Source organism: Pleurodeles waltl, chromosome 3_1 (assembly GCF_031143425.1).
Source record: "Pleurodeles waltl isolate 20211129_DDA chromosome 3_1, aPleWal1.hap1.20221129, whole genome shotgun sequence".
Classification (NCBI taxonomy): domain Eukaryota; kingdom Metazoa; phylum Chordata; class Amphibia; order Caudata; family Salamandridae; genus Pleurodeles; species Pleurodeles waltl.
In genome coordinates this window covers 326,756,893-326,828,512 of record NC_090440.1, presented here as the reverse complement: position 1 = coordinate 326,828,512, position 71,620 = coordinate 326,756,893, and positions in this window count along the sequence as shown.

The following is a 71,620-nucleotide window of genomic DNA, read 5'->3' as shown; positions in this document are numbered from 1 at the left end:
GAGAGGCTCGTGGATGGGGTCCTATCCCTCTATGGGCAGTTGTATTGGCCTCCAGACCATCAGGTGAGTACATCATTGGCACGTTGTATGCAACATGGCTGCATGTAGATGTATGTGTGTGCTGGCAGTGTGTCATTTGGGGGGGTATGGCTGCAGGCAATGTGAATGAGGAGGTACGGGTGATGTGTGTGCCTGATGAGGGTCAAATGCTGTATGTAGGACATTTGCGTGACAGGCTGGATTGTCTGGTACATGGTGTCCCTCTGTCTGTGCTTCCTCTGCAGGTCAGTGCCCATCAGAAGAAGGGGTTGTAGCGTGCCATCGGCATGGACACGCAGACCCTGGGGGTCCATAGCCGGCGGAGCACCCACTGCAGGAAACAGTGGGAGGACCTGAGATACTGGGCCCGGAAGACCGGGGAAGCCCAGCTGGGGATGACCTCCCAACGAGGGAGGGGTGCCTGTCGGAGCCTGAACCCCATAATGGCCCGCATACTGGCAGTGGTCCATCCTGAGTTGGATGGGTGCTTGAAGGCAGCACAGCAGCCACAAGGGGATGAGTACAGTGTGTGTGACATCCATCATTTGTTGCCTGGCATGGGATTTCGGTGTAGGGTTATAGTCAGTGGATTCCCCATTATGGCAGTTTAAACATTGCTGCGTGGTACAGCTTAGGTATGCTGGGTGGTATGCATATTTCAAATTGATAGATAGCTGACTTTCCATGGCAGACAGGGCTTAGTTAGTCCCAGTAGGTGTGCAGATGGCAGTGTTTGCCTCCTACCTGCTCTAGAACCTGCCAATGGTATTCCAGTGTGATCCTTACCGCCCATTCTTAGTCCCAGTGAATGATAGTAATGTGTTTGCCATCTGTGCTGTTGGTGCTGTGATTGATGCTGTGCTCCCTTTCTTTCTCCCCCCCCATCCTTTTGTCATCCATTCCATGTGTGCATTAGCATTATCTGGTGAAGGAAGAGGAGCACCAGCGAGTGAGAGAGCTGCAGCCCACACGACACAAGAGGCATAGTCCAACGACGGGACCAGTGGGACGGGGGATGAGGGGAGCACCATGGGGGGAGACATGAGTGGATACTGATTCGTCCTCCGATGGGAGCCCCTGGTAGTGGCAGACCCCTCTGGGACCAGCCCAGCTACTTCATCTTCCGCCATCCCCCGTACCAGCACCTCCCTCCCAGTAGCCCCCCACCCAGTTTCCTGTGCCTGCTCACCCAGGAGGGTGGGTGTCTCCTTTGCCCCAGGCACCTCAGGCCCTACCCCAGTCAGCCCTGCTGCCCTCAGTGTGGAGGCTATTGACCTCAGTGTAAAAAAGTAGCCTCTTTCTAGCATGGTTACCCCCATTCTTGACCTGTTTGTGAGTGTTTGTCAGGGTGCTTTTACTGTCTCACTGGCATCCTGCTAGCCAGGACCCCAGGGCTCATAGTTCAAAACCTATTTCTCTGTGTGTTTTGCCTGTCTCACTGGGATCCTGGTAGCCAGGGCCCCAGTGCTCATAGTTTGTGGCCTATGTGTGTTGTCAGTATGCTAGGCTGTGTCACTGAAGTTCTGCTAACCAGAAATCCAGTGCTTATGCTCTCACTACTTACCAAAGTTGTCACCACAGTTTAGTGACTCCAGGTTCCAATTCTGATTGGCACACTGGACCCCCCTTATAAGTCCCTAGTATATGGTACCTAGGTACCCAGGGCATTGGGGTTCCAGGAGATCCTTATGGGCTGCAGCATTTATCTTGCCACCCAGAAGGAGCTCATACAAACCTTCCTTCAGGACTGCCACTGCAGCATGAGTGAAATAGTGCACACACTATTTCACAGCCATTTTTCTTTGCACTAAGTAACTTATAAGTCACCTATATGTCTATCCTTCATTTACTGAAGGCTAGGTGCAAAGTTACTGTGTGTGAGGGCACCCTTGCACTAGCAAAGGTGCCCCCATGTCGTCCATGGCCAATTCCCCTGACTTTGTGAGTGCCGGGAAACCATTATAAGCGTGCACTACATATATGTCAATACATATATGTAGCTTCACAATGGTAACTCCAAATATGACCAGGAGAGATGTCTAAGATCATGGAATTGAACCCCAATCCAAATTTGGTATTGGGGAGCCAATCCCATGCACCCTGGGGGCTCCACCATGGACTCCTAGTACTGCCAAACAGGCTCTCTGAGGTTTCCCCAGCAGCCCCAGCTGCTGCCACCTTTCAGACAGGTTTATGCCATCATGGGGATTGAGAAGCTCAATTCCAGGAAGGCAGAATAATGCATTTCCTTTAGGAGAGGGGTGTTACACCCTCTCCCATTGGAAATAGGTGTTACAGGCATGGGAGGGGTATCCTCCCAGAGCCTCTGGAGATGCTTTGAAGGGCACAAACAGTGCCCTACTTGCATAATCCAGCCTACACCAGTTCAAGGACTCCCAGTACCCCCTCTGGCATTCCAATATTTTAGTTTATGGTTTGTGTTGCCCCTAGGCCCATTGCAATCTATTGTAATTTCTACTGTTTGCACTATTCTATGACTGTTTACTTACCTTATTTTGGTTACTAGTGTATATATTGTGTATAATACTTACCTTCAGAAGGAGTATTGCCTCTAAGATATTTTTGTCCTTGTGTCACTAAAATAAAGTACCTTTATTTATGGTAACACTGAGTATTATCATTTATTGTGTATAAGTACTACAAAACTATAGTGGTATTGCAGGAGTTTTGCATGTCACCTAGTTCAGCCTTGGCTGCTCTGCTACAGCTACCCCTAGACAGCCTAAGGGATAACTGGACCTCGCATAAGGTGTAAGTACCTTAAGTACCCACTACAAACCAGGCCAGCCTCCTACACTCCTGAGATCCATCTCTGTAGGGCAGTCAACCATAGTGAATGCCATCCAGGGCCTGGTATCCCAGATGCAGCAATGCAATGCCTTCTTGGAGGGCATTCACGGTTGCTTGGCGGCCCTACAGAGATCGTTTAAGGCTCTGGCCTCCTCTTTGACGGCAGCCAGTGTCCCTGTTTCATCCATGCCCCCTCCAACTACCTCTTCCCAGTCCCAGTCTTCTCCCCCAACCCATCCCACCACACATTCTGACACGCATGCACCCAGAACAACAGACACGACTCACACAGATAAACATTAGCAGCATACTTCAGTCCACAAGCACACACACAGCCAACACACAGTTGCACACACAACAACAGCCACTGCCTGTCTCCCCTCCTCTTCCTCCGTCACAGTCACATCAGCACTCACACCTGCATGCACAGCATCAACAGTCCCAGATCCTGCCACGTGCACAGCCTTGCCCACAGTCACCACAACAGCAGACCTGCAGACATGCACCCCCACTCCACATGCGCAGTCACCACCACCACCATCACAACCTCATGCAGCACACCCACCTCACTTGCAGACACCACTACAACATCCATCCACAGGTCCTGTTTGACCTCCCCCACCCTGTCTTCCGCCCCTCCAAAGACACACAAATGCTCCCAATCAGACCCCCAACAGCCATCCACCTCACACACGCACACTGCCCATGCACCTGCACCCAAGTACAGCACATCTCCTCCTCCTACAACCACTCCCTCTACCTCCACTCCCATACCTCCTCCCACAACCCACCCCATTGGTCCCAAGAAGGTTTTCCTTTCCCGCCTTGACCTCTTCCGTCCCCCTCCCCCTGTCCTTCCTGTAGGAGGAAAGTCCCACCCCCCAGCCTAGTACCTCCAGCACCAAATCGAGCCCTGTTTCTCCCCCTAAGACTTCAGCTGTCACTAAGGGGCCCAAGAGTGGCACTCCATCCCTCTGCCCCAAGCCCACCCCCTGCACCCTAAACGGAAAGGTAAAGACCTGCCCCCTCCTAAACCCAAGCCCAAGGACCCTCCTCCCAAAAGGAAGACCCCCAACACCCCCAATCCCGTACCATGAGGTGCCAGCATTTTTCCGGCATGATGCCCCTCCCCAGTGGAATCCCGTTGTTGTCGGGAATCAAGTTGGGCTCTTGGACGTTGCCCTGTGGCCATACGTGGTCTTTGGACTGGCCATAGGGCCTGCTTGTACATATGTACTTTACCATTTTTAAACTTTAGCTTGTTCTCCAACATGATTACAGTGGTTGTACCAGAGATATGTGTCCTAGCTTTCCTTGGTCCTGGGTTCTGTTGCTGTCGATTTACACTGGAAATTATTCTGAGTGTGTTGTGTGTGTATATGGTGCGTGTTGTGTGTGTGTGTCACTCTCACCTCCATCCCTGTTCTAGGCGGCTGTACTCACCGTCATCGTCTTCATCGACGTTGGTGCTCCTGGACAGCCATGGCGTGGTACAGCATTGGGAAGGCTTCCAGTTCTGGTTCCATGGCGGCCGCAGACTCCTCTGTGTCCCTGGAGGTGAGTGGCTCCTTTTATATGATCTGGTTCCGCCAGGCTTTTGGTGGCATTTCTACCGCCCCGAAAATCCCAGCAGTGTGCTATGTCATAATATGGTGGGTGGTTCCTTTTCTTTCGCCTGCCTGGAGATTGCTACCGCCGTGTTCAGTGGTCACACAGCACTGACGGTTGGGGTGATAAGTTGGCTGACCATGGTCATAATTTGGTGGCTGGAGTGGCGGTTACCTGACCGCCATTGTCATAATGACCACCTTTGTCTCTTATCTACTTGTAGTCCCCTCCATGACAAACGGCTTTGACAGCATGAGTAAACACACAAGCCTTGAGACATTTCTAACCCACTGCAGTACAGAGCTAAAATATATTCACGTTCCCAAAAGAGCCATGTGTTGGGAAGGAAAATTGAGTTCTGAAGATGGAATACCTCAACATCTATGTGATGTAACCTTCCAGCTGCAAATGTCCCCTTAACTATCAGTTTTCTCACCATCATTGATTTCTTATCTGGGCAGAACTAAGGACACCAAAATGTTGTTGGGGGAGGTACAACTCTCTCACCAATGTGGACACATTCGCATCTGTTGCAATCAATATGGTTTGGCATAAAATTTCACATTGTTTCATACAGACTGCCTTCCATGCACATTTGTGAAGGACTAAGGCATCATGCCAACCTGCTACTGTCCACATGAACTGACTAGAAATTTGCTGTACAAAAGGTTTCAAACATGTTCCAGATAAGGAATGATGCCACTGTACACATGCTTCTAGTCCTTTTGAAGCAGATGTTCATAATCATATTGTCATAACACCAACATACTAATGTCAAGTCTGATACATCAACTGCATCATAAGTGTTCAGTTTGCCATGTCACCACTAATAGGGCCTACTCAAATTTGTGATGGAGTAACCCACCAGACCCAATCACAAAACAGAGCATGTTTGGTCCAACTATCCCATAGAGAGACATAGAGAAAATGTTGGTACCCCGTTGTTCGCATGCAGCCATGTGTATGCCCAAAACAGTGCTTGGCTTGTGATGAGGAATCTGTTGGCAACCTTTAGCACAAAGCAATACACCAGACACAGAGTCAGACACTGTCTGATTAACTTACACTTCCAGAAATCCTCATATGTGTTAGCTGTGTGTCAACCGTCATGTTGATGCCATACAACATTGTTGGAAATTAAAAAGGTTATACAGCAAAAATAACTACAGACAATAACTTAGGGCCAGATGTAGGAAGCACTTTGCGAGTTGCAAACGGCAAAATTTGCCGTTTGCGACTCGCAAATGCGTGTTTCCTATGCAGAAATGCATTTTGCGAGTCGTTACCGACTCGCAAAATGCATTTCCGAATCGCAAATAGGAAGGGGTGTTCCCTTCCTATTTGCGATTCGCAATGGTATGCAATTCCATTTGTGACCGCTTATGCGGTCGCAAATGGAGTCGCAGTTACCATCCACTTGAAGTGGATGGTAACCCATTCGCAAACGGGAAGGGGTCCCCATGGGACCCCTTCCCCTTTGTGAATGGACCCCAAAATATTTTTTCAGGGCAGGGAGTGGTCCAAGGGACCACTCCCTGCCCTGAAAAAACCGAAACAAAAGGTTTCGGATTTTTTGAAATGCAGCTCGTTTTCCCTTAGGGAAAACGGGCTACATTTAAAAAAAAAAAAAAACTGCTTTATTGAAAAGCAGGTCTACAGCAGGCCTCCATGTTAGCGAGTGCCTATACTCGCTATGGGGCCGCAATTTGCGACCCACCTCATGAATATTCATGAGGTGGGTCATTGCGACCCCATAGCGAGTTGCAGTCGGTGTCTGAGGCACCGTACTGCATAGCAATTTGCGAGTTGCAAATTGCGAGTCGGAAGGACTCGCAATTTGCAACTCGCAAATTGCTTCCTTCCTACATCTGGCCCTAACTCCCTTGAGGCCCTCAACTGCCCATCAAGCTTTGGGTAGGCCAACACAAGGATGCAGGACATTCGGGGGGTCAAGGTGCAGCATCGTTGGAAGGACTGCCCTACTGGCCTTCCGCAGACTTCTGCGTTGAGCATCAGATGTCCTCCACCTCTTCCGACAATGCAGGCTGCGCCGCTTATGGACCCCCGTGGTCCGCACCTCCTTATTGATGATCTTCTAGATTTCTCGCTTTTGATAGGCGTTAACCTGTTTGGATGCTAGAAAAGAACAAGAAAATATGTTTTCACTACAGGTCACTGCACCAGGCCACTGTAATCCACCCCTATGGCAGGCCCTCCTAACCCAGAGGGAAGAGGTGCCCCCACGAACTCCAGTTTCATTTTCCTGGACTTCATGAGTGTGGGGAGGCCATATTATCCGTGTACTGGACATAGGTCACTACCTATGTCCAGCTACATAATGGTAACTCCAAACCTAGGCATGTTTGGTATAAAACATGTTGGAATCATACCCCAGTACTGTTGCCAGTATTGGAACTATGATTCCATGTACCCTGGGGGCTACTTAGAGGAACCCCAGCACTGCTAATATGAGCCTTCTGGGGTTTTCTGGGAAGCCCAAGCTGCTGCCACCCCTCAGACAGGTTTCTGCCCTCCTGCTGCTTGAACAGCTCAAGCCCAGGAAGGCAGAATAAAGGATTTCCTTTGGGAGAGAGGGGTAACACCCTCTCCCTTTGGAAAAATGTGTTAAATGGCTTGGGAGGGGTAGCCTTCCCAAGCCACTGGTACGCTTTGAAGGGCACATTTGGTGCCCTCCATGCATAAACCAGTCTACACCCTTTCAGGGACCTCCAGTCCCTGCTCTAGGGCGAAAGTGGACAATGGAAAGAGGAGTAACCACTTCCCTGTCCATAACCACCCAATGGTGATGCCCAGAGCTCCTCCAGAGGGTCCTGGATTCTGCCATCTTGAATCCAAGATTGGCAGGGACCTCTGGGACCATCTGAGTGACCAAGTCAGGCAGGTGACATCAGAACCCCCTCCAGATAGATGGTCACTTGGATAGGTGACCAACCCCTTTTCAGGGCTATTTTGGGTGGGTCCTCAGATTCAGCTTGCAAGATTCCAGCAGGACTCCTCTGCAACCTTACTTTGACTTCTAGCCACTGGAACTGCGCTGGACCCTCCAGGAACCAACAATCTGCATCAGCAACAAAGACCGTGCTTGCGATATCGTTTTCATGGCTTCTTCCAGCTTTTGCAACATTTCCCCAGTTGTGCATCCTCTAAGGGCTGCAAGTATTCAGTCTGCACAAGAAGGAAGAAGGAATCTCCCTTGGAGTGAAGGAATCAAGCCCCCTGCATCCGCAGGCACCAACTGCAACAACGACCGGCTGCGTGGATCTCCCCTCATCTTGAGCTGCCTGGATCCTGCATCATGGATGTTTGTCCAGAATAGTCCTCTTGGTCCTCTCTGCCAGCTGTCCAGCTTTGGTGGAGGTAAGCCCTTGCATTCCCACATAGGATAGTACCATTGTGCACCGCGTCTCTTGAAGCTAGCAAGGCTTGTTTCCATCTCCTTCAAGGGATCTTCAGCCACCGTGTAGCCCAAACCCCCAGCACTCTTCCTGCGATGCACAGCCCTCTGCGTGCTTCTCCTGAGGCATGGGACGCTTCTCCAGTTGAGCTGCATGGGCTTCTCTGTGACTCCTGGGTCCTCCTTCAGTGAGTCTCCTGTGGGGGTTGCCTCTTCTTCCTTGGACTATCTGCCTTGCTGAGGGTCCCCTTGGAATTCCCTCATGGGTTGTGTCCTTTTCGACCTTCCTGGTCCCCAGTAGATCCACTTCAGATTCACCGCAACTTCTGCCTTTCCCAAGGCTTGTTGGTGGCTTTTCCACGGCACTGACCGATTGCAATCATCCATCTACTGTGGGACGTCAACGGCATCCTCCGGGAACTCTTCAACCTGCTCCAGGGCTGCATTCCTGACCGTCTAAGTCCTACAGTCGAACAACTCCTGCATCCACAGCTATGTTGGTAGTAACTCCTACTCCTCCTGGACTCTTCTGTGACTTCTGGACTTGGTCCCCTTCTCCCACAGGGCTTCATCTTCAGGAATCCACTGCTGGTTTCTTGTAGTCTTGTCTGGGTGTTGCATTTTCTTCATTTTCCTCCTTTTGGGTGGTTTGGGGAATATCCAATAACTTACTCCTTTCTTCCTGGTCGCTAGGAGGCACTGTGGTACTTACCTTTGGGGTTTCCTAGTACCCCCACCTTCCCCCTACACATTTCACGTACCTAGGTGGGGTTCCTGTGTTCACATTCCATTTTTTAGTATATGGTTTGGGCTCCCCCTAGGGTCACTATTGTCTATTTGCATTTGCACTGTTTTTTATCACTTTCTATGCCTATTGCTGATAACTAGTGTACATTTTTAGGGCCAGATGTAGCACACAGTTTGCACATTGCAAACAGTGAATTTCGCTGTTTGAGACGTGCAAACTGCACTTGGCAATGCACGAAACCCCTTTTGCGATTCGGTAACCTGGTTACCAAATCGTAAAATCGGTTTGCGAGTCGCAATTAGGAAGGGAGTCCCCTTCCTAATTGCGAGTCGCAGTGCAATGCCAGATTGCTTTGTGACCGTGAACGCGGTCGCAGTCGCAAAGCAATCGCAGTTAGCACCCATTTCAAATGGGTGCTAACCCATTCGCAAAACGGAAGGGGTCCCCGTGAGTCCATAGTAAACCCCCTTGCCTAGCTGGGAGCACTTCAGGTAGTGGGAAGGAAAGCCATAACAGTAGGGCGCACTTTGTGCCAATAGGGATAGTTGAAAGGGTCACTAGAAATAGGGACAGATGCTCCTCTGGTCACTCTCATGTCACCTCAGTCTCTGAGGGGACACACTGCTCATCTCAAGGGGAAGATTCTTTAGATAGGGAACTCAGACAGCTGAGAATGGAGGAGGTCAAGCTGAGGCTGCAGCAGCAACAGTTAGCCCTAGATAGGGAGGCCTTGGCAGTGGAGCGAGAGATTCACGGTTTGGGGTTAGCCCCCCATGGCGGCAGCAGCTTTAGTTTAATGCAGCCTAGGGTCAGGGAGGACTCTTTTGACTCCAGAACCTTAAACAAGATTGCTCCCTCCTACAAGGTAGGGGATGACTTATACAAGTGGTTCACTGCTCTGGAGAGGGCCTGTAAGGTACAAAGGGTCCCCCAGAGACAGTGGACTGCTATCCTCTGGCTCTCCTTCTCTGACAAAGGGAGAGATAGACTTCTCACTGTCACAGAGGAAGATGCTGACAACTACAGTATGCTGTCCTAAAATCTGAACTCCTAGATGGATTTGGTCTCACCACTGAGCAATATAGAATCAAGTTCAGGGAGACCAGGAAAGAGTCCTCCCAGGATTCGGTTGATTTTGTGTATTGCTCTGTTAAAGTGTGGAAGGCTGGTTACATGGCAGCAAAGTCAGTGATTATGAGGGCTTGTATAATCTAATTTTGAGAGACCATATTTTGAACAACTGTGTGTCTGACTTGTTGCACCAATACTTGGTTGACTCAAATCTGACCTCTCCTCAAGAATTAGGAAAGAAGGCAGACAAATGAGTCAGAAGTGAGGTGAGCAGGAAAGCTCATACAGGGGATGACAACAAGAACAAGCATTTGCAATGCATTTGGTCTCGCTTTTGCTCGATTTAGAGCTATCAGCATTTTGAACTCCTAACCGTACTTTTCTTGCCACATAAACTGAAAAGTAAAATAGTTTCACATAAGCGAGCCAAAAGCTGCCATGAGCACGAAGCAGACACACAAAAGGAAACAGCAGTTTGCTTGCAGTGAAACGTATCGGCAAAACTGCAGTTATCCATATAACCAGCAAAAGTGCAATTATCCATGTAACAGGGTCAATGTCATGCAAAGCACTCGACTTCTGCCCAGCGAGATTGCGCAGTTTACGAAATAAAAATAAAAAGTAGTCCAGAAACCATGCTGAAAACATAGAGCCTCGTATGTTTTCTGTAGTTGGCTGGTGCGCTCAGGGAGGGCTAAACACCGGAAAAGGCATGACGTGTGCATGCCTTTCACTAATTATATCAAGCTAATTTTAAAAGGCAAGCCCACAAACCAACCAAACTGGTGGGCGTGACATTGGTGTGGTTAAAAGCCCATAGAGAGATTACACCGGGGACAAAGCGCTTTGCGTGCTTGACCCTAAAAAGGAAGCAGGTAAGTCCAAGGACAAGATAAAAACAAAGAGTCTTCATCAGGCCCACAAAATTCTTCTGGGGGTGGGTCTAAAACCTCTATCTCCTCCTCCCATAGTAAAAAGCCTTGGTGCTATTTCTGTAGCAACGAAGGCCACAGGCCAGGAGACAGCTCCTGCCCTAAGAAAAGCACTAAGCATCCCACCACTCCAACCTCCATCTCTACCACTAGTGCTCCTAGTAATAATTGTAGAGGTGGGTCTGGCAGCAATAACCAATCCAAGGGTGTAGCTGGGCTCACTTTAGGAAGTGTAGTGGGGCTGGTTTAGTCAGAGAGACAACATAATCTGTTTTAGTCTCTGATGGGGGCATTGATCATGCCACCCTTGCTGCTTGTCCACTTAATATGGATAAGTACATGCAGCAGCCCTTGATAAATGATGTTCAGGCAGACGCCTACAGGAACACAGGTGCCAGAGTCACTGTTGTGTCTGAAAAACTGGCATTCCCTGATTAACACCTATTTGGTCACCAGTACCAAGTGAGTGACGCCCATAACAATACTGTGTGCCACCCCATGACAGTTGTTGATTTCAGCTGGGGGGGGTACTGGTCCTACAAAAGTTGTTGTGTCCACAGACCTACCTGTAGAGTGTCTACTAGGGAATGACTTGGAGACTTCAGCTTGGGGTGAAGTAGAATTGGAGGCCCATGCAGCAATGCTGGGCATCCCGGAGCATAGTTTTGCATTGGCCAGGGCACAGGTCAAGAAGCAAAAAGATCAAAGAATCTTGGAGCCTGGAACGATGGCCCAAGAACTTCCAAAACCCAAGGGTAGAAAGGGCTTTTTGTTGACTCTGGCACATGACATTCCCCTGGCAGGTCACTTGGGGCAAAGCAAGACTTGGGACAAGCTTGACCCTCACTTTCACTGGCCCCACATGTCAGAAGATACTAAGGAGTTTTGTCGCTTATGTGTCACCTGTCAAGGCAGTGGCAAAACATGTATCACCCCAAAGGCCCCCTTAATTCCACTTCCAGTGGTTGGGGTTCCCTTTCAGAGGGATGGGGTGGGTATTGTTGGACCCCTAGACCCACCCATAGCCTCTGGGAACAGATTTATTCTGGTGGTGGTGGACCATGCCACCAGGTACCCAGAAGCTATGTCTCTAAGGACCACTGCAGCTCAAGCAGTAGCAAAAGTCCTACTGGGAATTTTCTCAAGAATGGGCTTTCTTAAAGAGGTGGTATCAGACGGGGTACAAACTTTATATCAGCATACCTCTAGGCATTGTGGAAGGAATGTGGTGTTACTTACAAGGTCACCACACCTCACCACCGCCAAACCAATGATTTGGTAGAACATTTTAATAAAACTCTCAAGGGCATGATCATGTGACTCTCTAAAAAGATCAGAAGTAGATTTGATGTCCTACAGACATGCCTCCTTTTTGCCTACAGGCTACACCCTGTAAGGGGTCCTCTTGCTCTTGTAAGGGAGGGCTGAGAGCAACCTCTCAAGCCCCACAAACAGGACATAGTGGACTATGTACCTGCCCTCAGATCCAGGATGGCTGAGTACATGAAAAGGGCCACTAAAAATCTTCAGGACAGCCATGAACTGCAGAGGCAGTGTCATGACCAGAAGGCTGCCCTAACTGTTTACCAGCCAGGACAGAAGGTGTGGGCCCTGGAGCCTGTGGTTCCCAGGGTACTCCAAGACAAGTGGAGTGTTCCCCACACAATAATGGAAAAGAAAGGTAAAGTTACCTACTTCGTGGACCTAGGCCCTCCCACAGGCTCCCTCAGGGTGCTCCATGTGAACCACCTGAAGCCCTACTATGACAGGGCTGACACGACCCTGGTCATGGCCATTGAAGAGGGATAGGAGGAAGAGAGTGACCTTCTCCCTGACCTTTTCTCCAACACTGCAGCTGATGGCTCAGTTGATGGAGTAGTCCTGACAGACTGTCTTTTCAAACCTCAGAAAGAAGACTGCAGGAATCTCCTTGGGCAGTTCTCAGAACAGTTCTCTAATATCTGGTCAGACAACATAGTGTGATCACACTATTGATACAGGGGACACTTTGCCCACTAAAGCAAAATCTATAGGCAACCTGACCATGTTAGAGACTGCATCAAAGCCGAAGTGCAAAAGATGCTGGATCTAGGAGTCATAGAGCACTCTGATAGCCCCTGGGCTAGCCCAGTGGTGCTGGTCCTAAAATCTCACTCTCAGAATAGGAAAAGAGAAATTAGGTTTTGTGTTGACTATAGAGGGCTCAACACTGTCACAAAGACAGATGCTCATCTTTTCCCTAGGGCAGATGAGCTAATAGATACACTGGAATCTGCCAAGTATCTAAGCACATTTGATTTGACTGCATGCTATTAGCAGATCAAATTATCAGATGATGCTAAACCAAAAACATCATTGTTAACCATTGGAGGGCATTATCACTTCACAGTGATTCCCTTTGGTCTGAAAAATGCTCCTGCCACATTTCAGAGGCTGGTGAGTATAGTCCTCCAAGGATTGGAAGCCTATAGTGCAGCCTATCTACATGATATATCTGTCTTTGGCTCTACCTGGCAGGACCACAAGGTCCACCTTTGGAATGTCTTGGAGGCTCTGCAAAAGGCAGGCCTTACTATCAACGCCTCTAAGAACCAGATAGGACAGGGGAGGGGACGTTTGTATATCTGGGTCACCTGCTAGGTGGAGGCCAGACTCAGCCACCACCAGGGAAGATCCAAACTATTTTTTAATTGGATTCCTTGTCATACACAGACCCAAGTAAGAGCCTTGTTAGGCCTCATTGGGTCCCTGGCTCCATTGTAGCCCCTCTTAAGGACCTCACCTCTAAAAGAATGCCAAAGAAAGTTTGATGGAAAGCTGGCTGTCAGAAAGCTTTTGAGGATCTCAAACAGGCCATGTGCTCTGCACCTGTTTTAAAAACCCATGAGTACTCCAAGACGTTCATAGTGCAAACAGATGCTTCTGAGGAAGGGTTTGGGGCAGTTATATCTCAACTTAACACTGAGGGCCAGGACCAATCTGTAGCTCTTAAAAGCAGAAGGTTAATTCCCAGGAAAAAGCTTTGGTCAGACACAGAAAGGGAGCCCTTTGCTGTGATCTGGGCCTTGAAGAAGCTGAGGCCATACCTGTTTGGAATTCACTTCATTGTTCAGACAGACCACAAAACCCTTCTATGGTTAAAACAGATGAAAGAAGAAAATCCCAAACTGTTAAGGTGGTCCATATCTCTACAGGAATGGATTATATAGTGGAACATAGAACTGGGAGTAACAACTCCAGTGTAGATGGACTCTCCAGATATTTCCACTTAGACAATGAAGCCTCATCTGGGCAAGGTTAGCCTTCTTGCCCTTCATTTGAAGGGGGGTTGTGTAGTAAAGTACCCTCTTTCTTGGCATGGTTACACCAATTTTCTGCCTGTTGTCAGTGTGTTGGACTGTGTTCTCTGGGATCCTGTTAACCAGTGATTATGCTCTTGCTTTCTATCTTGGCAACTTTGTTAATTACATCGCACATTTGGCATACTGGTGCCCCCATGTCAGTCCCTAGTATATAGTACCCAGGTACCCAGAGGCATTGGGGTAACAGGGGATCCCCATGGGCTGCAGCTGTATTATGCAACCCATGGGGAGCCCATGCAAAGTGTATCTGCAGGTCTGCCATTGCAGCCTGCATGAAAGGGTGCATACACCATTTTCACTATAGGTCACTGCACCAGGTCACTGTAAGTCACCCCTTTGGCGGGCCCTCCTAGCCCAGAGGGCAGGGTGCAAGTACCTGTGTGTGAGGGCACCCCTGCAGTGGTATTGCATGAACTTTGCATGTCTCCTAGATAAGCCTTGGTTGCTCATCCACAGTTACTTCTAAAGAGCCTGGTTTCTAGACATTGCCTACACTACACAAATAGGGGATGCCTGTACCTCGTATAAGGTGTAAGTACCCCAGGTACCCCCCACACACCAGGCCAGCTTCCTAGAAAGTGTGTGTAAGAATGGGACATACTTTTGTGGATGACTGAGAGCCTGTGGCATTTGAACTTGCCGCACAGGAAACACCCTTCCCTATATGTGGCACTGTGACATGTATAAAACCATACAGAGCATCCTATTCCACAACATGGGCTGTAATCCCACTTGACAAGACTGCATCAGACAACTCCATAACTTTAAAACAGTTTCTTCCACTTAACATCACTATCATTTTGATATTGGCTGTATGTTGCCACTCATACTACTGGTACACTTTCTACTGGTTACTGGTAGTAAGTAAGGGTCCTGCAGTAGGCCTGATGCAATTGGAATTGGGAGTTTACATGGACATATATTACATTTCAAACAGTGGCAAACAACATTTTGTCCCCAAATAAATCATTCAGTTCACTACACTCCAATTACAATACTTCACCCATGAACAAAAGGGAACACATTAGGCTGTGGACAAAAAAGGAACCAGTTACTTAGTCGAACATTTTACAATCAGACATGTACCTGTTCCTCTGTGGTGCCATAGAGCTGGTGGTACAGGGACAGGACCTCCCTGGTAAGGAGCTCCAGCTCCTCCATGCTGAAGATGGGGCCCTGTCACCTGCTTTGCCCGGCCTCCTGGCTCCCAGAGGTTGGTAACAGCAGCAAATAACGAGGAGGTCTTGCTGCCTACCATGTTAGGAGGCGAATTCGCTTTTTTTCAAAACTCCACGTGCAAGTACACGGCGGACGCAATCTGTGATGGACATGGACACAGCAATTAGATTTTGTGCGTAGCCATCACACATTTTAGCATATGGCAGGGTCTGTTGTGGAGGGTACCACCTAATACGCATTCAAATTCCACCAACGGCTGTCGAGTAGCCAGTATCCTAACAGTAAGACCAGGCATCTGCTATTTGTGGGTGAGAAACTGTGCATTTTTTAATTGTTAGTGCGTCACCAGCACTCAAAATAGAGGCTAGTGTACTAATATGTCAAGTTTGAACAACACTGTTTATGACAGGATATGGCACATCTAAAGTGATCCATGATTGTGTTTGACATCGATAGTGCAGTGGGGGAAGTAATACCTCAGTTGACGGTATTTTGAAAAAAAAAAAATTAAATAGGTGCAAATAATACAATTCAAATATATTATTTGCATTTAGTACAACAAAAATTTGACAGGGAAAAAATGTGTTTTTTTAACTTAGAAAATATGTGCAAAACGTATGTACATATATGTCTCAATGAGATTCATATTGTTACAAAAATATCAGATATGCGTTGATTATCAAGGTATGGTGTGACAGTTAAACTGAGAGTTTCTTTTCCATACATGCAGAGATTTGAACCCAGGCATGGGTAGGAGACGACGGCCTCAGGTTTTCAGGTTATTTCAACACTTTGCCACCGTGGAGGAAAGGGATGTGATAACAATATTTTAGCCAACTATCCTGGATTTGTGTCACCAGCTGGAGCCTGATCTCCTGCCTCACAATATGAATACATCAGCAATGACACCAATAGTGAAACTCATGGCAGTACTTCATTCTGTGACTACTTGCTCTTTTTTGTACACTGGCAGTATATGGGGCATGTCCCAACCAACTTTCGGTGTTGTGCTACAAGATGTCCTTTCTTCAATGTTGAGACACATCAACAGCTACATTTAGTTCCCACAACAACAGGATGTGGCCATTGTGAAGGGAGAATGTTATGCTTTGGGTGGAGTACCACATGTGGTTGGAGCAATAGATGGCACACATATTGCCTTGGTGTCACCAGACACATGGGAACAGGTCTACCGCAATCAGAAGAACTTCTATTCCATCAATGTGCAAGTTGCCTCCTTACCGGATTTGTACATCTCAAGTGTGCGTGCACGCTTTCCTGTGTCAACACATGATTTCTTTGTATTAGGGAACAGCACCATACCCCTGCAAATGTCACAACTTGGACCTGAGAAGACCAAGTTTGTTGGTAAGTGCAATCTGACTTGAGGATTTTTTACCTGAATCCTAGTTTAGGAAGGGACAATGCCTTGATACGATATTAATCTGTTGATATGTTGCTATCCTAATCCACCACAGTTGTTGGCACCACTGAGAAATCCAACAATGCCAGGAGAAGTCTGCATCAATGAGGCTCATGGAAGGACACGGAGGCCAGAGAAGCAGGCTTTTGAACACCTCTAGGCCAGGTTTACTTGACTGGACAAGACTGGTGGAGCCTTTCTCTACTCACCTGATAAGGTGTGCCAAGTCACCGTTGCCTGCTAGATGCTCCCCAACATCTCCCTGTGCCAGAACATCCCAATAATCGCAGAGGTCGGTGACCGTGAAGAGCCACCATGTGAGGATGTTCAAATGCCCATGGTGGATGAAAGTATAGTAGTAGAGCCAAAAGCAGTTTGGAGTCCAATGTACAAAATACAACTGTCCATCAGAAAAGGTAATTGTGTCCCTGAAATAGTCCACAGAGTGAATAGTAGACACACTGGAGAAAATTTTGATCTGTATCTCTTAGAGGTGGTGGTGGAGGTCTTGCCAACCTCTCCTGGCGGTCCGGAAGACCATCCCCTCCAGGGATGGTGGGCACAGGTGTAGGGCCTGGGGTGGGAGGAGCCTGCTCCTCATGTGCAGGGCCTCTTGTCTGTGTCTGCCAGTGGTGTGCTTGGGCCAAATGTAGATGGAGGACAGATGGAATGGGAAAAGCCTTGATCACATGGTGGGAGATGTCATCAAGCACCCCAGTCAGGGAGCTCATATTTTCATTGTGGTTGGGTATTTCCAACATGAGCTCCCTCTGCACCGCCTTGATCTCCCGGAGTTCAGTTACAAACTGGCCCATCACGTCTTGGGACTGCTCTCAAGACTCAGTCAATGATGGTCTGGCTGACAAAGACCCCAGTGGCCTCGTGGTTGGCCGACAGATTCCCTCCTATGACCTCTACCTCTACTACCCTGTGCTCTTGAAGCAGTATGCCCTATCCTACTGGATAACTGGAAACGGTGTTGGTTCAACAGCAGCTAGGACTAGGGTGCACAGGATTGGTGCATAGGTCCTCGGTACACAGGAAGTGGTGGTATCCTCATGCTGAGATGGTGTTTCAGCTGGATTGGGAGGTGTAGATGTGGGCCGAGTGTGACTCACTGGAGCTGTCTTGCCAGACAGACCAGATGGATCAACTGGATCCCGATCATCCGGACTTGCAGGAGTGGAGTAATCACTGAAGACTTGCTCCTGGTCTGGAGTGGAGGTGTCTTGGATGGCAGATGGAGGTTCACTGGCCCGGAGGGTTCTGGCCTTGAGGGTTGGACCTGAGAAGAATGCAGAGAATATGTAATTAATATCTAGTTTGTGCATCATATGTGTCTATCTACATGGGGCAACCTAAAAAAGTAAAAGCAGGCTGAAAAACTGATAAGGCCTTTGTGTGATGTTCATAGTTTTGCACATGCAGGATGAGTTACACAGATGATAATGTTGTAGGCATGTCTTGAAATGCAATTGTGTTATTTCGAAATTGTACATTACATCTAGCAGACATTCAACCCAACCCTTGGTGAGCAGATTAGAGTACTGGACCTTCTAAGGCCTAGCAGGCCATGAAACATTAGACAAACTGTTGTTAAACTTACCATTCAAGCTCTTCATTGGTCATCATATGAACAGTGCAAAGTAAAATGTGTTTGGCTACTACTTCTATTCAGCATACCACATTACATTGTGAGAAATCTTGGATTCAAAAGTCTGTGAGTTATGTGAGCATTTACATCACTTCAGTGTATCTATGAGAAGTTGTCAACATACGCGAGATACAAAACAACTGACATTTTAATCCCAAGCATGACATGGTGACTGTCAGATGCACATGTTTTTGCCATGTTGTGCATATGAAAGTAAAGGAAGGTAGACCAAAATTACATTGCACTATTGTTTGGCACATACAAAAACAGGGCAACATGGTAGTGGTAGTCATCTGTTGACACCACAGACAATGCTTGAAAAAAAAGTGAGTTACACATGTCTATTTCAATGATTATAGTGGATATGAACACACATTTACAACATGTACACACATATGGGTATGATGTGAATGGAAGGGTTTCTTGCCTGTAACTCCAGTTCTCTTATAAGGGTATTTCCATGATAGTCATAAGTAATGAATAGTTCTGCCCCCCAGCGGGGACCCCGGAGCACTTTTTCCAATATGTCTTCTTAAGTGTTGATGCTCGCACTTCTTCAAGAAAGCCTGCAAAATCACTTAAGAATGTCATTATGCAGCCTAACTGATAGGCGATAGTGGCAAAACTTCTTCATCTTTTTTGATACAAAAGGGAAATAGTGCAAGAAGACATGCATTTAAATGCATGAATAATTGGAAAAATAACAGAAAAAATCTTTCACAAATGCTTTTGTAATCTAAGATAAAGTTGAAGGAGTGTAGAGCAGTGTCGCTCATAGGCTGCCATTTTAAAGGAGACTATGGCCCTCATTATGACATTGGTGGTAAGTGCTGCTCACCGCCATACTGACTGCCCCCAACATACCGCTGCCGCAGCGGATTACCGTTACCCATATTATGACACACAGATAGCAATCCGTCACTATAGAGCCACACACCGAGTCTGCCAGACCAAAGGTCAGTGATAAACTGCTGGTATCAAAACCCACACCGTTACGCCAACAGAACTATGCCCACAGCATTATGACCCACGAATCACCGCAGCGGACATTCAATGGCGCTAAACCATTGGCGGTACATACCGTTACGCTCAAAATATGCACACAGATTCAAAACAACATTGCATTGGATAATTTGAATAACACACACCTGACACCCATACATACACCACACCCACACACCACTATAAAACACACACCCACAGTACCCGCAACCCTTTACGACTGCAAACAAGAGCCACCAGAGGGATAGCAAGACCACAGACAAGACCACAGACACACATCACCATCACCTATACACCATCCACGCACCTTACATCACACACCCCAACACATCACCCCACACACCCTCACCCACACCACTCACACTGCACCCATGGCACCAAACAACACCCCAGGTTCTCAGATGAGAAGTTAAGGGTCATGGTGGAGGAAATCATCTGGGTAGAGCCACAGCTAATCTGATCACAGGTAGAGCAGACATCCATTGCTAGGAAGATGGAGCTATGGCGGAGAATCGTGGACAGGGTCAACGCCATGGGACAGCACCCCAGAACAAGGGACAACATCAGGAAGAGGTGGAATGACCTACGGGGGAATGTGTGTTCCACAGCAGCAAGACACCAAATAGCTGTACAGAGGACTGGCAGTGGACCCCCAACTCCTCCCCCACAACTAACAACATGGGAGGAGAAAGTCTTGCCAATCATGCATCCTGAGGGCCTGGCAGGAGTAGGAGGAGGACTGGACTCTGGTAAGTCAAATCTCTATTACTATCACCCCTTCTACCTGCATGCCATCACAAACCCTCACCATTACCTCACTCCCATCACTCTACCACATCACAACCCACCCCTTCCAATATCAAGCCCTGCATGTAACACCAATGCACGGACCCCCATCACAGACCTGCATGGGCACCCATCACTAAAGCATGCACACTAGAGAGAATCACCTAGCCCACCAAATAACTACTCACACAAGGCTAAGCTGCCAGGGCAATAACAACCATAAAGGGCAACACACCCATGCACAAGATGTCACACACAGAAACAACAACACTGCATTTACATCCCCACAGGTCCCCCACCCAACGTCACCAGAGAGGAGGTGCCAGCAACATCCAGTCCCCCCACCCAGAAGAGGCCCACAGTAATGACAGCAGCTCTGGACGCCTGGATCTGGATGACCAACCTGGCCCATCAGGTACCTCCGGACAGTCGGTTACCCAGGCACAGTCCCATAGCATCACAGAGCCTCCCCCCTCAGGACACACTAGCACAGTACCCACCCAGCTGGTCCATACCTCTGTCCCCAGGACACGTCAATCAGCAGTGTGTCCACCACTACAGGGACCCCAGGCCACCCCACAAATACAGGATGATCAGGGTCCTGGGGTCAGTGGCAGTGGGCACATAGTTTAGGGGACAGAAGCACAGTACAACAGGGAAGCTGGGAGGACTGCTGTGTGACAGGGGGAGGACAGGCCCAGGAAACTGACTCTCTAGAAGGCACCCACCAACATCCTGGGAGCATACCACCATTGCCAGGAGACAATGGGCCAGATACTGGACAAGTTGCAGGAGACCCAGCCGCTGCAGGAGGGACAGTGCCCGGGGATCAGGAAGGACTTGAAGGACATAAACACCACCCTGGTCACCATGCAAAGGTGCTGGCAGATATGGCCAACACCATGAGGGAGACAGTGGCACACCAGCGGGCCCCTGACACTAGCCAAACCGATGAACAGCCTTCCACCTCCGCTGCCGCTAGTGACAGGAGGCCCTGCCACAGGACCAACAGGCCATCAGCACCCCACCCCCTGCACAAGGAGAACCATCCTGCAAACGGTCCCTGCGATCCAGGTAGAAGCCAGAGACTATTGCCAAGACCCCGCCAGGAAATAAGACTCTCCTGATTGTCAACCTTGTTTCCCACTCTGTAACCCTGCCCACCTTGAACTGCCATTGGTCCACTTCCTATGCCCCCTTGGACAATGCACCTGTGATCTACATAGACTGGACTCTATCCTGGACATTCCTCCACCATCACCCCAGCCCATTGCACATCCCCCTCTACTTATTAGCCCTTAAATAAACACCACTGGAATAAATACAAGTATGGAGTCTGTAAAATGATTGAACTATATATTTGTTTAACAAGATTTAAACATTGCAATACAACTGTACAATAATGTATACATAGGAATGACCTGTAGTTGACTGCAGTCAACACACCAGGAGCGATAGTGGGGCACAAATATCTGAAAATAGAGGTGCCAAAGGGTACAGTAAGTGGCCATAGAAGTGGGAAAATCAGCCTGCCAGTGACAATGTCAAACACAAAACTGTCAATCAAAAGTGAAGTTACAGTGTCTTAACTGTGTGTCATTGGAAGTATTGTCGTATTATTGCACTTCTGTTGTCCTCATCCTCATCCTCTGCCTCCTCATCTTCACTGTCCACGGGGTCCACTGCTGCCACACGCCCATCTCCAGCCTCATCCTCCTGCAGAAAAGGCACCTGGTGAAGTAAGGCAAGGTAGTGCAACATACAGCATGCCACGATGATCTGGCACACCTTCTTGGGTGAGTAGTACAGGGATCCACCTGTTAGATGGAGGCAACAAAACCTGGCCTTCAGGAGGCCGAATGTCCTTTCTATGATTCTTCTTGTTCGCCCATGTGCCGCATTGTAACGTTCCTCTGCCCTTGCCCTGAGATTCCTCACAGGGGTCAGTAGCCATTGAAGGCTGGGGTAACCAGAGCCACCTGCAAATATCAAGGGACAACTGTTAGCCACACACTAAGCCTTATGGCCCACACCATACTCATACACCAACACCTACTGGGTGGGATCCAGGGCTCACCTATTAGCCACAGCCAGTACCTCTGGAGTTGAGCCATCATATATGGAATAAAGGCATTATGCACAGACCCAGGATACTTTGCATTGACATGGGAGATGTACTGGTCCGCCAGGCACACTATCTGCACATTCATGGAGTGAAAGCTCTTTCGATTTCTGAACACCTGTTCATTTCTCCAGAGGGGGGACAAATGCAATATGTGTACCATCAATAGCCCCAATAATGTTGAGGATATGTCCCATTGCATAGAAATCAGCTTTCACTGGAGCTAAATCCTCCACCTGGACAAAATAGATGTAGCTGTGCATGTGTTTAGTCAGGGCAGACAGCACTCTTGAGAACATTGGCTGAGACATTACTGCTGCCAAGCCCACTGTCACTTGGAAGGAGCCAGGAAATGGAGCACAGATAGGACTTGCACAACAGGTGGGATCCCGGTGGGCTGACGGATAGCAGATATCAGGTCAGGTTCCAATTGGGCACACAGCTCTGTGATTGTGGCCCTGTCCAGTATAGGTGATAATGTGCCTGTCCTCCATTGTTGCCAAGTCCACCGGGGGCCTGTACATGGGAGGATGTCTCCATCTCCTATTCATCCACAGCGGTTACAATCTAGGGGGCAAACGGTGAGCAGCTGGTCAGTATTCCATATTTCTAAACACTACACTGCATGTTGTGACTGTAACAATATATTGTTGGATAGGCCTGCCCCCCCTGAAATGGTGTCTGCCTGTCCTGTATGGAGGAACATGAGGAAATTAGGTAATTCTGCTGACGTTGTGCGCCCTTGCGGGAGGCGGTCGAGAACCGCCGTACAACGCCTCATTGGATACCATTGAGCCCTATGGGTTACAGTGGCCAATTGTGATGTACGCCGGCAGTGACAGTATGCACCGCAGCGGATGTAACCGCCATTTTTTATCTGTTCACTCACTTGCTGCCTGACCTTCAAAAGGAGAGGACCTTCACTGCAAGTGCTCCTGTGACCTGTGTGTGGAACTGGCCATGGCTGTCACTGGGGAAAGGGCCCCTGCCTTCACTGCTGCGGAGTTGGAGAGACTGGTAGATGGGGTCCTACCCCAGTACCGAATGCTGTATGGACCTCCAGACGAGTACACTGTGAGCACGATGCATGGGGCATGAATGCATGGAGTGCTCTGTGTGAGGGTGTTGGTGGAAGGGCCCTGGGCAGTGTGCTGCATGTATGGTGGGCAATGTCTGTGCATAAGGGGATGTGAAGGCTATGGTGGGCCATGAGTGTAACAGGCAGGACGTTCTGACTGATACCTTTTCCTATGTGTATTTCTCTGCAGGTCAGCGCCCATCAAGAAAAGGGTATATGGTGTGCCATCACCAAGGACGTGCAGGCCCTGGGGGCCTACCGCAGACGGAGCACCCACTGTTGCAAACAGTGGGAGGACCTGAGACGCTGGGCACGGAAGACGGCAGAGGCCCAGCTGGGGATGGCCTCCCAACGAGGAAGGGTGCCCGTCGAACCCTGACCCACCTGATGGTCTGCATTTTGGCGGTGGCCTATCAGGAGCTGCATGGGCGCTTGGGGGCAACACAGCAGCCACAAGGGGTGAGTACTGTGCCCCAATATACTACTTGCGCATGGTGGGGTGGCATCCGGGTGGGGGATGTAGGCCTGTGGGTACCCCTAGGCCAGGCTAGACATTGCAGGGTAGGGCCCATGTTGGGCAGGGTCTGATGTAAACCTCCTCCAACCAAGCTAGTAGGCATCCACTACTGGGCAGGGGTCTGTGGGTCTCAGGTATGCTGCAATTGGCGTTAGGTATTCCTGTCCATGGGCTGGTGACTAGCATTGTGACTGTTAGTGCATTGCCTAGTGCTTAGGGCTGTTCCCTGTGTATGTGTGTCGTGTACGCCAACGGTGGTGGTGTTGCCGCTATTGACCAAGTGTATCCTTTGTCTCCCCCACCCTGTTTGTTTTGTCACCCTGTCCTTAAGTGCATTAGCATCATCTGGTGGAGGAACAGAGGCACTGGCAATGTGGAGAGCTGCATCCCACAGTGCCCCGGAGGCCAAATCCATGACGGTGAGGGCATCAGTGGGACGGAGGGCAAGGGAAGCAACATGGCGGGGACTGGAGGGGACAGTTCTGACAGTGATACCTTCTCTGATGGAAGCTCCCTGGTGGTGGCGGACACATCTGTGCCCACCCCAACTACAGTTACAGCTTCCACTCCGCTCTCCCAGCAGCCCCTCAGTGTTTTTCCCGTGCCCGCTCACCCAGGAGGGTGGGCATCTCCTTCGCCCCAGGCACCTCAGGCCCTGCCCCAGTCAGCCCTGCTGCCCTGAGTGAAGAGGCTATTGACCCCCTGCGATTCATCTTTGTTGGGCAGTCAACCATTGTGAATGCCAGACAGGGGCTGGAAGCCCATTTGCAACAAACAAATGCATTCCTGGAGGGCATTCACTCTGGCATGGCGGCCCAACAGAGATCAATCCAGACTCTGGTCTCCTCACTGATGGCAGCCATTGACCCTGTTTCTAGCCTCCCCCCTCCAACTTCCTCTACCCAATCCCATTCCCCTCAACCCCAACCTATCCCAAGCACACAGGCAGACCAGCATGCACCCAGGACAACACACAGGAGTGGTTCAGGCAAACACAAGCACTAAACTACATCCCACAAGCATTCACACAACACCATCCAGATGCAGACATACCAACATCCACTCCCTCCACTGTGTCCCCCTCCTCCTTGTCATCCACCTAACTCCCAGTAGCGTCTACACTCACACCTGCATGCACTACATCCTCATCCACTACCACCATCACGCCTATACCTACACGACCCTCACTGGCAGTCACCACCCCCACATCCATGCAAACGTCCCATGTGTCCTCTCCCACTGTGTCGGTGCCCCCTCCTCCCAAAGTATACAAACGCAAGCACTCATACACTCAACAGCAAGCCACCTCACAACAGCATCCAGCCCCTGCACCCAAACACAGCAGACAGACACCTCCTACAACCACTTCCTCTTCTTCCAATCCCAAACCTTCACCCTCTTCCCACCCCAATGTCCCTCAGAAGCTTTTCCTCTCCACCGTTGACCTCTTCTCTACCACTCCCCTCCCATCCTTCACGTCGGGCCAGGGTGGTCAAATCCCTGGCGAGCACCTCAGCATCCCAGTCCACTGCCACAGTAGTGTCGACAGCTACTGCAGGTGGGAGAGGATCCCGGGCACCAGTGTAGGAGGCAGGCCTGGCTTATAGTGGGTACCTTGTGGTACTTACATCCTGTGCCAGGTCCAGTTATCCCTTATTAGTAGAATAGAGGTGTTTCTAGCAGCTTAGGCTGATAGAAGGTGGCTATGGCAAAGCAGCTTAGGCTGAACTAGGAGACACGCAAAGCTCCTTCTATACCACTTATATCTTATAGCACAATATCATATGAAAACACAATACTCAGAGTTACTAAAAATAAAGGTACTTTCATTTAGTGACAATATGCCAAAAGTATCTCAGAGAATACCCTCACTTAGGAGGTAAGTAATATACACAAGTTATATGTACACAAACCCAAAACAGGTAAGTAACAGTAAGAAAAGTGGTGCAAACAATGTAGAATCACAATAGGATGCAATAGGTGAACATAGGTCTAGGGGCAACACAAACCATATACTCCAAAAGTGGAATGAGAATCACAAATGGACCTCAGACCTATCGGAGATTGTAGAGGGTCGCTGGGACTGTAAGAAAACAGTAAGGGTGTCCAAAATACCCCACCCCAAGACCCTGAAAAGTAGGAGTAAAGTTACTCTACTACCCCAGAAAGACACAATAGTTGTGATAGGGGATTCTGCAAGAACCACAAGCACCAGCAAAACACTGAAGACAGATTCCCAGACCTGAGGACCTGTAAAGGAAGGGGACCAAGTCCAAGAGTTGCAATAGTGTCCGGGTGGGCAGGAGCCCAGGAAACCCCGGATGAAGGTGCAAAAGGGGCTGTCTCTGGGTGGAAGACGCCAAAGATTCTGCAACAACGAAAAGGGCTAGGAACTTCTCCTTTGGATGGAAGATGTCCCACGGCGTGCTGGATGTTGCAGAAGTGTTTCCAGGCAGAAATACCGCAAACAAGCCTTGCTAGCTGCAAGGGTTGCGCAGTGGAGGTTTTTGGGTGCTGCTGGGGACCAGGAAGGACCAGGATGTTGCCCCTTGGAGGAGGAGACAGGGGAGGTGCTCAGCAACTCAGAGAGCCCCTGCAGAAGCAGGCAGCACCCGCAGAAGTACCGGAACAGGCACTTAGAAGATCTGTGAACTCAGGGTCACAAAAGGAGGGTCCCACGACGTTGGAGTCCAACTCAGCGGGTTGAGCACTGCAGGACGGAGTGCTGGGGACCCAGGCCAGGCTGTGCACAAAGGAATCCTTGGAGAAGTGCACAGAAGCCGGAGCAGCTGCAAATCACGCAGTACACAGGTTTGCTGTCTGGTGTGGGGAGGCAAGGACTTACCTCCACCAAATTTGGACAGTAGGGCCACTAGACTGTGGGAGACACTTGGACCCAGTTCCTGTGTTCCAGGGACTACGCTTGTCAGGATGAGAGGGGACCCAGAGGACCAGTGTTGCAGAGGTTTGGTGCCTGCGTTGGCAGGCGGAAGATTCCGTCAACCCACTTGGCTTCCAGTGCAGGGTGAAGGCAGACAGCCCTCAGAGCATGCACCATAAGGAAACAGTCAAGAAAGCCGGCAGGATGAGGCGCTACAATGTTGCTGGTAGTCGTCTTGCTACTTTGTTGCAGTTTTGCAGGCGTCCTGGAGCAGTCAGCGGTCGATCCTTGGCAGAAGTCGAAGAGGGAAGTGCAGAGGAACTCTGGTGAGCTCTTGCATTCGTTATCTGAGGAATAGCCCAGAGGAGAGACCCTAAATAGCCAAAAAGGAGGTTTGGCTACTAAGACAGGAGGCTTGGCTACTGAAAGAGGTAAGCACCTATCAGGAGGGGTCTCTGACATCACCTGCTGGCACTGGCCACTCAGAGTAGTCCACTGTGCCCCAACACCTCTGAATCCAAGATGGCAGACGTCTGGGACACACTGGAGGAGCTCTGGGCACCTCCCCTGGGAGGTGCAGATCAGGGGAGTGGTCACTCCCCTTTCCTTTGTCCAGTTTCGTGCCAGAGCAGGGCTGGGGGACCCCGGAAGGGAGAGGGTGTAACATCCTATCTGAGAGGAAATCCTTTGTTCTGCCTTCCTGGGCCTGGGCTGCCCAGACCCCAGGTGGGCAGAAATCTGTCTGAGGGGTTGGCAGCAGCAGCAGCTGGCAGTACCCGGGTTCTGTGCTAGAGACCTGGGAGATCATGGAATTGTCCATCCAATACCAGAATGGTATTGGGGGTGACAATTCCATGATCTTAGACATGTTATATGGCCATGTTCGGAGTTACCATTGTGGCGCTACACATAGGTAGTGACCTATGTGTAGTGCACGTGTGTAATGGTGTCTCCGCACTCACAAAGTTCGGGGAATTTGCCCTGAACAATGTGGGGGCACCTTGGCTAGTGCCAGGCTGCCCACACACTAAGTAACTTGGCATCTAACCTTCACCAAGTGAGGGTTAGACATATAGGTGACTTCTAAGTTACTTATGTGCAGTGAAAAATGGCTGTGAAATAACGTGGACGTTATTTCACTCAGGCTGCAGTGGCAGGCCTGTGTAAGAATTGTCTGAGCTCCCTATGGGTGGCAAAAGAAATGCTGCAGCCCATAGGGATCTCCTAGAACCCCAATACCCTGGGTACCTAGGTACCATATACAAGGGAATTATATGGGTGTTCCAGTGTGCCAATGAGAATTGGTAAAATTGGTCACTAGCCTGCAGTGACTATTTTAAAAGCAGAGAGAGCATAAACACTGAGGTTCTGATTAGCAGATCCTCAGTGATACAGTTAGGCACCACACAGGGAACACATATAGGTCACAAACTTATGAGCACTGGGGTCCTGGCTAGCAGGATCCCAGTGACACCTATCAAACATACTGACGTCATAGGGTTTTCACTATGAGCACTGGGCCCTGGCTAGCAGGATCCCAGTGAGCCAGTAAAAACACCCTGACATATGCTCACAAACAGGCCAAAAGTGGGAGTAGCAAGGCTAGAAAGAGGCTACCTTCCTACAACCAGGCAGCAACAGTGAAAGGGTGCCTGCACCAGGTGCATCAAGGAAGGGTAAGGAGGCACCACCAGGTGTGACAGGGAAGGGCAAGGATGCACCACCAGCTGCGACAGGGAAGGGCAAGGAGGCACCACCAGCAGCGTCTAGGAAGGACTAGGAGGCACCACCAGCTGCAGGAGGGAAGTGCAAGGCGCAATCCCCGGCTGCTGACAGGAAGGGCAAGGGGCCTGCACCAGCAGACAGGAAGGTCAGGAGGGCTGGAGCTGGGACTCATTCGAAGCCCCCACAACCAACCATGGTGGTTCAGCCGTCTGAGGCTGCAATGGAAAGGCTGGAGCCTCCCCCCACCACTGCTAGCACCACCACCAGCACCACTGCAAGCAGCAGCAGCCACAGTGGGCAGCCGTCCAAGGCTGCAGGGGATAGGCTGGAGCCTGCCCCCACCACTGCTAGCAACGCCACCAGAACCACTGCCAGCAGCAGCAGCCCGAGGGGGCAGCCGTCCGAGGCTGCAGGGGATGGGCTGGAGCCTCCCTCCACCACTGCCAGCACCAGCCCCGCCACTGCCACCACTGAGCAGCTGTCACCACTGGCGGACAGTGTGTAGTCCTACCTCCATGGGCTGTTGTGCATCCTGGCCCCTGCAAAACGTGTGGGTCTGACATCCAGGTGAGAGACTGTGACCTTGCACTCTCCGAGATCTGCATCACATGGCACAATTCCCCCTCCAGAACCAGTGAAGAAGCCATCCACTCACCCCATCCTTCACAGTGGAAGTAGCCACCCACTTGAGAGACTGTGGCCTTGCACTCCTCAGGACCAAGCAGTGGGCAAACCACCCACTAGAGAGACTGTGGCCTTGCACTCCCCAGTACCAAGCAGTAGGCAAATCACCCACTAGAGAGACTGTGGCCTTGCACTCCCCAGGACCAAGCAGTGGGCAAACCACCCACTTGAGAGACTGTGGCCTCTTATCCCCCAGGACATCACACAGGGCATGTAGCCCCCTCCAGGACTAGTGGCGTTGTACCATCTTCCGGCTGAGGTGCCCCCCCATTCACTGTCCCCCTAAGGTGCCTGTGTATTTTTGACCTGATGCCACTGCAGTGTTCTCTCCATGTTGTTGCAGGAGTAGGTGGGGCCTTGGCCTATGTGTTGTGGCCCTGTGGCCCACGGATATTGAGGACTGGGCAGTGTCCCTACATTTGTACATATGTATATACGTTTGTATTCTTCAAGGGAAAACAGAGAGATGACACCCGCAAGAAGCCAGTGCGAATTCTGAGCGAGGGGAAGGTCAGTCCTCCAACAGAGCTCTTCCCTCAGCCTCCAGTGGAAATGGAAAGTCTGAGAGGTATTGGAAGAAAAGGCTTTCGGTCCCATTCAAAGTCGAGATTCACAACGAGAGGAGGTACGGCACCAACATGTGTCCAGCTACATAATGGTAACTCCGAACCTGGGCATGTTTGGTACAAAACATGTCACAAGCATACCACAATACTGTTGTAAGAAGTGGTTTAATGATTCCATGCTCCTTAGAGGACCCCCAGTATTGTTCCTATCAGTCTTTCCAGGTTTTTGCAAGCAGCCCATGCTGCTGCCACCCTCCACACAGGTTTCTGCCCTCCTGCATTAAGGCATTTTTCCTTGAGAATATGTCATCTCGTTTTGACAAATGCCCACGCTGTAGCAAAAAAAAGGTCAAAACAGACTCCCATGAGGTCTGTATCATCTGCCCGCTTTCTTCATACCATCCTTCCACCTGCAACGTCTGTAAGACATTTTCAAGGTACACCCTGCGTGACAGGGAGAACATTTGCCTTCAAGGGATGGCAGAGAGATGACGCCTGCAAGAAGCCAGTGCGAACTCTGAGCGAGGGGAAGGTCAGTCCTCCAACAGAGCTCTTCCCTCAACCTCCAGTGGAAATGGAAAGTCTGAGAGGTATTGGAAGAAAAGGCTTTCGTTCCCATTCAAAGTCGAGATTTACGTCGAGAGGAGGTACGGCACCAGCATGTATCCAGCTACATAATGGTAACTCCGAACCTGGACATGTTTGGTATAAAACATGTCACAAGCATACCCCAATACTGTTGTAAGTAGTGGTTGAATGATTCCATGCTCCTTAGAGGACCCCCAGTATTGTTCCTATCAGTCTTTCAGGGTTTTTGCAAGCAGCCCATGCTGCTGCCACCCTCCACACAGGTTTCTGCCCTCCTGCTGCTTGACCATCTGTAGGAGGCTGGACTGGCTTGTAGTGAGTACCTAGGGGTACTTGCACCTTGCACCAGGCCCAGTTATCCCTTATTAGTGTATAGGGTGTCTAGCAGCATAGGCTGATAGATAATGGTAGCTTAGCAGAGCAGCTTAGGCTGAACTAGGAGACGAGTGAAGCTCCTACAGTGCCACTTAGTGTCATATGCACAATATCATAAGAAAACACAATACACAGTTATACTAAAAATAAAGGTACTTTATTTTTATGACAATATGCCAAAAGTATCTCAGTGAGTATCCTCAGTATGAGGATAGCAAATATACACAAGATATATGTACACAACCCCAAACCTATGTGACCTTGTAGAGGGTCGCTGGGACTATTAGAAAATAGTAAGGGTTAGAAAAATAGCCCACCCCAAGACCCTGAAAAGTGAGTGCAAAGTGCACTAAAGTTCCCCAAAGGACATAGGAGTCGTGATAGGGGAATTCTGCAGGAAAGACACAAACCAACAATGCAACAACGATGGATTTCCAGTCGAGGGTACCTGTGGAACAAAGGGACCAAGTCCAAAAGTCACAAGCAAGTCGGAGATGGGCAGATGCCCAGGAAATGCCAGCTGTGGGTGCAAAGAAGATGCTACTGGACAGTAGAAGCTTAGGTTTCTGCAGGAACGACAAGGGCTAGAGACTTCCCCTTTGGAGGACGGATCCCACACGCCGTGGAGAGTCGTGCACAAGTGTTTTCCCACCAAAAGACCGCCAACAAGCCTTGCTAGCTGCAAATCATGCGGTAAGGGTTTTTGGACGCTGCTGTGGCCCAGGAGGAAACAGGATGTTGCAAATTGCGTCAGGAGACAGAGGGGACGTAGAGCAAGACAAGGAGCCCTCTCAGCAGCAGGTAGCACCCGGAGAAGTGCCAGAAACAGGCACTACGAGGATGCGTGAAACGGTGCTCATCCGAAGTCGCACAAAGGAGTCCCACGTCGCTGGAGAACAACTTAGGAGGTCGTGCAATGCAGGTTAGAGTGCCGTGGACCCAGGCTGGACTGTGCACAAAGGATTTCCGCCGGAAGTGCACGGAGGCCGGAGTAGCTGCAAAAGTCGCGGCTCCCAGCAATGCAGTCTGGCGTGGGGAGGCAAGGACTTACCTCCACCAAACTTGGACTGAAGAGTCACTGGACTGTGGGAGTCACTTGGACAGAGTTGCTGGATTCAAGGGACCTCGCTCATCGTGCTGAGAGGAGACCCAGGGTACCGGTGATGCAGTTCTTTGGTGCCTGCGGTTGCAGGGGGACGATTCCGTCGACCCACGGGAGATTTCTTTGGAGCTTCTAGTGCAGAGAGGAGACAGACTACCCCCACAGCATGCACCACCAGGAAAACAGTCGAGAAGGCGGCAGGATCAGCGTTACAGAGTTGCAGTAGTCGTCTTTGCTACTTTGTTGCAGTTTTGCAGGCTTCCAGCGCGGTCAGCAGTCGATTCCTTGGCAGAAGGTGAAGAGAGAGATGCAGAGGAACTCGGATGAGCTCTTGCATTCGTTATCTAAAGTTTCTACAGAGACAGAGACCCTAAATAGCCAGAAAAGAGGGTTTGGCTACCTAGGAGAGAGGATAGGCTAGCAACACCTGAAGGAGCCTATCAGAAGGAGTCTCTGACGTCACCTGGTGGCACTGGCCACTCAGAGCAGTCCAGTGTGCCAGCAGCACCTCTGTTTCCAAGATGGCAGAGGTCTGGAGCACACTGGAGGAGCTCTGGACACCTCCCAGGGGAGGTGCAGGTCAGGGGAGTGGTCACTCCCCTTTCCTTTGTCCAGTTTCGCGCCAGAGCAGGGCTAAGGGGTCCCTGAACCGGTGTAGACTGGCTTATGCAGAAATGGGCACCAAATGTGCCCATGAAAGCATTTCCAGAGGCTGGGGGAGGCTACTCCTCCCCTGCCTTCACACCATTTTCCAAAGGGAGAGGGTGTAACACCCTCTCTCAGAGGAAGTCCTTTGTTCTGCCATCCTGGGCCAGGCCTGGCTGGACCCCAGGAGGGCAGAAGCCTGTCTGAGGGGTTGGCAGCAGCAGCAGCTGCAGTGAAACCCCTGAAAAGGCAGTTTGGCAGTACCAGGGTCTGTGCTACAGACCACTGGGATCATGGGATTGTGCCAACTATGCCCGGATGGCATAGAGGGGGCAATTCCATGATCATAGACATGTTACATGGCCATATTCGGAGTTACCATTGTGAGCTACATATAGGTAGTGACCTATATGTAGTGCACGCGTGTAATGGTGTCCCCGCACTCACAAAGTCCGGGGAATTGGCCCTGAACAATGTGGGGGCACCTTGGCTAGTGCCAGGGTGCCCTCACACTAAGTAACTTTGCACCTAACCTTTACCAGGTAAAGGTTAGACATATAGGTGACTTATAAGTTACTTAAGTGCAGAGCGACCTCTGACCTGTTTCAGGTCCTGAGCTCGCCCCCCACGACCGCAGCACCAACCTGCTGCCTCCTGCCTATGTCCCCCGACCACGCTGCTGTTTGCGTGTTCGAGGCCCTCCTCCACCCGCAGGCATCCTCCTGCGCCTCATCCCTGGTGTCTAGTGGGCTCTGCCTAGCTCCACTTGACCCGTGTGCCGCCTCCGCCGTCCTGTAAGTTGTTTTTCTGATTGTTTTTCCGATTTTTCTGCGCCTCGCCGCCGGCGCTTCTGCCCCCGTTGTGCCCCCCTGATTGCTGTCTCCCCGATCGTGTACTGTGCCATTACTGTATTTCATACTGTGTGTTTTTCTATTGAGATTGCCTTTAATTTTGCTTGTTTTTTGTGCTTTTTGCCCCTTGTGCGCTCCCCCAAGCGTTCCGATCCCTGCCGCTGCCTCCCTGCGGCCCCGCCCCCCTCGCGCCCCCATTCGCCGCTCCCTCACGCCTCCCATCTCCCAGCTGCTCCTCCCTCCCCCCTCCCTTCTTAATGGCTGGCGCAGCGCGTCGCGAGTGAGCGACCTCTGACCTGTTTCAGGTCCTGAGCTCGCCCCCCCACGACCGCAGCACCAACCTGCTGCCTCCTGCCTCTGTCCCCCGACCACGCTGCTGTTTACGTGTTCGAGGCCCTCCTCCACCCGCAGGCATCCTCCTGCGCCTCATCCCTCGTGTCTAGTGGGCTCTGCCTAGCTCCACTTGACCCGTGTGCCGCCTCCGCCGTCCTGTAAGTTGTTTTTCTGATTGTTTTTCCGATTTTTCTGCGCCTCGCCGCCGGCGCTTCTGCCCCCGTTGTGCCCCCCTGATTACTGTCTCCCCGATCGTGTACTCTGCCATTACTGTATTTTATACTGTGTGTTTTTCTATTGTGATTGCCTTTAATTTTTCTCGTTTTTTGTGCATTTTGCCCCTTGTGCGCTCCCCCAAGCGTTCCGATCCTTGCCGCTGCCTCCCTGCGGCCCGCCCCCCTCGCGCCCCCATTCGCCGCTCCCTCCCGCCTCCCAGCTGCTCCTCCCTCCCCCCTCCCTTCTTAATGACTGGCGCTGCGCGTGGCGAGAGAGCGACCTCTGACCTGTTTCAGGTCCTGAGCTCGCCCCCCACGACCGCAGCACCAAACTGCTGCCTCCTGCCTCTGTCCCCCGACCACGCTCCTGTTTGCGTGTTCGAGGCCCTCCTCCACCCGCAGGCATCCTCCTGCGCCTCATCCCTGGTGTCTAGTGGGCTCTGCCTAGCTCCACTTGACCCGTGTGCCGCCTCCGCCGTCCTGTAAGTTGTTTTTCTGATTGTTTTTCCGATTTTTCTGCGCCTCGCCGCCGGCGCTTCTGCCCCCGTTGTGCCCCCCTGATTGCTGTCTCCCCGATCGTGTACTGTGCCATTACTGTATTTCATACTGTGTGTTTTTCTATTGTGATTGCCTTTAATTTTGCTCGTTTTTTGTGCTTTTTGCCCCTTGTGCGCTCCCCCAAGCGTTCCGATCCCTGCCGCTGCCTCCCTGCGGCCCCGCCCCCCTCGCGCCCCCATTCGCCGCTCCCTCCCGCCTCCCGCCTCCCAGCTGCTCCTCCCTCCCCCTCCCTTCTTAATGGCTGGCGCTGCGCGTCGCGAGTGAGCGACCTCTGACCTGTTTCAGGTCCTGAGCTCGCCCCCCACGACCGCAGCACCAACCTGCTGCCTCCTGCCTCTGTCCCCCGACCACGCTGCTGTTTGCGTGTTCGAGGCCCTCCTCCACCCGCAGGCATCCTCCTGCGCCTCATCCCTGGTGTCTAGTGGGCTCTGCCTAGCTCCACTTGACCCGTGTGCCGCCTCCGCCGTCCTGTAAGTTGTTTTTCTGATTGTTTTTCCGATTTTTCTGCGCCTCGCCGCCGGCGCTTCTGCCCCGTTGTGCCCCCTTGATTGCTGTCTCCCCGATCGTGTACTGTGCCATTACTGTATTTCATACTGTGTGTTTTTCTATTGTGATTGCCTTTAATTTTGCTTGTTTTTTGTGCTTTTTGCCCCTTGTGCGCTCCCCCAAGCGTTCCGATCCCTGCCGCTGCCTCCCTGCGGCCCCGCCCCCTTCGCGCCCCCATTCGCCGCTCCCTCCCGCCTCCCGCCTCCCAGCTGCTCCTCCCTCCCCACTCCCTTCTTAATGGCTGGCGCTGCGCGTCGCGAGTGAGCGACCTCTGACCTGTTTCAGGTCCTGAGCTCGCCCCCCACGACCGCAGCACCAACCTGCTGCCTCCTGCCTCTGTCCCCCGACCACGCTGCTGTTTGCGTGTTCGAGGCCCTCCTCCACCCGCAGACATCCTCCTGCGCCTCATCCCTGGTGTCTAGTGGGCTCTGCCTAGCTCCACTTGACCCGTGTGCCGCCTCCGCCGTCCTGTAAGTTGTTTTTCTGATTGTTTTTCTGATTTTTCTGCGCCTCGCCGCCGGCGCTTCTGCCCCCGTTGTGCCCCCCTGATTGCTGTCTCCCCGATCGTGTACTGTGCCATTACTGTATTTCATACTGTGTGTTTTTCTATTGTGATTGCCTTTAATTTTGCTCGTTTTTTGTGCTTTTTGCCCCTTGTGCGCTCCCCCAAGCGTTCCGATCCCTGCCGCTGCCTCCCTGCGGCCCCGCCCCCCTCGCGCCCCCATTCGCCGCTCCCTCACGCCTCCCGCCTCCCAGCTGCTCCTCCCTCCCCCCTCCCTTCTTAATGGCTGGCGCCGCGCGTCGCGAGTGAGCGACCTCTGACCTGTTTCAGGTCCTGAGCTCGCCCCCCACGACCGCAGCACCAACCTGCTGCCTCCTGCCTCTGTCCCCCGACCACGCTGCTGTTTGCGTGTTCGAGGCCCTCCTCCACCCGCAGGCATCCTCCTGCGCCTCATCCCTGGTGTCTAGTGGGCTCTGCCTAGCTCCACTTGACCTGTGTGCCGCCTCCGCCGTCCTGTAAGTTGTTTTTCTGATTGTTTTTCCGATTTTTCTGCGCCTCGCCGCCGGCGCTTCTGCCCCCGTTGTGCCCCCCTGATTGCTGTCTCCCCGATCGTGTACTGTGCCATTACTGTATTTCATACTGTGTGTTTTTCTATTGTGATTGCCTTTAATTTTGCTCGTTTTTTGTGCTTTTTGCCCCTTGTGCGCTCCCCCAAGCGTTCCGATCCCTGCCGCTGCCTCCCTGCGGCCCCGCCCCCTTCGCGCCCCCATTCGCCGCTCCCTCCCGCCTCCCGCCTCCCAGCTGCTCCTCCCTCCCCACTCCCTTCTTAATGGCTGGCGCTGCGCGTCGCGAGTGAGCGACCTCTGACCTGTTTCAGGTCCTGAGCTCGCCCCCCACGACCGCAGCACCAACCTGCTGCCTCCTGCCTCTGTCCCCCGACCACGCTGCTGTTTGCGTGTTCGAGGCCCTCCTCCACCCGCAGACATCCTCCTGCGCCTCATCCCTGGTGTCTAGTGGGCTCTGCCTAGCTCCACTTGACCCGTGTGCCGCCTCCGCCGTCCTGTAAGTTGTTTTTCTGATTGTTTTTCCGATTTTTCTGCGCCTCGCCGCCGGCGCTTCTGCCCCCGTTGTGCCCCCCTGATTGCTGTCTCCCCGATCGTGTACTGTGCCATTACTGTATTTCATACTGTGTGTTTTTCTATTGTGATTGCCTTTAATTTTGCTCGTTTTTTGTGCTTTTTGCCCCTTGTGCGCTCCCCCAAGCGTTCCGATCCCTGCCGCTGCCTCCCTGCGGCCCCGCCCCCCTCGCGCCCCCATTCGCCGCTCCCTCACGCCTCCCGCCTCCCAGCTGCTCCTCCCTCCCCCCTCCCTTCTTAATGGCTGGCGCCGCGCGTCGCGAGTGAGCGACCTCTGACCTGTTTCAGGTCCTGAGCTCGCCCCCCACGACCGCAGCACCAACCTGCTGCCTCCTGCCTCTGTCCCCCGACCACGCTGCTGTTTGCGTGTTCGAGGCCCTCCTCCACCCGCAGGCATCCTCCTGCGCCTCATCCCTGGTGTCTAGTGGGCTCTGCCTAGCTCCACTTGACCTGTGTGCCGCCTCCGCCGTCCTGTAAGTTGTTTTTCTGATTGTTTTTCCGATTTTTCTGCGCCTCGCCGCCGGCGCTTCTGCCCCCGTTGTGCCCCCCTGATTGCTGTCTCCCCGATCGTGTACTGTGCCATTACTGTATTTCATACTGTGTGTTTTTCTATTGTGATTGCCTTTAATTTTGCTCGTTTTTTGTGCTTTTTGCCCCTTGTGCGCTCCCCCAAGCGTTCCGATCCCTGCCGCTGCCTCCCTGCGGCCCGCCCCCCTTGCGCCCCCATTCGCCGCTCCCTCCCGCCTCCCGCCTCTCAGCTGCTCCTCCCTCCCCCCCTCCCTTCTTAATGGCTGGCGCTGCGCGTCGCGAGTGAGCGACCTCTGACCTGTTTCAGGTCCTGAGCTCGCCCCCCCACGACCGCAGCACCAACCTGCTGCCTCCTGCCTCTGTCCCCCGACCACGCTGCTGTTTACGTGTTCGAGGCCCTCCTCCACCCGCAGGCATCCTCCTGCGCCTCATCCCTGGTGTCTAGTGGGCTCTGCCTAGTTCCACTTGACCCGTGTGCCGCCTCCGCCGTCCTGTAAGTTGTTTTTCTGATTGTTTTTCCGATTTTTCTGCGCCTCCCCGCCGGCGCTTCTGCCCCCGTTGTGCCCCCCTGATTGCTGTCTCCCCGATCGTGTACTCTGCCATTACTGTATTTCATACTGTGTGTTTTTCTATTGTGATTGCCTTTAATTTTGCTTGTTTTTTGTGCTTTTTGCCCCTTGTGCGCTCCCCCAAGCGTTCCGATCCCTGCCGCTGCCTCCCTGCGGCCCCGCCCCCCCTCGCGCCCCCATTCGCCGCTCCCTCCCGCCTCCCAGCTGCTCCTCCCTCCCCCCTCCCTTCTTAATGGCTGGCGCTGCGCGTCGCGAGAGAGCGACCTCTGACCTGTTTCAGGTCCTGAGCTCGCCCCCCACGACCGCAGCACCAACCTGCTGCCTCCTGCCTCTGTCCCCCGACCACGCTCCTGTTTGCGTGTTCGAGGCCCTCCTCCACCCGCAGGCATCCTCCTGCGCCTCATCCCTGGTGTCTAGTGGGCTCTGCCTAGCTCCACTTGACCCGTGTGCCGCCTCCGCCGTCCTGTAAGTTGTTTTTCTGATTGTTTTTCCGATTTTTCTGCGCCTCGCCGCCGGCGCTTCTGCCCCCGTTGTGCCCCCCTGATTGCTGTCTCCCCGATCGTGTACTGTGCCATTACTGTATTTCATACTGTGTGTTTTTCTATTGTGATTGCCTTTAATTTTGCTCGTTTTTTGTGCTTTTTGCCCCTTGTGCGCTCCCCCAAGCGTTCCGATCCCTGCCGCTGCCTCCCTGCGGCCCCGCCCCCCTCGCGCCCCCATTCGCCGCTCCCTCCCGCCTCCCGCCTCCCAGCTGCTCCTCCCTCCCCCTCCCTTCTTAATGGCTGGCGCTGCGCGTCGCGAGTGAGCGACCTCTGACCTGTTTCAGGTCCTGAGCTCGCCCCCCACGACCGCAGCACCAACCTGCTGCCTCCTGCCTCTGTCCCCCGACCACGCTGCTGTTTGCGTGTTCGAGGCCCTCCTCCACCCGCAGGCATCCTCCTGCGCCTCATCCCTGGTGTCTAGTGGGCTCTGCCTAGCTCCACTTGACCCGTGTGCCGCCTCCGCCGTCCTGTAAGTTGTTTTTCTGATTGTTTTTCCGATTTTTCTGCGCCTCGCCGCCGGCGCTTCTGCCCCGTTGTGCCCCCTTGATTGCTGTCTCCCCGATCGTGTACTGTGCCATTACTGTATTTCATACTGTGTGTTTTTCTATTGTGATTGCCTTTAATTTTGCTCGTTTTTTGTGCTTTTTGCCCCTTGTGCGCTCCCCCAAGCGTTCCGATCCCTGCCGCTGCCTCCCTGCGGCCCCGCCCCCTTCGCGCCCCCATTCGCCGCTCCCTCCCGCCTCCCGCCTCCCAGCTGCTCCTCCCTCCCCACTCCCTTCTTAATGGCTGGCGCTGCGCGTCGCGAGTGAGCGACCTCTGACCTGTTTCAGGTCCTGAGCTCGCCCCCCACGACCGCAGCACCAACCTGCTGCCTCCTGCCTCTGTCCCCCGACCACGCTGCTGTTTGCGTGTTCGAGGCCCTCCTCCACCCGCAGACATCCTCCTGCGCCTCATCCCTGGTGTCTAGTGGGCTCTGCCTAGCTCCACTTGACCCGTGTGCCGCCTCCGCCGTCCTGTAAGTTGTTTTTCTGATTGTTTTTCCGATTTTTCTGCGCCTCGCCGCCGGCGCTTCTGCCCCCGTTGTGCCCCCCTGATTGCTGTCTCCCCGATCGTGTACTGTGCCATTACTGTATTTCATACTGTGTGTTTTTCTATTGTGATTGCCTTTAATTTTGCTCGTTTTTTGTGCTTTTTGCCCCTTGTGCGCTCCCCCAAGCGTTCCGATCCCTGCCGCTGCCTCCCTGCGGCCCCGCCCCCCTCGCGCCCCCATTCGCCGCTCCCTCACGCCTCCCGCCTCCCAGCTGCTCCTCCCTCCCCCCTCCCTTCTTAATGGCTGGCGCCGCGCGTCGCGAGTGAGCGACCTCTGACCTGTTTCAGGTCCTGAGCTCGCCCCCCACGACCGCAGCACCAACCTGCTGCCTCCTGCCTCTGTCCCCCGACCCACGCTGCTGTTTGCGTGTTCGAGGCCCTCCTCCACCCGCAGGCATCCTCCTGCGCCTCATCCCTGGTGTCTAGTGGGCTCTGCCTAGCTCCACTTGACCTGTGTGCCGCCTCCGCCGTCCTGTAAGTTGTTTTTCTGATTGTTTTTTCCGATTTTTCTGCGCCTCGCCGCCGGCGCTTCTGCCCCCCGTTGTGCCCCCCTGATTGCTGTCTCCCCGATCGTGTACTGTGCCATTACTGTATTTCATACTGTGTGTTTTTCTATTGTGATTGCCTTTAATTTTGCTCGTTTTTTGTGCTTTTTGCCCCTTGTGCGCTCCCCCAAGCGTTCCGATCCCTGCCGCTGCCTCCCTGCGGCCCGCCCCCCTTGCGCCCCCATTCGCCGCTCCCTCCCGCCTCCCGCCTCTCAGCTGCTCCTCCCTCCCCCCCTCCCTTCTTAATGGCTGGCGCTGCGCGTCGCGAGTGAGCGACCTCTGACCTGTTTCAGGTCCTGAGCTCGCCCCCCCACGACCGCAGCACCAACCTGCTGCCTCCTGCCTCTGTCCCCCGACCACGCTGCTGTTTACGTGTTCGAGGCCCTCCTCCACCCGCAGGCATCCTCCTGCGCCTCATCCCTGGTGTCTAGTGGGCTCTGCCTAGTTCCACTTGACCCGTGTGCCGCCTCCGCCGTCCTGTAAGTTGTTTTTCTGATTGTTTTTCCGATTTTTCTGCGCCTCCCCGCCGGCGCTTCTGCCCCCGTTGTGCCCCCCTGATTGCTGTCTCCCCGATCGTGTACTCTGCCATTACTGTATTTCATACTGTGTGTTTTTCTATTGTGATTGCCTTTAATTTTGCTTGTTTTTTGTGCTTTTTGCCCCTTGTGCGCTCCCCCAAGCGTTCCGATCCCTGCCGCTGCCTCCCTGCGGCCCGCCCCCCTCGCGCCCCCATTCGCCGCTCCCTCCCGCCTCCCAGCTGCTCCTCCCTCCCCCCTCCCTTCTTAATGGCTGGCGCTGCGCGTCGCGAGAGAGCGACCTCTGACCTGTTTCAGGTCCTGAGCTCGCCCCCCACGACCGCAGCACCAACCTGCTGCCTCCTGCCTCTGTCCCCCGACCACGCTCCTGTTTGCGTGTTCGAGGCCCTCCTCCACCCGCAGGCATCCTCCTGCGCCTCATCCCTGGTGTCTAGTGGGCTCTGCCTAGCTCCACTTGACCCGTGTGCCGCCTCCGCCGTCCTGTAAGTTGTTTTTCTGATTGTTTTTCCGATTTTTCTGCGCCTCGCCGCCGGCGCTTCTTCCCCCGTTGTGCCCCCCTGATTGCTGTCTCCCCGATCGTGTACTGTGCCATTACTGTATTTCATACTGTGTGTTTTTCTATTGTGATTGCCTTTAATTTTGCTCGTTTTTTGTGCTTTTTGCCCCTTGTGCGCTCCCCCAAGCGTTCCGATCCCTGCCGCTGCCTCCCTGCGGCCCCGCCCCCCTCGCGCCCCCATTCGCCGCTCCCTCCCGCCTCCCGCCTCCCAGCTGCTCCTCCCTCCCCCTCCCTTCTTAATGGCTGGCGCTGCGCGTCGCGAGTGAGCGACCTCTGACCTGTTTCAGGTCCTGAGCTCGCCCCCCACGACCGCAGCACCAACCTGCTGCCTCCTGCCTCTGTCCCCCGACCACGCTGCTGTTTGCGTGTTCGAGGCCCTCCTCCACCCGCAGGCATCCTCCTGCGCCTCATCCCTGGTGTCTAGTGGGCTCTGCCTAGCTCCACTTGACCCGTGTGCCGCCTCCGCCGTCCTGTAAGTTGTTTTTCTGATTGTTTTTCCGATTTTTCTGCGCCTCGCCGCCGGCGCTTCTGCCCCGTTGTGCCCCCTTGATTGCTGTCTCCCCGATCGTGTACTGTGCCATTACTGTATTTCATACTGTGTGTTTTTCTATTGTGATTGCCTTTAATTTTGCTCGTTTTTTGTGCTTTTTGCCCCTTGTGCGCTCCCCCAAGCGTTCCGATCCCTGCCGCTGCCTCCCTGCGGCCCCGCCCCCTTCGCGCCCCCATTCGCCGCTCCCTCCCGCCTCCCGCCTCCCAGCTGCTCCTCCCTCCCCACTCCCTTCTTAATGGCTGGCGCTGCGCGTCGCGAGTGAGCGACCTCTGACCTGTTTCAGGTCCTGAGCTCGCCCCCCACGACCGCAGCACCAACCTGCTGCCTCCTGCCTCTGTCCCCCGACCACGCTGCTGTTTGCGTGTTCGAGGCCCTCCTCCACCCGCAGACATCCTCCTGCGCCTCATCCCTGGTGTCTAGTGGGCTCTGCCTAGCTCCACTTGACCTGTGTGCCGCCTCCGCCGTCCTGTAAGTTGTTTTTCTGATTGTTTTTCCGATTTTTCTGCGCCTCGCCGCCGGCGCTTCTGCCCCCGTTGTGCCCCCCTGATTGCTGTCTCCCCGATCGTGTACTGTGCCATTACTGTATTTCATACTGTGTGTTTTTCTATTGTGATTGCCTTTAATTTTGCTCGTTTTTTGTGCTTTTTGCCCCTTGTGCGCTCCCCCAAGCGTTCCGATCCCTGCCGCTGCCTCCCTGCGGCCCCGCCCCCCTCGCGCCCCCATTCGCCGCTCCCTCACGCCTCCCGCCTCCCAGCTGCTCCTCCCTCCCCCTCCCTTCTTAATGGCTGGCGCCGCGCGTCGCGAGTGAGCGACCTCTGACCTGTTTCAGGTCCTGAGCTCGCCCCCCACGACCGCAGCACCAACCTGCTGCCTCCTGCCTCTGTCCCCCGACCACGCTGCTGTTTGCGTGTTCGAGGCCCTCCTCCACCCGCAGGCATCCTCCTGCGCCTCATCCCTGGTGTCTAGTGGGCTCTGCCTAGCTCCACTTGACCTGTGTGCCGCCTCCGCCGTCCTGTAAGTTGTTTTTCTGATTGTTTTTCCGATTTTTCTGCGCCTCGCCGCCGGCGCTTCTGCCCCCGTTGTGCCCCCCTGATTGCTGTCTCCCCGATCGTGTACTGTGCCATTACTGTATTTCATACTGTGTGTTTTTCTATTGTGATTGCCTTTAATTTTGCTCGTTTTTTGTGCTTTTTGCCCCTTGTGCGCTCCCCCAAGCGTTCCGATCCCTGCCGCTGCCTCCCTGCGGCCCGCCCCCCTTGCGCCCCCATTCGCCGCTCCCTCCCGCCTCCCGCCTCTCAGCTGCTCCTCCCTCCCCCCCTCCCTTCTTAATGGCTGGCGCTGCGCGTCGCGAGTGAGCGACCTCTGACCTGTTTCAGGTCCTGAGCTCGCCCCCCCACGACCGCAGCACCAACCTGCTGCCTCCTGCCTCTGTCCCCCGACCACGCTGCTGTTTACGTGTTCGAGGCCCTCCTCCACCCGCAGGCATCCTCCTGCGCCTCATCCCTGGTGTCTAGTGGGCTCTGCCTAGTTCCACTTGACCCGTGTGCCGCCTCCGCCGTCCTGTAAGTTGTTTTTCTGATTGTTTTTCCGATTTTTCTGCGCCTCCCCACCGGCGCTTCTGCCCCCGTTGTGCCCCCCTGATTGCTGTCTCCCCGATCGTGTACTCTGCCATTACTGTATTTCATACTGTGTGTTTTTCTATTGTGATTGCCTTTAATTTTGCTTGTTTTTTGTGCTTTTTGCCCCTTGTGCGCTCCCCCAAGCGTTCCGATCCCTGCCGCTGCCTCCCTGCGGCCCGCCCCCCTCGCGCCCCCCATTCGCCGCTCCCTCCCGCCTCCCAGCTGCTCCTCCCTCCCCCCTCCCTTCTTAATGGCTGGCGCTGCGCGTCGCGAGAGAGCGACCTCTGACCTGTTTCAGGTCCTGAGCTCGCCCCCCACGACCGCAGCACCAACCTGCTGCCTCCTGCCTCTGTCCCCCGACCACGCTCCTGTTTGCGTGTTCGAGGCCCTCCTCCACCCGCAGGCATCCTCCTGCGCCTCATCCCTGGTGTCTAGTGGGCTCTGCCTAGCTCCACTTGACCCGTGTGCCGCCTCCGCCGTCCTGTAAGTTGTTTTTCTGATTGTTTTTCCGATTTTTCTGCGCCTCGCCGCCGGCGCTTCTGCCCCCGTTGTGCCCCCCTGATTGCTGTCTCCCCGATCGTGTACTGTGCCATTACTGTATTTCATACTGTGTGTTTTTCTATTGTGATTGCCTTTAATTTTGCTCGTTTTTTGTGCTTTTTGCCCCTTGTGCGCTCCCCCAAGCGTTCCGATCCTTGCCGCTGCCTCCCTGCGGCCCCGCCCCCCTCGCGCCCCCATTCGCCGCTCCCTCCCGCCTCCCGCCTCCCAGCTGCTCCTCCCTCCCCCTCCCTTCTTAATGGCTGGCGCTGCGCGTCGCGAGTGAGCGACCTCTGACCTGTTTCAGGTCCTGAGCTCGCCCCCCACGACCGCAGCACCAACCTGCTGCCTCCTGCCTCTGTCCCCCGACCACGCTGCTGTTTGCGTGTTCGAGGCCCTCCTCCACCCGCAGGCATCCTCCTGCGCCTCATCCCTGGTGTCTAGTGGGCTCTGCCTAGCTCCACTTGACCCGTGTGCCGCCTCCGCCGTCCTGTAAGTTGTTTTTCTGATTGTTTTTCCGATTTTTCTGCGCCTCGCCGCCGGCGCTTCTGCCCCGTTGTGCCCCCTTGATTGCTGTCTCCCCGATCGTGTACTGTGCCATTACTGTATTTCATACTGTGTGTTTTTCTATTGTGATTGCCTTTAATTTTGCTCGTTTTTTGTGCTTTTTGCCCCTTGTGCGCTCCCCCAAGCGTTCCGATCCCTGCCGCTGCCTCCCTGCGGCCCCGCCCCCTTCGCGCCCCCATTCGCCGCTCCCTCCCGCCTCCCGCCTCCCAGCTGCTCCTCCCTCCCCACTCCCTTCTTAATGGCTGGCGCTGCGCGTCGCGAGTGAGCGACCTCTGACCTGTTTCAGGTCCTGAGCTCGCCCCCCACGACCGCAGCACCAACCTGCTGCCTCCTGCCTCTGTCCCCCGACCACGCTGCTGTTTGCGTGTTCGAGGCCCTCCTCCACCCGCAGACATCCTCCTGCGCCTCATCCCTGGTGTCTAGTGGGCTCTGCCTAGCTCCACTTGACCCGTGTGCCGCCTCCGCCGTCCTGTAAGTTGTTTTTCTGATTGTTTTTCTGATTTTTCTGCGCCTCGCCGCCGGCGCTTCTGCCCCCGTTGTGCCCCCCTGATTGCTGTCTCCCCGATCGTGTACTGTGCCATTACTGTATTTCATACTGTGTGTTTTTCTATTGTGATTGCCTTTAATTTTGCTCGTTTTTTGTGCTTTTTGCCCCTTGTGCGCTCCCCCAAGCGTTCCGATCCCTGCCGCTGCCTCCCTGCGGCCCCGCCCCCCTCGCGCCCCCATTCGCCGCTCCCTCACGCCTCCCGCCTCCCAGCTGCTCCTCCCTCCCCCCTCCCTTCTTAATGGCTGGCGCCGCGCGTCGCGAGTGAGCGACCTCTGACCTGTTTCAGGTCCTGAGCTCGCCCCCCACGACCGCAGCACCAACCTGCTGCCTCCTGCCTCTGTCCCCCGACCACGCTGCTGTTTGCGTGTTCGAGGCCCTCCTCCACCCGCAGGCATCCTCCTGCGCCTCATCCCTGGTGTCTAGTGGGCTCTGCCTAGCTCCACTTGACCTGTGTGCCGCCTCCGCCGTCCTGTAAGTTGTTTTTCTGATTGTTTTTCCGATTTTTCTGCGCCTCGCCGCCGGCGCTTCTGCCCCCGTTGTGCCCCCCTGATTGCTGTCTCCCCGATCGTGTACTGTGCCATTACTGTATTTCATACTGTGTGTTTTTCTATTGTGATTGCCTTTAATTTTGCTCGTTTTTTGTGCTTTTTGCCCCTTGTGCGCTCCCCCAAGCGTTCCGATCCCTGCCGCTGCCTCCCTGCGGCCCACCCCCCTTGCGCCCCCATTCGCCGCTCCCTCCCGCCTCCCGCCTCTCAGCTGCTCCTCCCTCCCCCCCTCCCTTCTTAATGGCTGGCGCTGCGCGTCGCGAGTGAGCGACCTCTGACCTGTTTCAGGTCCTGAGCTCGCCCCCCACGACCGCAGCACCAACCTGCTGCCTCCTGCCTCTGTCCCCCGACCACGCTGCTGTTTACGTGTTCGAGGCCCTCCTCCACCCGCAGGCATCCTCCTGCGCCTCATCCCTGGTGTCTAGTGGGCTCTGCCTAGTTCCACTTGACCCGTGTGCCGCCTCCGCCGTCCTGTAAGTTGTTTTTCTGATTGTTTTTCCGATTTTTCTGCGCCTCCCCGCCGGCGCTTCTGCCCCCGTTGTGCCCCCCTGATTGCTGTCTCCCCGATCGTGTACTCTGCCATTACTGTATTTCATACTGTGTGTTTTTCTATTGTGATTGCCTTTAATTTTGCTTGTTTTTTGTGCTTTTTGCCCCTTGTGCGCTCCCCCAAGCGTTCCGATCCCTGCCGCTGCCTCCCTGCGGCCCGCCCCCCTCGCGCCCCCATTCGCCGCTCCCTCCCGCCTCCCAGCTGCTCCTCCCTCCCCCCTCCCTTCTTAATGGCTGGCGCTGCGCGTCGCGAGAGAGCGACCTCTGACCTGTTTCAGGTCCTGAGCTCGCCCCCCACGACCGCAGCACCAACCTGCTGCCTCCTGCCTCTGTCCCCCGACCACGCTCCTGTTTGCGTGTTCGAGGCCCTCCTCCACCCGCAGGCATCCTCCTGCGCCTCATCCCTGGTGTCTAGTGGGCTCTGCCTAGCTCCACTTGACCCGTGTGCCGCCTCCGCCGTCCTGTAAGTTGTTTTTCTGATTGTTTTTCCGATTTTTCTGCGCCTCGCCGCCGGCGCTTCTGCCCCCGTTGTGCCCCCCTGATTGCTGTCTCCCCGATCGTGTACTGTGCCATTACTGTATTTCATACTGTGTGTTTTTCTATTGTGATTGCCTTTAATTTTGCTCGTTTTTTGTGCTTTTTGCCCCTTGTGCGCTCCCCCAAGCGTTCCGATCCCTGCCGCTGCCTCCCTGCGGCCCGCCCCCCTCGCGCCCCCATTCGCCGCTCCCTCCCGCCTCCCGCCTCCCAGCTGCTCCTCCCTCCCCCTCCCTTCTTAATGGCTGGCGCTGCGCGTCGCGAGTGAGCGACCTCTGACCTGTTTCAGGCCCTGAGCTCGCCCCCCACGACCGCAGCACCAACCTGCTGCCTCCTGCCTCTGTCCCCCGACCACGCTGCTGTTTGCGTGTTCGAGGCCCTCCTCCACCCGCAGGCATCCTCCTGCGCCTCATCCCTGGTGTCTAGTGGGCTCTGCCTAGCTCCACTTGACCCGTGTGCCGCCTCCGCCGTCCTGTAAGTTGTTTTTCTGATTGTTTTTCAGATTTTTCTGCGCCTCGCCGCCGGCGCTTCTGCCCCGTTGTGCCCCCTTGATTGCTGTCTCCCCGATCGTGTACTGTGCCATTACTGTATTTCATACTGTGTGTTTTTCTATTGTGATTGCCTTTAATTTTGCTCGTTTTTTGTGCTTTTTGCCCCTTGTGCGCTCCCCCAAGCGTTCCGATCCCTGCCGCTGCCTCCCTGCGGCCCCGCCCCCTTCGCGCCCCCATTCGCCGCTCCCTCCCACCTCCCGCCTCCCAGCTGCTCCTCCCTCCCCCCTCCCTTCTTAATGGCTGGCGCTGCGCGTCGCGAGTGAGCGACCTCTGACCTGTTTCAGGTCCTGAGCTCGCCCCCCACGACCGCAGCACCAACCTGCTGCCTCCTGCCTCTGTCCCCCGACCACGCTGCTGTTTGCGTGTTCGAGGCCCTCCTCCACCCGCAGACATCCTCCTGCGCCTCATCCCTGGTGTCTAGTGGGCTCTGCCTAGCTCCACTTGACCCGTGTGCCGCCTCCGCCGTCCTGTAAGTTGTTTTTCTGATTGTTTTTCCGATTTTTCTGCGCCTCGCCGCCGGCGCTTCTGCCCCCGTTGTGCCCCCCTGATTGCTGTCTCCCCGATCGTGTACTGTGCCATTACTGTATTTCATACTGTGTGTTTTTCTATTGTGATTGCCTTTAATTTTGCTCGTTTTTTGTGCTTTTTGCCCCTTGTGCGCTCCCCCAAGCGTTCCGATCCCTGCCGCTGCCTCCCTGCGGCCCCGCCCCCCTCGCGCCCCCATTCACCGCTCCCTCACGCCTCCCGCCTCCCAGCTGCTCCTCCCTCCCCCCTCCCTTCTTAATGGCTGGCGCTGCGTGTCGCGAGTGAGCGACCTCTGACCTGTTTCAGGTCCTGAGCTCGCCCCCCACGACCGCAGCACCAACCTGCTGCCTCCTGCCTCTGTCCCCCGACCACGCTGCTGTTTGCGTGTTCGAGGCCCTCCTCCACCCGCAGGCATCCTCCTGCGCCTCATCCCTGGTGTCTAGTGGGCTCTGCCTAGCTCCACTTGACCTGTGTGCCGCCTCCGCCGTCCTGTAAGTTGTTTTTCTGATTGTTTTTCCGATTTTTCTGCGCCTCACCGCCGGCGCTTCTGCCCCCGTTGTGCCCCCCTGATTGCTGTCTCCCCGATCGTGTACTGTGCCATTACTGTATTTCATACTGTGTGTTTTTCTATTGTGATTGCCTTTAATTTTGCTAGTTTTTTGTGCTTTTTGCCCCTTGTGCGCTCTCCCAAGCGTTCCGATCCCTGCCGCTGCCTCCCTGCGGCCCCGCCCCCCTTGCGCCCCCATTCGCCGCTCCCTCCCGCCTCCCGCCTCTCAGCTGCTCCTCCCTCCCCCCTCCCTTCTTAATGGCTGGCGCTGCGCGTCGCGAGTGAGCGACCTCTGACCTGTTTTGGGTCCTGAGCTCGCCCCCCACGACCGCAGCACCAACCTGCTGCCTCCTGCCTCTGTCCCCCGACCACGCTCCTGTTTGCGTGTTCGAGGCCCTCCTCCACCCGCAGGCATCCTCCTGCGCCTCATCCCTGGTGTCTAGTGGGCTCTGCCTAGCTCCACTTGACCCGTGTGCCGCCTCCGCCGTCCTGTAAGTTGTTTTTCTGATTGTTTTTCCGATTTTTCTGCGCCTCGCCGCCGGCGCTTCTGCCCCCATTGTGCCCCCCTGATTGCTGTCTCCCCGATCGTGTACTGTGCCATTACTGTATTTCATACTGTGTGTTTTTCTATTGTGATTGCCTTTAATTTTGCTCGTTTTTTGTGCTTTTTGCCCCTTGTGCGCTCCCCCAAGCGTTCCGATCCCTGCCGCTGCCTACCTGCGGCCCCGCCCCCCTCGCGCCCCCATTCGCCGCTCCCTCCCGCCTCCCGCCTCCCAGCTGCTCCTCCCTCCCCCCTCCCTTCTTAATGGCTGGCGCTGCACGTCGCGAGTGAGCGACCTCTGACCTGTTTCAGGTCCTGAGCTCGCCCCCACGACCGCAGCACCAACCTGCTGCCTCCTGCCTCTGTCCCCCGACCACGCTGCTGTTTGCGTGTTCGAGGCCCTCCTCCACCCGCAGGCATCCTCCTGCGCCTCATCCCTGGTGTCTAGTGGGCTCTGCCTAGCTCCACTTGACCCGTGTGCCGCCTCCGCCGTCCAGTAAGTTGTTTTTCTGATTGTTTTTCCGATTTTTCTGCGCCTCGCCGCCGGCGCTTCTGCCCCCGTTGTGCCCCCCTGATTGCTGTCTCCCCGATCGTGTACTGTGCCATTACTGTATTTCATACTGTGTGTTTTTCTATTGTGATTGCCTTTAATTTTGCTCGTTTTTTGTGCTTTTTGCCCCTTGTGCGCTCCCCCAAGCGTTCCGATCCCTGCCGCTGCCTCCCTGCGGCCCCGCCCCCCTCGCGCCCCCATTCGCCGCTCCCTCCCGCCTCCCGCCTCCCAGCTGCTCCTCCCTCCCCCCTCCCTTCTTAATGGCTGGCGCTGCGCGTCGCGAGTGAGCGACCTCTGACCTGTTTCAGGTCCTGAGCTCGCCCCCCACGACCGCAGCACCAACCTGCTGCCTCCTGCCTCTGTCCCCCGACCACGCTGCTGTTTGCGTGTTCGAGGCCCTCCTCCACCCGCAGGCATCCTCCTGCGCCTCATCCCTGGTGTCTAGTGGGCTCTGCCTAGCTCCACTTGACCCGTGTGCCGCCTCCGCCGTCCTGTAAGTTGTTTTTCTTATTGTTTTTCCGATTTTTCTGCGCCTCGCCGCCGGCGCTTCTGCCCCCGTTGTGCCCCCCTGATTGCTGTCTCCCCGATCGTGTACTGTGCCATTACTGTATTTCATACTGTGTGTTTTTCTATTGTGATTGCCTTTAATTTGGCTTGTTTTTTTTGCTTTTTGCCCCTTGTGCGCTCCCCCAAGCGTTCCGATCCCTGCCGCTGCCTCCCTGCGGCCCCGCCCCCTTCGCGCCCCCATTCGCCGCTCCCTCCTGCCTCCCGCCTCCCAGCTGCTCCTCCCTCCCCCCTCCCTTCTTAATGGCTGGCGCTGCGCGTCGCGAGTGAGCGACCTCTGACCTGTTTTAGGTCCTGAGCTCGCCCCCCACGACCGCAGCACCAACCTGCTGCCTCCTGCCTCTGTCCCCCGACCACGCTGCTGTTTGCGTGTTCGAGGCCCTCCTCCACCCGCAGGCATCCTCCTGCGCCTCATCCCTGGTGTCTAGTGGGCTCTGCCTAGCTCCACTTGACCCGTGTGCCGCCTCCGCCGTCCTGTAAGTTGTTTTTCTGATTGTTTTTCCGATTTTTCTGCGCCTCGCCGCCGGCGCTTCTGCCCCCGTTGTGCCCCCCTGATTGCTGTCTCCCCGATCGTGTACTGTGCCATTACTGTATTTCATACTGTGTGTTTTTCTATTGTGATTGCCTTTAATTTTGCTCGTTTTTTGTGCTTTTTGCCCCTTGTGCGCTCCCCCAAGCGTTCCGATCCCTGCCGCTGCCTCCCTGCGGCCCCGCCCCCCTTGCGCCCCCATTCGCCGCTCCCTCCCGCCTCCCAGCTGCTCCTCCCTCCCCCTCCCTTCTTAATGGCTGGCGCTGCGCGTCGCGAGTGAGCGACCTCTGACCTGTTTCAGGTCCTGAGCTCGCCCCCCACGACCGCAGCACCAACCTGCTGCCTCCTGCCTCTGTCCCCCGACCACGCTGCTGTTTGCGTGTTCGAGGCCCTCCTCCACCCGCAGGCATCCTCCTGCTCCTCATCCCTGGTGTCTAGTGGGCTCTGCCTAGCTCCACTTGACCCGTGTGCCGCCTCCGCCGTCCTGTAAGTTGTTTTTCTTATTGTTTTTCCGATTTTTCTGCGCCTCGCCGCCGGCGCTTCTGCCCCCGTTGTGCCCCCCTGATTGCTGTCTCCCCGATCGTGTACTGTGCCATTACTGTATTTCATAGTGTGTGTTTTTCTATTGTGATTGCCTTTAATTTTGCTTGTTTTTTGTGCTTTTTGCCCCTTGTGCGCTCCCCCAAGCGTTCCGATCCCTGCCGCTGCCTCCCTGCGGCCCCGCCCCCTTCGCGCCCCCATTCGCCGCTCCCTCCTGCCTCCCGCCTCCCAGCTGCTCCTCCCTCCCCCCTCCCTTCTTAATGGCTGGCGCTGCGCGTCGCGAGTGAGCGACCTCTGACCTGTTTTAGGTCCTGAGCTCGCCCCCCACGACCGCAGCACCAACCTGCTGCCTCCTGCCTCTGTCCCCCGACCACGCTGCTGTTTGCGTGTTCGAGGCCCTCCTCCACCCGCAGGCATCCTCCTGCGCCTCATCCCTGGTGTCTAGTGGGCTCTGCCTAGCTCCACTTGACCCGTGTGCCGCCTCCGCCGTCCTGTAAGTTGTTTTTCTGATTGTTTTTCCGATTTTTCTGCGCCTCGCCGCCGGCGCTTCTGCCCCCGTTGTGCCCCCCTGATTGCTGTCTCCCCGATCGTGTACTGTGCCATTACTGTATTTCATACTGTGTGTTTTTCTATTGTGATTGCCTTTAATTTTGCTTGTTTTTTGTGCTTTTTGCCCCTTGTGCGCTCCCCCAAGCGTTCCGATCCCTGCCGCTGCCTCCCTGCGGCCCCGCCCCCCTTGCGCCCCCATTCGCCGCTCCCTCCCGCCTCCCGCCTCCCAGCTGCTCCTCCCTCCCCCTCCCTTCTTAATGGCTGGCGCTGCGCGTCGCGAGTGAGCGACCTCTGACCTGTTTCAGGTCCTGAGCTCGCCCCCCACGACCGCAGCACCAACCTGCTGCCTCCTGCCTCTGTCCCCCGACCACGCTGCTGTTTGCGTGTTCGAGGCCCTCCTCCACCCGCAGGCATCCTCCTGCGCCTCATCCCTGGTGTCTAGTGGGCTCTGCCTAGCTCCACTTGACCCGTGTGCCGCCTCCGCCGTCCTGTAAGTTGTTTTTCTGATTGTTTTTCCGATTTTTCTGCGCCTCGCCGCCGGCGCTTCTGCCCCCGTTGTGCCCCCCTGATTGCTGTCTCCCCGATCGTGTACTGTGCCATTACTGTATTTCATACTGTGTGTTTTTCTATTGTGATTGCCTTTAATTTTGCTTGTTTTTTGTGCTTTTTGCCCCTTGTGCGCTCCCCCAAGCGTTCCGATCCCTGCCGCTGCCTCCCTGCGGCCCCGCCCCCTTCGCGCCCCCATTTGCCGCTCCCTCCCGCCTCCCGCCTCCCAGCTGCTCCTCCCTCCCCCTCCCTTCTTAATGGCTGGCGCTGCGCGTCGCGAGTGAGCGACCTCTGACCTGTTTCAGGTCCTGAGCTCGCCCCCCACGACCGCAGCACCAACCTGCTGCCTCCTGCCTCTGTCCCCCGACCACGCTGCTGTTTGCGTGTTCGAGGCCCTCCTCCACCCGCAGGCATCCTCCTGCGCCTCATCCCTGGTGTCTAGTGGGCTCTGCCTAGCTCCACTTGACCCGTGTGCCGCCTCCGCCGTCCTGTAAGTTGTTTTTCTGATTGTTTTTCCGATTTTTCTGCGCCTCGCCGCCGGCGCTTCTGCCCCCGTTGTGCCCCCCTGATTGCTGTCTCCCCGATCGTGTACTGTGCCATTACTGTATTTCATACTGTGTGTTTTTCTATTGTGATTGCCTTTAATTTTGCTCGTTTTTTGTGCTTTTTGCCCCTTGTGCGCTCCCCCAAGCGTTCCGATCCCTGCCGCTGCCTCCCTGCGGCCCCGCCCCCCTCGCGCCCCAATTCGCCGCTCCCTCCCGCCTCCCGCCTCCCAGCTGCTCCTCCCTCCCCCCTCCCTTCTTAATGGCTGGCGCTGCGCGTCGCGAGTGAGCGACCTCTGACCTGTTTCAGGTCCTGAACTCGCCCCCCACGACCGCAGCACCAACCTGCTGCCTCCTGCCTCTGTCCCCCGACCACGCTGCTGTTTGCGTGTTCGAGGCCCTCCTCCACCCGCAGGCATCCTCCTGCGCCTCATCCCTGGTGTCTAGTGGGCTCTGCCTAGCTCCACTTGACCTGTGTGCCGCCTCTGCCGTCCTGTAAGTTGTTTTTCTGATTGTTTTTCCGATTTTTCTGCGCCCCGCCGCCGGCGCTTCTGCCCCCGTTGTGCCCCCCTGATTGCTGTCTCCCCGATCGTGTACTGTGCCATTACTGTATTTCATACTGTGAGTTTTTCTATTGTGTTTGCCTTTAATTTTGCTTGTTTTTTGTGCTTTTTGCCCCTTGTGCGCTCCCCCAAGCGTTCCGATCCCTGCCGCTGCCTCCCTGCGGCCCCGCCCCCCTCGCGCCCCCATTCGCCGCTCCCTCCCGCCTCTCAGCTGCTCCTCCCTCCCCCCTCCCTTCTTAATGGCTGGCGCTGCACGTCGCGAGTGAGAGACCTCTGACCTGTTTCAGGTCCTGAGCTCGCCCCCCACGACCGCAGCACCAACCTGCTGCCTCCTGCCTCTGTCCCCCGACCACGCTGCTGTTTGCGTGTTCGAGGCCCTCCTCCACCCGCAGGCATCCTCCTGCGCCTCATCCCTGGTGTCTAGTGGGCTCTGCCTAGCTCCACTTGACCCGTGTGCCGCCTCCGCCGTCCTGTAAGTTGTTTTTCTGATTGTTTTTCCGATTTTTCTGTGCCTCGCCGCCGGCGCTTCTGCCCCCGTTGTGCCCCCCTGATTGCTGTCTCCCCGATCGTGTACTGTGCCATTACTGTATTTCATACTGTGTGTTTTTCTATTGTGATTGCCTTTAATTTTGCTCGTTTTTTGTGCTTTTTGCCCCTTGTGCGCTCCCCCAAGCGTTCCGATCCCTGCCGCTGCCTCCCTGCGGCCCGCCCCCCTCGCGCCCCCATTCGCCGCTCCCTCCCGCCTCCCGCCTCCCAGCTGCTCCTCCCTCCCTCCTCCCTTCTTAATGGCTGGCGCTGCGCGTCGCGAGTGAGCGACCTCTGACCTGTTTCAGGTCCTGAGCTCGCCCCCCACGACCGCAGCACCAACCTGCTGCCTGCTGCCTCCTGCCTCTGTCCCCCGACCACGCTGCTGTTTGCGTGTTCGAGGCCCTCCTCCACCCGCAGGCATCCTCCTGCGCCTCATCCCTGGGGTCTAGTGGGCTCTGCCTAGCTCCACTTGACCCGTGTGCCGCCTCCGCCGTCCTGTAAGTTGTTTTTCTGATTGTTTTTCCGATTTTTCTGCGCCTCGCCGCCGCCGCTTCTGCCCCCGTTGTGCCCCCCTGATTGCTGTCTCCCCGATCGTGTACTGTGCCATTACTGTATTTCATACTGTGTGTTTTTCTATTGTGATTGCCTTTAATTTTGCTCGTTTTTTGTGCTTTTTGCCCCTTGTGCGCTCCCCCAAGCGTTCCGATCCCTGCCGCTGCCTCCCTGCGGCCCCGCCCCCCTCGCGCCCCCATTCGCCGCTCCCTCCCGCCTCCCGCCTCCCAGCTGCTCCTCTCTCCCCCCTCCCTTCTTAATGGCTGGCGCTGCGCGTTGCGAGTGAGCGACCTCTGACCTGTTTCAGGTCCTGAGCTCGCCCCCCACGACCGCAGCACCAACCTGCTGCCTCCTGCCTCTGTCCCCCGACCACGCTGCTGTTTGCATGTTCGAGGCCCTCCTCCACCCGCAGGCATCCTCCTGCGCCTCAATCCCTGGTGTCTAGTGGGCTCTGCCTAGCTCCACTTGACCCGTGTGCCGCCTCCACCGTCCTGTAAGTTGTTTTTCTGATTGTTTTTCCGATTTTTCTGTGCCTCGCCGCCGGCGCTTCTGCCCCCGTTGTGCCCCCCTGATTGCTGTCTCCCCGATCGTGTACTGTGCCATTACTGTATTTCATACTGTGTGTTTTTCTATTGTGATTGCCTTTAATTTTGCTCGTTTTTTGTGCTTTTTGCCCCTTGTGCGCTCCCCCAAGCGTTCCGATCCCTGCCGCTGCCTCCCTGCGGCCCCGCCACCCTCGCGCCCCCATTCACCGCTCCCTCCCGCCTCCCGCCTCCCAGCTGCTCCTCCCTCCCCCCTCCCTTCTTAATGGCTGGCGCTGCGCGTCGCGAGTGAGAGACCTCTGACCTGTTTCAGGTCCTGAGCTCGCCCCCCACGACCGCAGCACCAACCTGCTGCCTCCTGCCTCTGTCCCCCGACCACGCTGCTGTTTGCGTGTTCGAGGCCCTCCTCCACCCGCAGGCATCCTCCTGCGCCTCATCCCTGGTGTCTAGTGGGCTCTGCCTAGCTCCACTTGACCCGTGTGCCGCCTCCGCCGTCCTGTAAGTTGTTTTTCTGATTGTTTTTCCGATTTTTCTGCACCTCGCCGCCGGCGCTTCTGCCCCCGTTGTGCCCCCCTGATTGCTGTCTCCCCGATCGTGTACTGTGCCATTACTGTATTTCATACTGTGTGTTTTTCTATTGTGATTGCCTTTAATTTTGCTCGTTTTTTGTGCTTTTTGCCCCTTGTGCGCTCCCCCAAGCGTTCCGATCCCTGCCGCTGCCTCCCTGCGGCCCCGCACCCCTCGCGCCCCCATTCGCCGCTCCCTCCCGCCTCCCGCCTCCCAGCTGCTCCTCCCTCCCCCCTCCCTTCTTAATGGCTGGCGCTGCGCGTCGCGAGTGAGCGACCTCTGACCTGTTTCAGGTCCTGAGCTAGCCCCCCACGACCGCAGCACCAACCTGCTGTCTCCTGCCTCTGTCCCCCGACCACGCTGCTGTTTGCGTGTTCGAGGCCCTCCTCCACCCGCAGGCATCCTCCTGCGCCTCATCCCTGGTGTCTAGTGGGCTCTGCCTAGCTCCACTTGACCCGTGTGCCGCCTCCGCCGTCCTGTAAGTTGTTTTTCTGATTGTTTTTCCGATTTTTCTGCGCCTCGCCGCCGGCGCTTCTGCCCCCGTTGTGCCCCCCTGATTGCTGTCTCCCCGATCGTGTGCTGTGCCATTACTGTATTTCATACTGTGTGTTTTTCTATTGTGATTGCCTTTAATTTTGCTCGTTTTTTGTGCTTTTTGCCCCTTGTGCGCTCCCCCAAGCGTTCCGATCCCTGCCGCTGCCTCCCTGCGGCCCCGCCCCCTTCGCGCCCCCATTCGCCGCTCTCTCCCGCCTCCTGCCTCCCAGCTGCTCCTCCCTCCCCCCTCCCTTCTTAATGGCTGGCGCTGCGCGTGTGCGCAGCGGGCGCGCCAGAGGCAAGCCCGTCTGCGCCCGTCCGCGCCTGGACCGCGCCCAGCGCCACCCCCCCTGGTCCTCGCGCCCCCCGCTTCCCCTGCGTCCGCTACTCAACCAACGAACTCCGCGCACTCAACCCCGGCCCCTCCGCAGAGTGCTTCCTTGCAACCCCGAAGCACACAAAGGACCTTTCTCCTGCCGCACCTGCAACTTCTCCTGCGACAGAACGGCGAAGCCAACAACAAGAACCTCCAACACCAACCACCTGAACTGCATCCTCATCAACACACGCTCCGCACGAAAACACGCCATCGAACTCTGGGACTTACTCGACACCACCGCCCCTGACGTGGCCTTCCTGACCGAAACCTGGTGGAACGACTCCTCGGCCCCGGACATCGCAATCGCCATACCGGAGGGATACAAAATCACCAGAAGAGATCGAACCAACGGAATCGGCGGCGGAATAGCCATCGCCCACAAGTCTACCCTCAAAATCCACACCCACACGGACGACACCCTCAAGACAGCCGAACACCTCCACTTCCAGATCCACACGGACCCCAACACGACCCTCAGAGGAACCCTCATATACCGCCCTCCAGGACCTAGAGCTCACTTCAGCGACACCGTCGCCGACCTCGCGAGCACCCACGCCCTCCCGTCCCCAGACTACATCCTCCTGGGAGATCTAAACTACCACCTGGAAAATAACAACGACGTCAACACCGCATCTCTGACCTCCAACCTCCTCAACCTCGGACTCCGTCAACTGGTCAACACTCCCACCCACATCGCCGGACACACCCTGGACCCCCTCTTCACCTCAAGCAACCACATCTCTTTCAGCCACACCTCTGAACTCCACTGGACCGACCATCACTGCGTCCACTTCTCTTATACGAAAATCACCGAACACCACCGCATCCCTCGACCTCCTCACCGCCGCTGGGGAAAAATCACCCAAGACCAACTAACCAGCACCCTCGTCAAAGACCCTCCACCCGGCTCAACCGACCCAAGCACTGCTGCCATCAACCTCCATCAATGGATCCTCGACTGCGCCAACACCTTAGCCCCACTCAAGAAACCCACCGCCAACCAAGGAAAGAAAAAACCAGCCTGGTTCACAGACGAACTGACCGCCTCCAAAAGCCTCTGCCAGAAGCTCAAGAAGAAGTGGATCTTAGAGCGCACACCCGACAACCTCGCCTCCCTCAAAAACGCCAACCGTGAACACCACCAACGGATCCGAGTCGCCAAGCGCGCCCACTTCACTGAACGCATCAACAACAACGCCCACGACTGCAAAGAACTCTTCGGCATCGTGAAGGAACTCTCAAACCCCAACGCCATCCCGCCCTCCCAGAAACTCTGCGACGACCTCTCCACCTTCTTCCACCAGAAAATCACAACCATCCACGACAGCTTCAACGCCACTCCACACCCCACCCCTGACATCTGCACAGACGCCTGCCGCCTCACCGCCTGGACCCACGTGGACGACACCGAAACAATAACAACCATGAACACCATCCACTCAGGCTCCCCCACGGACCCATGCCCTCATCACGTGTTCAACAAAGCCAACGCCATCATCGCCCCCAAACTCCGCGAGATCATCAACCTCTCCTTCGACTCCGCCACCTTCCCAGACAGCTGGAAACACGCAGAAATCCAACCCCTCCTCAAGAAACCCAAGGCTGACCCCAACGACCTCAAAAACTTCCGACCGATCTCTCTCCTCCCTTTTCCAGCAAAAGTCATCGAGAAGATCGTCAACACACAACTCGCCCACTTCCTTGAAGACAACTCCATCCTAGACCCCTCTCAATCCGGCTTCAGACGAAACCACAGCACCGAGACTGCTCTCCTCGCCGCCACAGATGACATCAGAACCCAAATGGACAACGGCAAAACCTCGGCCCTCATCCTCCTCGACCTATCAGCCGCTTTTGACACAGTCTGCCACCGCACCCTACTGACCCGCCTCCATGGAGCCGGCATCCAGGATAAAGCCCTCAACTGGATCTCATCCTTCCTCTCCGACAGAACCCAGAGAGTCCGACTCTCCCCTTTCCGCTCCAAAGCCACCAACCTCATCTGCGGCGTCCCCCAAGGCCCTACGTTGTTCAACGTCTACATGGCCCCCCTCGCCAAACTGGCCCGCCACCACCACCTCAACATCATCTCCTACGCCGACGACACCCAGCTCGTCCTCTCCCTGACCAAAGACCCACTCACCGCCAAAACCAACCTCCACGAGGGACTAAAAGCCATCGCCGAGTGGATGAACGACAGCCGCCTGAAGCTCAACTCTGACAAGACGGAAGTCCTCATCCTCGGGCGCACCCCTTTGGCCTGGAACGACTCCTGGTGGCCCACCGATTTCGGACCCCCACCCACCCCAGCCAGCCACGCAAGAAACCTCGGCTTCATCCTGGACTCAGCCCTCACCATGTCCAAACAGGTCAGCGCCGTCTCCTCTTCCTGCTTCAACACCCTTCGAATGCTCCGCAGAATTTTCAAGTGGATCCCAACAGGAACCAGAAAGACGGTGACCCAAGCCCTCGTCAGTAGCAGACTTGACTACGGCAACGCACTCTACACAGGCATCCCAACAAAAGACATCAAACGACTCCAGTGTATCCAAAATGCATCCGCCCGCCTGATCTTTGACATACCCCGCCGATGTCACATCTCCCCTCACCTGAAGGACCTCCACTGGCTCCCCGTGGACAAGAGGATCACCTTTAAACTCCTCACCCACGCTCACAAGGCTCTACACAACACCGGACCTACCTACCTCAACTCCAGACTCAACTTTTACGCCCCCACTCGTCAACTCCGCTCTGCCAATCTCGCCCTCGCCATCGTCCCCAGGATCCAGCGCAAGACCGCCGGCGGCAGATCCTTCTCCTTCCTCGCCGCCAAGACCTGGAACTCTCTCCCCACCTCACTGCGCCAGACCCAGGACCTCCTCGCCTTCAGGAGACTCCTCAAGACCTGGCTCTTCGACCGCTAACAGCTCACCACCCCCCCCCCCCACCAGCACCTCGAAACCCTGACGGGTACATAGTGCGCTTTACAAATGTTATGATTGATTGATTGATTGATTGATTGAAAAATGGGGGTAACATGCCAGGCAAGATGGTACTTTCCTACACAACCCCCCCCCCCAAACGAAGGACAATAAGACTAGCCATGACCTGATGAGTCTTCATTGTCTAAGTGGAAATATCTGGAGAGTCCATCTGCATTGGAGTGGCTACTCCCAGGTCTATGTTCCACTGTATAGTCCATTCCCTGTAGGGATATGGACCACCTCAACAATTTAGGATTTTCACCTTTCATTTGTTTTAGCCAAAGTAGAGGTTTGTGGTCTGTCTGAACAATGAAGTGAGTGCCAAACAGGTATGGCCTCAACTTCTTCAGTGCCCAGACCACAGCAAAGGCCTCCCTCTCAATGGCAGACCAACGCTTTTCTCTAGGGGTCAACCTCCTACTAATAAAAGCAACAGGTTGATCCTGGCCCTCAGAATTAAGTTGTGATAGGACTGCCCCTACTCCTAATTCAGATGCATCAGTTTGGACATAGAATTTTTTAGAGTAACAAGGGCTTTTCAGGACAGGTGCAGAGCACATGGCCTGCTTTAGCTCCTCAAAAGCTTTCTGACAGTTTGCTGTCCATAATACCTTTTTAGGCATTTTCTTGGATGTGAGGTCATTAAGAGGGGCTGCAATGGAGCCATAGTTCCTAATGAACCTCCTGTAATACCCAGTGAGGCCTAGGAAGGCTCTCACCTGAGTCTGAGTAGTAGGGGGAACCCAATCTATAATAATTTGGATTTTCCCCTGTAGTGGTGCAATCTGTTCCCCACCAACAAGGTGTCCCAGATAAACCACCTTCCCCTGCCCTATCTGGCACTTTGAAGCCTTGATAGTGAGGCCTGCCTTTTGCAGGGCCTCCAAAACTTTCCATAGGTGGACCAGGTGATCATCCCAGCTGGAGCTAAAGACAGCTATATTGTCCAAATATGCTGCACTGAAAGCTTCCAGCCCTTGCAGGACTGTGTTCACCAACCTCTGAAAAGTGGCAGGTGCATTTTTCAATCCAAAAGGCATTACTGTGAACTGGTAATGTCCTCCAATGGTTGAAAATGCAGTTTTAGGTTTAGCATCTTCTGATAATTTGACCTGCCAATACCCTGCAGTCAAATCAAAAGTGCTTAGATACTTGGCAGATGCTAGTGTATCTATGAGCTCATCTGCCCTGGGTTTAGGGTGAGCATCAGTTGTGGTTACCTGGTTGAGACCTCTGTAGTCAACACAAAACCGCATTTCCTTCTTTCCATCTTTGGAATGGGGTTTTGGTACAAGTACCACAGGAGAAGCCCATGGACTTTCAGAGTGCTCAACCACTCCCAGTTCTAACATTTTCTGCACCTCTTGCTTTATGCAGTCTCTGACATGGTCAGGCTGCCTATAGATCTTACTTTTGACAGGCAAGCTGTCTCCAGTATCTATAGTGTGCTCACACCAAGAAGTGGTACCTGGCACAGTAGAGAAGAGTTCAGAAAACTGACCCAGGAGATTTATGCAATGGTCTTTCTGCTCAGCAGTAAGACAATCAGCCAAAACTACACCTTCCACAAGAGCATCTTGTTCTGTGGAAGAGAAGAGATCAGGTAGAGGATCACTGTCTTCTTCCTGTCCCTCATCAGTTGCCATGAGCAGGGTGAGATCAGCCCTGTCATAGTAGGGTTTCAGGCGATTGACATGGAGCACCCTAAGGGGACTCCTGGCAGTGCCTAAGTCAACTAAATAGGTGACTTCATCCTTTTTCTCAACAATTGTGTGGGGTCCACTCCATTTATCTTTGAGTGCTCTTGGGGCCACAGGCTCCAAGACCCACACTTTCTGCCCTGGTTTGTACTGAACCAAAACAGCCTTCTGGTCATACCATTGCTTTTGGAGCTCTTGGCTGGCCTGAAGGTTTTTACTGGCCTTTTTCATATACTCAGCCATCCTTGATCTGAGGCCAAGTACATAATCCACAATATCTTGTTTTGGAGCTTTTAAAGGTTGTCCCAACCCTCCTTGACAAGTGTTAGTGGACCCCTAACAGGGTGTCCAAAGAGGAGTTCAAAGGGGCTGAAGCCCACTCCTTTCTGGGGTACCTCCCTGTAGGCAAAAAGGAGGCATGGTAACAGGATATCCCATCTCCTGCGGAGTTTTTCAGGGAGACCCATAATCATGCCTGTGAGAGTTTTGTTAAATCTCTCCACCAGTCCGTTTGTTTGTGGATGGTAGGGTGTAGTGAACTTGTAAGTCACACCACACTCTTTCCACATGGCCTTTAAGTATGCAGACATGAAATTGCTTCCCCTGTCTGATACTACTTCCTTTGGGAAGCCCACCCTGGAAAATATTCCCAGGAGGGCCTTTGCCACTGCAGGTGCTGTAGTGGTCCTTAAGGGAATTGCTTCAGGATATCTTGTGGCATGGTCCACTACCACCAAGATAAACCTATTGCCTGAAGCAGTAGGAGGGTCAAGGGGGCCAACTATGTCAACCCCTACCCTTTCAAAGGGAACCCCAACCACAGGCAGTGGAATAAGGGGTGCCTTTGGTGTGCCACCTGTCTTGCCACTGGCTTGACAGGTTTCACAGGACTTACAAAATTCTTTTGTGTCCTCAGACATTCTAGGCCAATGAAACAAGGGAACAAGCCTGTCCCAAGTTTTCATTTGTCCTAGATGCCCAGCTAGGGGAATGTTGTGGGCTAGAGTTAGGAGGAACTTTCTGTACTCCTGAGGAATCACTAACCTCCTGGCAGTTCCAGGTTTAGGATCCCTTGCTTCAGTGTACAAGAGGTTGTCCTCCCAGTAAACTCTGTGAGAGTCACTGACATCCCCATTAGCCTGTTTGACAGCTTGCTGTCTTAGACCCTCTAGTGTGGGACAGGTTTGCTGTGCCACACTCAGCTCCTCCCTGGCAGGCCCCCCTTCACCCAAAAGCTCAGCAGTGTCTGCTTCCAGCTCCTCTGGTGTAGGTTCTGCACAGGGTGGAAATTCTTCTTCCTCAGAAGTAGAATCCACTGTAGAGGGAGGGATAGTAGGAAGTGCTTTACTTCTACTAGCCCTAGCTTTAGGGAGCACTTGGTCCATTGTTCCAGGATCCAAGCTTCCCTGTCCTTTTTGCTTTTTGGCCTGAGCCCTGGTTAAAGCAAAAATATGCCCTGGGATGCCCAGCATTGCTGCATGGGCCTCCAACTCCACATCTGACCAAGCTGATGTCTCCAAATCATTTCCTAGTAGACAGTCTACAGGTAAATCTGTGGCTACCACAACTTTCTTTGGACCAGTAACCCCCCCCCAGTTGAGATTTACAACAGCCATGGGGTGGCTAAGTGTGTTGTTGTGAGCATCGGTTACTTGGTACTGGTGACCAAGTAGGTGTTGTTCAGGGTGGACCAGTTTCTCTATGACCATAGTCACACTGGCACCAGTGTCCCTGTAGGCCTGAACCTCAACACCATTTATTAGGGGTAGCTGCTTGTACTTATCCATATTAAGGGGACAAGCAACTAAGGTGGCTAAGTCAATAGCCCCCTCAGAGACTAACACAGCCTCTGTGATCTCCCTAACAAGACCAACCCCAACTAAGTTACCAATAGTGAGCCCAGCTACTCCCTTGGATTGGCTATTAGTAGGTTTGCTCCCACCACCACTGCTATTAGTAGGGACACTAGGTGTAGCAGTAGGGGTTGTAGTGGTAGGAGGCTTGGTGCTTTTCTTTGGACAACTGGGATCTGTTGTCCAATGGCCTTTTATTTTACATAAATAGCACCATGGTTTCTTTTCCTTGTTTTGATTAGAAGAGGATTTGGGCCCACCACCCCCACCAGAGTGTTTTTGTGGGCCTGATGAAGACTAATTTTTAGATTTGTCCCCACCTTTGTCAGAAGACTTACCATCCTTCTTCTTGTTGCCATCTTTTTCACCCCCTGTATGAACATTTCTGTTCACCCTTGTTCTGACCCATTTGTCTGCCTTCTTTCCCAATTCTTGGGGAGAGGTCAGATCAGAGTCCACCAAGTACTGGTGCAACAAATCAGACACACAATTATTAAGAATATGCTCTCTCAGGATCAAGTTATACAGGCTGTCATAATCAGTAACTTTACTGCCATGTAACCACCCCTCCAAGGCCTTCACTGAATGGTCAATGAAATCAACCCAGTCTTGTGAAGACTCCTTTTTGGTCTCTCTGAACTTTATCCTGTATTGTTCAGTGGTTAAGCCATAACTATCCAGGAGTGCATTCTTAAGAACTTTGTAATCATTGGCTTCATTTTCTTTCACAGTAAGGAGCCTATCCCTACCTTTTCCACTAAATGATAGCCATAGGATAGCAGCCCACTGCCTTTGAGGGACATCCTGTACAGCACAGGCCCTCTCAAGTGCAGCAAACCACGTGTTAATGTCATCCCCCTCCTTATAAGGGGGAACTATCTTGTGCAGATTCCTGGAATCATGCTCTTTTGCAGGATGACTATGGGGAATACTGCTGCTGTCACCATGGGTTTCTAAACCCAGTTTCTGTCTCTCCTTCTCTACTTCTAAAGTCTGTCTCTCCAAATCCAGCTGTTGCTTCTTGAGCTTCAGTCTGGTTTGTTCCACTCTCAATCTATTGAGCTCCCTTTCTAACAATCTGTCATCAGGGTGGGTGGGAGGGACATGTCTTGAAACAGAAGTATGATGAGAATGGACAGAAGGAGACCTGTCCCTTACAGAGGGCACCCTAACAGCTTGGTTAACAGAAACATCAGTTCTACTGTGGTGAGAATGAATGCTCTTGCTATGATGTGAGACAACACTATCTGTATGGTGTGACTCAACATCAGTACCAACTATGCTAGACTGTCTAGTAATGGGCAGGCTAGGAAGTTTCTTTCCTGAATCTTTTTCTAGGGGAGTCCCTGGATCAGATTGAGAACCATTAGCTGCTTTTTCAACAGATGGGGCCCTTCTGGCCTTATCTTGTTCTCTAAGCATGTTAAGCAATAATTCCAAGGAAGGATTCTTCCCTACACTCAAACCTCTTTCTATACAGAGACTCCTTGCTCCTTTCCAGCTAAGGTGTTATATGCAAGTTTGGACAGATCAACATTTTGGCCTGTGCCAGACATTTTAGAAAGAGTTTAAGTGACAGGAAAAGTGAGAAAAAGTTTTTAGAGCTTTTAGAAAGACAGAAAAAAATACTTTTTAAACTTTTTAGAACTTTTAGAAGGTTTAGAAGTACTTTTCAGCACTTAGAAAAGAGTGAAAAGAGGAAATGCAAAACTTTTTTAGTTATGTGTACACACACTGAATTTGTTTTGTATATTTTTCTCTTATGAAAAGTACAATGACAAGAGTGGTAAGTAGTCTCAAAGCACTTATCCCACCACTGCACAACCAATGTAGGAGGCTGGACTGGCTTGTAATGAGTACCTAAGGGTACTTGCACCTTGCACCAGGCCCAGTTATCCCTTATTAGTGTATAGGGTGTCTAGCAGCATAGGCTGATAGATAATGGTAGCTTAGCAGAGCAGCTTAGGCTGAACTAGGAGACGAGTGAAGCTCCTACAGTAGCACTTAGTGTCATATGCACAATATCATAAGAAAACACAATACACAGTTATACTAAAAATAAAGGTACTTTATTTTTATGACAATATGCCAAAAGTATCTCAGTGAGTACCCTCAGTATGAGGATAGCAAATATACACAAGATATATGTACACAATACCAAAATATGCAGTAATAGTATTAGAAAACAGTGCAAACAATGTATAGTTACAATAGGATGCAATGGAGACACATAGGGATAGGGGCAACACAAACCATATACTCCAAAAGTGGAATGCGAATCACGAATGGACCCCAAACCTATGTGACCTTGTAGAGGGTCGCTGGGACTATTAGAAAATAGTAAGGGTTAGAAAAATAGCCCACCCCAAGACCCTGAAAAGTGAGTGCAAAGTGCACTAAAGTTCCCCAAAGGACATAGGAGTCGTGATAGGGGAATTCTGCAGGAAAGACACAAACCAACAATGCAACAATGATGGATTTCCAGTCGAGGGTACCTGTGGAACAAGGGGACCAAGTCCAAAAGTCACAAGCAAGTCGGAGATGGGCAGATGCCCAGAAAATGCCAGCTGTGGGTGCAAAGAAGCTTCTACTGGACAGTAGAAGCTTAGGTTTCTGCAGGAACGACAAGGGCTAGAGACTTCCCCTTTGGAGGACGGATCCCTCACGCCGTGGAGAGTCGTGCAGAAGTGTTTTCCTGCCAAAAGACCACCAACAAGCCTTGCTAGCTGCAAATTGTGCGGTAAAGGTTTTTGGACGCTGCTGTGGCCCAAAAAGGACCAGGATGTCGCAAATTGCGTCAGGAGACAGAGGGGACGTTGAGCAAGACAAGGAGCCCTCTCAGCAGCAGGTAGCATCTGGAGAAGTGCCAGAAACAGGCACTACAAGGATGCATGAAACGGTGCTCACCCGAAGTCGCACAAAGGAGTCCCACGTCGCCGGAGAACAACTTAGGAGGTCGTGCAATGCAGGTTAGAGTGCCGTGGACCCAGGCTGGACTGTGCACAAAGGATTTCCGCCGGAAGTGCACGGAGGCCGGAGTAGCTGCAAAAGTCACGGTTCCCAGCAATGCAGTCTGTCGTGGGGAGGCAAGGACTTACCTCCACCAAACTTGGACTGAAGAGTCACTGGACTGTGGGAGTCACTTGGACAGAGTTGCTGGATTCAAGGGACCTCGCTCGTCGTGCTGAGAGGAGACCCAGGGTACCGGTGATGCAGTTCTTTGGTGCCTGCGGTTGCAGGGGGACGATTCCGTCGACCCACTGGAGATTTCTTTGGAGCTTCTAGTGCAGAGAGGAGGCAGACTACCCCCACAGCATGCACCACCAGGAAAACAGTCGAGAAGGCGGCAGGATCAGCGTTACAGAGTTGCAGTAGTCGTCTTTGCTACTTTGTTGCAGTTTTGCAGGCTTCCAGAGCGGTCAGCAGTCGATTCCTTGGCAGAAGGTGAAGAGAGAGATGGAGAGGAACTCGGATGAGCTCTTGCATTCGTTATCTAAAGTTTCCCCAGAGACAGAGACCCTAAATAGCCAGAAAAGAGGGTTTGGCTACCTACGAGAGAGGATAGGCTAGCAACACCTGAAGGAGCCTATCAGAAGGAGTCTCTGACGTCACCTGGTGGCACTGGCCACTCAGAGCAGTCCAGTGTGCCAGCAGCACCTCTGTTTCCAAGATGGCAGAGGTCTGGAGCACACTGGAGGAGCTCTGGACACCTCCCAGGGGAGGTGCAGGTCAGGGGAGTGGTCACTCCCCTTTCCTTTGTCCAGTTTCGCGCCAGAGCAGGGCTAAGGGGTCCCTGAACCGGTGTAGACTGGCTTATGCAGAAATGGGCACCAAATGTGCCCATGAAAGCATTTCCAGAGGCTGGGGGAGGCTACTCCTCCCCTGCCTTCACACCATTTTCCAAAGGGAGAGGGTGTAATACCCTCTCTCAGAGGAAGTCCTTTGTTCTGCCATCCTGGGCCAGGCCTGGCTGGACCCCAGGAGGGCAGAAGCCTGTCTGAGGGGTTGGCAGCAGCAGCAGCTGCAGTGAAACCCCTGAAAAGGCAGTTTGGCAGTACCAGGGTCTGTGCTACAGACCACTGGGATCATGGGATTGTGCCAACTATGCCAGGATGGCATAGAGGGGGCAATTCCATGATCATAGACATGTTACATGGCCATATTCGGAGTTACCATTGTGAAGCTACATATAGGTAGTGACCTATATGTAGTGCACACGTGTAATGGTGTCCCTGCACTCACAAAGTCCGGGGAATTGGCCCTGAACAATGTGGGGGCACCTTGGCTAGTGCCAGGGTGCCCTCACACTAAGTAACTTTGCACCTAACCTTTACCAGGTAAAGGTTAGACATATAGGTGACTTATAAGTTACTTAAGTGCAGTGTAAAATGGCTGTGAAATAATGTGGACGTTATTTCACTCAGGCTGCAGTGGCAGGCCTGTGTAAGAATTGTCAGAGCTCCCTATGGGTGGCAAAAGAAATGCTGCAGCCCATTGGGATCTCCTAGAACCCCAATACCCTGGGTACCTCAGTACCATATACTAGGGAATTATAAGGGTGTTCCAGTAAGCCAATGTAAATTAGCCTGTTAGTGACAATTTGAAAGAAATGAGAGAGCATAACCACTGAGGTTCTAATTAGCAGAGCCTCAGTGAGACAGTTAGTCACTACACAGGTAACACATTCAGGCACACTTATGAGCACTGGGGCCCTGGCTGCCAGGGTCCCAGTGACACAAACAACTAAAACAACATATATACAGTGAAAAATGGGGGTAACATGCCAGGCAAGATGGTACTTTCCTACACCATCTCAGGCAGAGAAAGGTAGAACAAAGGATTTCCTGTGGGAGAGGGAGGCAACACCCTGTCCCTAGGCAATAGGTGGTACATGTCTTGGGAGGGGTAGACTCCCCAAACTACCAGTATGCTTTGAAGGGCACATTTGGTGCCCTCCTTGCATAAACCGATTTGCACCAGTTCAGGGGCTATTTAGGGTCTCCCTCTTGGGTGGGTCCTCATATTCAATGTGCAAGATTCCAGAAGGACTCCTCTGCATCATTTACCTCATCTTCTGGCCACAGGAACCCACAATCTGAAACTTTAGTGACGACTCCGCACTACAACATTGTTTCTCCAGCTCCTTTCAGCAACTTCAACATTTCCCTGACTGTGCACCCTCTGAGTGTAATGAGTCTTCAACCTGCACAAGAAGTAAGAAGGAATCTCCCTTGGAGTGAAGGAGTCACTCCCCTGCATCCGTAGGCACCAACTGCAATGACGACCGGCTGCATGGATCCTCTCTCCTCCAGAACTGCGTGGGTCCTGCATCACAGATGGTGATCTGGAGTGGTCCCCTTGGTCCTCTCTACCAGCTATCCAACTTAGGAGACGGTAAGCCCTTGCATCTCCTTGAGTGGACAGTACCCTGTGCAATATGACTCTTGCAGCAACCAAGGCCTGTTTGTTCCTCCTCCAAGGGATCTTCAGGCTCTGTGTAGCCCCAGCCCCCAGCACTCCTTCCTGCAATGCACAGTCTCCAGCTCGCTGCGCCAGAGACGTGGGACTCCTCTTCAGGTGTGCTGAGTGGGCCTCACTGCGACTCCTGTGCCTGCTGACAGTGGGTTGCCTGCGGGGGTTGTCTCTTCTTCTTATGACTCTTCCAGCTGCTGATGATCACTCCAGACTCCCCTCCTTGGGTCAGGTCCCCTGGACCTTGCTGGTCCTCTTCAGCCTTGTAATACCTTCTTCTCCGACTCTTGCATTTGCCAAAGCTTGTTGGGGGTTTTCCAACACCATTGACCGACTGCATCACGACCATCACCATGGGACATCACTTGCATCACTCTAGGAACTCCTCTTCTGCTCCTATGCTGCACTGCCGACCTTCTTTGTCCACTGTTGAGCGGGTCCTGCATTTACAGAAGGGTGGGTAGTGGCTCCTGCCACAGCCGGACACTCCAACATGAACTGGACTTGGTCTCCTTCTTTTGCAGGTCCTCCTCTGTCAAGATCCACCTTCAATTTCTTCCAGTTTTGTCTGGGTTTTGCACAGTCCTTTTCCAATGTCCTCCTGTGGGTTTTGGGGAAAACCAGGTACTTACCTCTGTTCTCCTGATGGCTGGGAGCTGGGGGGTCACTTTGTGTTAGAAATCGGGTCTTTGGTTGGCAGGCAGGTTACCCCCTGTCCAAGCAAGCATCCTCACTCTATTTAGGTCAAAGGAGAAAGACACCTTGTTAACCCCCGCTGACCCCCTTGGTAGCTTGGCACGAGCAGAAAGGCTTAACCCAGCGACAATGTGTAAAGTATTTGTACCAACACACACAGTAATACAGTAAAACACTACAAAAATGGACACCACACGGGTTTAGAAAAATGGTCAATATTTATCTAAGTAGAGCAAGACAAATATGATCAAAATCCACATTACACAATTAAAAATATGATTTAGCAAGTTAAAACACAAAAATAGTGCCTAGAAGCACCAATGCTGCAATTTGATGTTAAGCGTCATTGTGACAGAGTCGTTTCTCACAATGCAACGTCTGTGGCACCGTTTATGGAGTCACACGGACCCCTAGGTACAGTACCCTAGTCAAAGTGCAGAAAACAGGCCAGTGCCGGGAGTCGAGGAGGGAGGCATTGTTGGATCCGATGCGGCATCAGTTCTGGTGCTGTGAGGCGAAGGAGCGGAGGCATCACAAAGAGGCGTCGGGCTCTTACTGTGGAGAGCTGGAGGTGAGGCAGCATCGGTTGCGAGGAGTCAGTCCCTGAGCACCCCCGGCAAAGTCGAAGTCCAGCGAAGTCACGATGCTGAGGGGCAACCTCACAGGGTCATGGTCAGGTCACAGGGTTACAGGCACTGCAACGGAGTCGGGTGTCATTAACATCGGTGCTACGACCCTCCGAGCTTGCGAGTTCTTGGGACATCAGCGGCGTTGGTGATGTGGGGCCTGTGATGTCGGTGGGGTTGTCGCGCTTCTTCGAGGTCCACGGCTTCAGGTGCAGCCAGCGTCACGGGTTCCGTGCAGTGGTGTCCTTGCAAAGTCACACGCGTTGTCCGGCATCATTTCACAGGATTTTACCATAAATTCACTCTCAGGGGCCCAAGAACTGGAATGGCACCCTCCAACAAGCTAGAGTCCACAGCTTACAGACTGAGAGACTGGTTGGTGAAGCCCTTGGAGATTCTACTAAAGCAGGAATATACCACAAAGTCCAGTCTTTGTCCCCTTCCATAGGCAGAAACAGCAACTGCAGGATAGCCCAACAAAGCACAGGCAGGGGCAGCACTTCTCCTCAGCTCTTCAGCTTTTCTCCTTGGCAGAGGTTCCTCTTGGTTCCAGAAGCGAATCTTGAAGAAATCTAAAGTCTGGGGTTTTGGGTCCACTACTTCTACCCCTTTCGGTCTTTGAGGTTGCCCAACTTCAAAGAAAAGTCACTGTTGTTCACAGGATCCTGCATTGCCCAGGCCAAGCCCCAGACACACACCAGGGGGTTAGACAGTGATTGTGTGAGTGGAGGCACATCCCATTCAGGTGTAAGTGACCACTCCTCCCTCCACTCTAGCCCAGATGGCTCATCGGGATATGCAGGCTACACCCCAGCTCCCTTTGTGTCATTGTCTAGAGGAGATTTGCAAACAGCCCGACTGTCAGTCTGACCCAGACAAGGAATCTACAAACAGGCAGAGTCACAGAATGGTTAAAGCAAGAAAATGCCTACTTTCTAAAAGTGGCATTTTCAAACTAACAATATAAAAACCAACTTCACTAAAATATGCATTTTTTAATTGTGAGTTCAGACACCTCAAACTCCAGATTTCCATCTGCTCTCAAAGGGAAACTACACCTTAAGAATATTTAAAGGCAGCCCCCATGTTAACCTATGAGAGAGATAGCCCTTGCAACAGTGAAACCCGAATTGGGCAATATTTCACTGTTAGGACATGTAAAACACCCCAGTACATGTCCCACCTTTAAAATACACTGCACCCTGTCCATGTTGCTACCTAGGGCCTACCTTAGTGGTACCACCTTGCATGTATAAGAAGGGAAGGTTTGGGCCTGGCAAGTGGGTACACTTGCCAGATCGAACTGGCATTTTAAAACCTGCATACACAGACACTGCAGTGGCAGGTCTGAGCCATGTTTACAGGGCTACTGATGTGAGTTGCACAATCAGTGCTGTTGCCCCACTAACAGCATTTGATTTACAGGCCCTAGGTACCTCTAGTGCATTTAACTAGGGACTTACTAGTAGGTCAAATATGCCAATTATGGAAAAGCCAATCACACATACAATTTCACATAGGGAGCACTTGCACTTTAGCACTGGTCAGCAGTGGTAGAGTGCCCAGAGTATAGAAAACAGCAAAAACAGAGTCCAGCACACCACACAGCAACACCCTTGGAAGCAGAGGCAAAACGTTAGGGGATAACATGCCCAGGATGCCAGGTCTAACACATTTCCCCCAGCTGAAAGTGGGGAGATCTACCCAACCTCATGGGAGTTCTCTTCACTAAGGCAGAAGAATCTTGACAGACCATCAGCATTGGTGTGTTCTGTTCCACGGCGGTGTTCCACCACAAAGTCCATCCCCTGTCGGGCAATGGATCACCTCAACAGTTTTGGATTCTCACCCCTCATCTGCATTAACCATCTGAGGGGCTTGTGGTCAGTCTGAACCCAGGAGTGAGTCCCAAACAGGTAGGGTCTTAGCTTCTTCAGCACCCAGACCACAGCAAAAGCTTCACGCTCAATTGCACTCCACCTATGTTCCCGGTGAATTAACCTCCTACTAATGAAGGCTATAGATTGATCTAGGCCCTCTTCATTTAGCTGTGACAACACTGCTCCTACACCATGCTCTGAAGCATCAGACCTCACAACAAATTCTTGAGAGAAGTCAGGTGCCTTCAGCATGGGTGCCGTGCACATGCTGCCTTCAGGGCATCAAAAGCTGTCTGGCAAGACTCAGTCCAGATCACTTTCTTTGGTTGCTTCTTGGAAGTTAACTCTGTTAAGGGAGCAATAATGTTGGCCTACCCCTTAACAAACCTCCTAACCTGTGAGACCTAAAAAGGATCTCACCTCAGTCTTGGTCTCCCAAGCCACAATAGTGTCAATTTAGGGTTGTAGTTGGCAGTTGCTAGCCTCAATAGTG